Source organism: Salvelinus alpinus, chromosome 36, assembly GCF_045679555.1.
Source record: "Salvelinus alpinus chromosome 36, SLU_Salpinus.1, whole genome shotgun sequence".
Classification (NCBI taxonomy): domain Eukaryota; kingdom Metazoa; phylum Chordata; class Actinopteri; order Salmoniformes; family Salmonidae; genus Salvelinus; species Salvelinus alpinus.
The window spans coordinates 1,552,235-1,613,942 of record NC_092121.1 but is presented as its reverse complement, the minus strand read 5'-3'; the positions used below and the strand labels follow the sequence as shown (position 1 = coordinate 1,613,942).

Here is a 61,708-nt window from a genome sequence, read left to right as displayed (position 1 = left end):
AAGGAGAGTGGTTCAATTGTTGTGAAGAAGGCTTCAGGGCGTCCAAGAAAGTCCAGCAAGCGCTGGGACCGTCTCCTAAAGTTGATTCAGCTGCGGGATCGGGGCACCACCAGTACAGAGCTTGCTCAGGAATGGCAGCAGGCAGGTGTGCGTGCATCTGCAATTAATTGCATCTGCAATTTGCAATCTGCAATTAATTGTGCGTGCATCTGCACGCACAGTGAGGCGAAGACTTTTGGAGGATGGCCTGGTGTCAAGAAGGGCAGCAAAGAAGCCACTTCTCTCCAGGAAAAACATCAGGGACAGACTAATATTCTGCAAAAGGTACAGGGATTGGACTGCTGAGGACTGGGGTAAAGTCATTTTCTCTGATGAATCCCCTTTCCGATTGTTTGGGGCATCTGGAAAAAAGCTTGTCCGGAGAAGACAAGGTGATCGCTACCATCAGTCCTGTGTCATGCAAACAGTAAAGCATCTTGAGACCATTAATGTTTGGGGTTGCTTCTCAGCCAAGGGAGTGGGCTCACTCACAATTTTGCCTAAGAACACAGCCGTGAATAAAGAATGTTACCAATACATCCTCCGAGAGCAACTTCTCCCAACCACCCAGGAACAGTTTGGTGACGAACAATGCCTTTTCCAGCATGATGGAGCACCTTGCCATAAGGCAAAAGTGATAACTAAGTGGCTCAGGGAACAAAACATTGATATTTTGGGTCCATGGCTAGGAAACTCCCCAGACCTTCATCCCATTGAGAACGTGTGGTCAATCCTCAAGAGGCGGGTGGACAAACAAAAACCCACAAATTCTGACAAACTCCAAGCATTGATTATGCAAGAATGGGCTGCCATCAGTCAGGATGTGGCCCAGAAGTTAATTGAACATTGCAAATATTGATTCTTTGCATCAATTTCATGTAATTGTCAATAAAAGCCTTTGACACTTATGAAATGCTTGTAATTATACTTCAGTATTCCATAACACCTGACAAAATATCTAAAGACACTGAAGCAGCAAACTTTGTGGAAATTAATATTTGTGTAATTCTCAAAACTTTTGGCCACGACTGTACAGTGAAGACAAAGTATATTATTGGGACCAATTTTGCCATTTTACTGCATCTCAAATAAGTATTGAGATTTCAAAATAGTAATTTCAAAATAGGGTCCTCGGCCTGATTTAGCTAATACCAGTGTGAATGTGTTCAGAAGTGCGTAGGCCAGTTGTTTGAATATAGCCCAGATTTGACCTGCTCCAGTACCCTCCTGAGCCATACGAAAACCGGTTCCTTGGAGGAACATTATCAGTATGTTCTGGCTCAACATAAAACCATTTACCCAGATAAGGGTCAGGTTTAACAATTGCACCATATCCCCTATATAGTTAATTTACGTCGTTTTAGTTCATTGTGGGATACTACAGGAACCGGGATACATCCAAGTTCCAACTAATTTAGTATTTTCTGATCATCCTGTGTTGGACACAGTTTACAGCTACCTCACTGACCTGCTCTCTACAGTATATTGTGTGTGATAGACAGAGACAGTGTGTTTGTGTGCTGACCTAAGCACTGCTTAAATAATGGAGGTTGACCACAGTGACACTGCCCTGTATTCAACCTAAAACGGGGACTAGGGTTCTCGCACACTTTTTTTGCTTTGGGGCTTTTGTCCAGATAGCTTGGGGGAAATCCTCTATTTGGGATTGTGCCAAACCTTAAGTGGTGATGAGGCACAATGTATGGCTCTCTGAAACCATTCACAAGCTCCCTAAAGATGCTGTGTATTCAGTGAGAAGCACAACCAGTTCTGTAGGACAATTAAACCTAATTTACCACAACTTATGCTAACTCTTGATGTTACAACTGGTCTGTCTGATAGCTAACTTTTAATTCCAACCCTTATGTTGCATAATTTAATAATGGATAATAACCCTCACCGCAAAGCAGGAAGTCTCCTGGCTCCAGGAGTGTCATGCGATTCAATCTTCCTTGGGAACCTCATGCGAAATCCATAGTGGACATGTTACTGGCCAATCTTGGCCAATCCGTTCTTGACCCTTGACTGAGACAGTAACAAGCTGTGGGTTCTGTTGATTCCTCAGTTGCGGTTGGTGTCAGCAACACTTGAAGTTTAAGTTCAGTTCACAGACATCTTTTAAATATGGGAAGACATGTAATAGGCCTACGTTGGACATATAGACCTACAAAATATCTTTGGCTGGTATTTGAATGGTATTGCAAAAAACGATGAATGTTTGTTAAACACAGTTCAGTGGAATAAGCACTTCATTTGTTTTTTCTTCTAAGTTTTCCTTATTTAATACTGAGAAAGGATAGAAAAGTAAAGTATTTCCTTGATTAGCCCCTTGGATCCCTGATATAATTTTTTTAAATTAGATTGAATAGGAATGGTCTTACAACTGTCACTTAAGGCGCTCCTGTGTTTATGTTGCTTAACTGCAATGTAAGAAGGGATGTTGTGTGACAGCATTGCTATGTATTACTGGAATGCAACATTCCTTTTTTTTTTATATGGCAATTCTGGACACTTCTATTGCTTTACTGACTGTTTCATCTAATAGTATATTGCAGTACACATACTCAAAAAAATTGCACATTCATATTTGAATGTTCAATTGCACTCAATGAAATTTGTGGGAAACACATGTATATACTTGTATTGAATCATTTTATACTGTAGGCCTAAAAGCAGCCAACAAGTACTCAGCATATGTGGGAACTCCTTTGAGACTCTTGGAAAAGTATTCCAGGTGAAGCTGGTTGAGAGAATGCCAAGAGTGTACAAAGCTGTCATTAAGGCAAAGGGTGGCTACTTTGAAGAATCTCAAATATAAAATGTATTTTTGATTTGTTTAACACTTTTGGTTACTACATGATTCCATATGTGTTATTTCATAGTTTTGATGTCTTCACTGTAATTCTACAATGTAGAAAATAGTAAAAATTGAGAAAAACTCTTGAATGAGTAGGTGTGTCCAGTCTTTTGACTGGGACTAATATATATATATATATATATACAGTTGAAGTCGGAAGTTTACATACACTTTGGTTGGAGTCATTAAAACTTGTTTTACTACCACTCCACAAATTTCTTGTTAACAAACTATAGTTTTGGCAAGTCGGTTAGGACATCTACTTTGTGCATGACAGAAGTAATTTTTCCAACAATTGTTTACAGACAGATTATTTCACTTATAATTCACTGTATCACAATTCCAGTGGGTCAGAAGTTTGCATACACTAAGCTGACTATGCCTTTAAACAGCTTGGAAAATTGGCTTTAGAAGCTTCTGATAGGCTAATTGACATAATTTTTGTCAATTGGAGGTGTACCTGTGGATGTATTTCAAGGCCTACCTTCAAACTGAGTGCCTCTTTGATGGACATCATGGGAAAATCAAAATAAATCAGCCAAGACCTCAGAAAAAAAAATACAAGTCTGGTTCATCCTTGGGAGCAATTTCCAAACACCTGAAGGTACCACGTTCAGCTGTACAAACAATAGTATGCAAGTATAAACACCATGGGACCATGCAGCCGTCATACTGCTCAGGAAGAAGACGCGTTCTGTCTCCTGGAGATGAACATACTTTGGTGCAAAAAGTGCAAATCAATCCCAGAACAACAGCAAAGGACCTTGTTAAGATGCTGGAGGAAACAGGTACAAAAGTATCTATATCCACAGTAAAACGAGTCCTATATCGACATAACCTGAAAGACCGCTCAGCAAGGAAGAAGCCACTCCTCCAAAACCGCCATAAAAAAAGCCAGACTATGTTTTGCAACTGCACAAGGAGACAGATTGTACTTTTTGGAGAAATGTCCTCTGGTCTGATGAAACAAAAAGAGAACTGTTTGGCCATAATGACCATCGTTATGTTTGGAGGAAAAAGGGGGATGCTTGCAAGCCGAAGAACACCATCCCCACAGTGTAGCACGGTGGTGGCAACATCATGTTGTGGAGGTGCTTTGCTACTGGTGCACTTCACAAAATAGATGGCATCATGAGGATGGAAAATTATGTGGATATATTGAAACAACATCTCAAAACATCAGTCAGGAAGTTAAAGCTTGGTCGCAAATGGGTCTTCCAAATGGACAATGACCCCAAGCATACTTCCAAAGTTGTGGAAAAATGGCTTAAGGACAACACAGTCAAGTTATTGGAGTGGCCATCACAAAGCCCTGACCTCAATCCTATTGAACATTTGTGGGCAGAACTGAAAAAGCGTGTGCGAGCAAGAAGGCCTACACACCTGACTCAGTTACACTAGCTCTGTCATGAGGAATGGGCCAAATATACCCAACTTATTGTGGGAAGCTTGTGGAAGGCTACCCAAAACATTTGACCCAAGTTAAACAATTTAAAGGCAATGCTACCAAATACTAATTGAGTGTATGTAAACTTCTGACCCACTGGGAATGTGTTGAAAGAAATAAAAGCTCAAATAAATAATTCTCTCTACTATTATTCTGATATTTCACGTTCTTAAAATAAAGTGGTGATCCTATCTGACCTAAGACAGGGAATTTTTACTAGGATTTAATGTCAGATATTGTGAAAAACTGAGTTTAAATGTATTTGGCTAAGGTGTATGTAAATTTCTGACTTCAACTGTATATATATATATATATATATATATATATATATATATATATATATATATATATATATATATATATAAATAAAATGTATTTCCTGAAATTTCTTATATCTCCTAAATATAGGACAAACACTTCAAAACCTTGTTTCTTATGATATTTTTTTTTTTACTGTATTTTTTGCCGTTTATGAATGTGTTATTCAATGCATTTCTCTGGGCTATAGTAGTAAAGGACAAGTTCTATATTTTATAAACAAAAAATGTATATATTTTTTACCTAAAAGGGTACTAAAATTCTAAATTAAATAACTAAACCATCCATAGTAAATCATCCATAGAGGCACCTATAAAATAGGTGCCTCTATTTGAGTAATTACAGTTGTCATGTGAATTGTATATGCTTTCCAATTGGTCTGTTTGAATGAATTGTTTGAGTGTTCTGATTGGTGACAGAAGTGGCTCAGCAGAAAGCACCTCCACCTGTTCCTGCAAAATGGTGGTTTATTTCCTGGAGTGGCAGAAGGGAAAGAGTTGTTGCTGTTTCACATTAGACCTATGGTAGCTTGCTAACTTCCATCACGGAGGAAATCTTCTATATAGTCTCTGTGTTAGCTGTAAGCATCTGGAGTACACTTGTTTGGCTGTGTAGACTTGCAGGCAGCCAGCGAGGTAATTCTTGTGTTTTGTATGTATTGCTACATTTAAGGGGCTTACCTATTTATTGCATGTGCACTTTAGTCTGAAGACCTTTTGATATTTAATCCTTATTGAATACAGGGTGTGCTTTGCTGTGTTTTACACTATGATCTGGTTTGCGGTGTTTTCCACCAGTTTGCTGTGCATACCAGCCATGGTTGACCTTAACCAGCTCCGCTGCCTTCTCCCGCAGCTCCTGAACCTGTGTCTTCACTGTATTGTCATCCCTACTCTGCTGTGTGTTATGATCCAGGCCATGGTATATGTTACCACACCTCTCCACCAGCCACTGAAGGGGCTCCCCAGCTGTGCTGAACTCATCCACAAATGTTCCTTCCGGTAGCTTGTCGACCGCAGTGAAGAGCACCATGGTGGACCTCCAGGCCCCTCCTCCTAGATGACCCATCTGCTTCTCTGCAGCCTTCTTGTGGCCCTCTGAAGGGCTGCGACATGGAGACCCCCAGAAGAAGCGTGTGGGGCCCTGGGGGGCAGAGTGTGGCACTGACACACAGTCCCTCCTCGCTCGCCTGCTCTGGTGGTGCCCCGGTGGCATTATTCGCTGAGTCATGGGGTGTAATCCAGGCTGGGTGATCCGCCTTCTGCAGACTACAGTGATCCGCCTTCCGCAGACTTCCTTGTGGCCAACGGTGCTGTGGACAGTCTCTAGGATGGTATTACCTGCAGTTCTACTCTCAGCTCCTGCAACCGGAGCCGACGTACCAGGAGATGGGTTCTCTTGACGGAGACAATGCCAACAACCACCGACTGCTGTTTTGACTCTTCCTTTGTGCTCTCCACAACAGGAAGTTAGTCAGGTAAAAGGGACAGTGTCCTGTTTTTAGTTTATATGCTGTGATAAAGTTGACAGCAGATGCTGGGATTGTGCAAGAAGGAGTGCGCATGGATACCTGACATTCAGAAACTAAACTCAATTACGGTTACCAGATTCAGAGCCAGAGAAGACTGTAGCCATTTTGACTCTAGCCTCTTGTTATCTTTGACTCTAGCCTCCCTTCTACTCCCAGTCCTTCAGGGGATAGTCTCAGTCTGTTAGACTGTGTGAACAGAGAGAGCGCTCCACAAGATGCGGGCAGTCCTCTTCTTCTTGGCTCTCATCTCTATCGCAAAACATTTTACTTTATCCCATCTCTGACTCCCTTCCTCTTTATTCCTCCCTCTCTAATGGTCTTTCCCTCACATTCCCAGTATCTCGTCATATTCAGCCTTAAAGAGAGCAGGTTCTACACAATGCAGACGGGAAGTCAACACAGTGCAGCACATCTCTGGAAAGGGACTTATGATTCAGATGAAGCATATTAGGGAGCTGCTCCCACACAGAAAATAACATGTTGCTGAAGATGGTGGGGACTGGCTGGAGCAGGACTGGACTGAAGTTACAATGGTTTTCTGTTGTTAGTCCTGGTATATTTGACAGGTTCTTCATTGAGCATGCAATAGTCCAATTACTAGGCTTAATCTGTGTCCTGGAAACATAAGTGAAAGAGGCTTTGTTGCGAAATAGGAAGCCGATTCTAGATGTAATTTTGGATTGGATATGCTTAATGTGAGCCTGGAAGGGGAGTTTACAGTCTAACCGGACACCTAGGTATTTGTAGTTGTCCACATATTCTGAGTCAGAACCGTCCACAGTAGTGATGCTAGACAGGTGGGCAGCGATCGGTTGAAGAGCATGCATTTAGTTTTACTTGCATTTAAGAACAGTTGGAGGCCACGGAAGGAGAGTTGTATGGTTAGTTAACAGTGTCCAAAGAAGGGCCAGAAGTATACAGAATGGTGTCGTCTGCGTAGAGGTGGATCAGAGAATCACCAGCAGCAAGAGCGACATCATTGATGTATACAGAGAAAAGAGTCGGCCCGAGAATTGAACCCTGTGGCACCCCCATAGAGACTGCCAGAGGTCCGGTCAACAGGCCCTCCGATTTGACACACTGAACTCTGTCTGAGAAGTAGTTGGTGAACCAGGCGAGGCAGTCATTTGAGAAACCAAGGCTGTTGAGTCTGCCGATAAGAATGCGGTGATTGAAAGAGTCAAAAGCCTTGGCCAGGTCGATGACTACGGCTGCACAGTATTGTCTTTTATCGATGGCGGTTATGATATCGTTTAGGACCTTGATCGTGGCTGAGGTGCACCCACGACCAGCTTGGAAACCAGATTGCAGAGTGGAGAAGGTACTGTGGGAATCGAAATGTTCGGTGATCTGTTTGTTAACTTGGCTTTCGAAGACCTTAGAAAGGCAGGGTAGGATACATGTAGGTCTGTAACAGTTTGGGTCTATCGTGTCAGCTTTCCAATCTTTGGGGATCTCAGACGATACGAAAGAGAGGTTGAACAGGCTAGTAATAGGGGTTGCAACAATTGCGGCGAATAATTTTAGAAAGAGAGGGTCCAGATTGTCTAGCCCAGCTGATTTGTAGTGGTCCAGATTTTGCAGCTCTTTCAGAACATCAGCTATCTGGATTTGGGTGAAGGAAAAATGGGGGAGGCTTGGGCAAGTTGCTGTTTGGTGTGCAGAGCTGTTGACTGGGATAGGGGTAGCCAGGTGGAAAGCATGGCCAGCCGTAGAAAAATGCTTATTGAAATTCTCAATTATCGTGATTTATCGGTGGTGACAGTGTTTCCTAGCTTCAGTGCAGTGGGCAGCTGGGAGGAGGTGCTCTTATTCTCCATGGACTTTAGTGTCCCAAAACTCTTTGGAATTAGTGCTGCAGGATGCAAATTTCTGTTTGGAAAAGCAAGCCTTTGCTTTCCTAACTGCCTGTGTATATTGGTTCCTAACTTCCCTGAAAAGTTGCATATCGCAGGGGCTATTCGATGCTAATGCAGTACGCCACAGGATGTTTTTGTGCTGGTCAAGGGCAGTCAGGTCTGGAGTGAACCAAGGGCTATATCTGTTCCTGGTTATACATTTTTTGAACGAGGCATGCTTATTTAAGATGGTGAGGAAAGCACTTTTAAAGAATAACCAGGCATCCTCTATAGATTAAAGGATGTCAATATCCTTCCAGGATACCTGGGCCAGGTCAATTAGAAAGGCCTACTCGCTGAAGTGTTTTAGGGTGCGTTTGACAGTGATGAGGGGTGGTTGTTTGACCGCAGACCCATTACGGAGGCAGGCAATGAGGCAGTGATCGCTGAGATCCTGGTTGAAGACAGCAGAGGTGTATTTAGAGGGCAGGTTGGTCAGGTTGATATCTATGAGGGTGCCCGTGTTTACGGATTTGGGGTTGTACTTGGTAGGTTCCACCGCGTTGGTGAAAATAGATCAAATGATTAGGGTGGGCACATGGGCTACTAACAGCTTACTACACAGCATATACTTAGTATACTATTTCTTAGCTACAGTATACATATCTCCCTTGCAAATTACATCATTTATGCTGCAGCATTCAATACATTTTTGGACTCACCTTGTGAAAGTGCCACGGCGGTCCTTTGTGGGCAAATTTTGTAATCAAAGTCTGGCATTCTCTGGATTTATGGTGGGAACTCGGGGGTGGAAAAAACACAGCCACTCCATTGAATAGCAGGCTAACGTTAGTGGTTGCTTTGCAATGCTTGCAGTTAGCCACTGATTCCTTCCAAACGACTCATTGTTGAATTTGCGATTTCCAACTTGTTGTGTAATCTTTATGTCCTATGGCCGATGAGTACTGATACGTTTTATCTATAATTTCTCTTCATTATTTATCTTCATATGACAATGATTAAAAATGATTTGCTAGTAGATTGTCGACTTGATTCATGATGATGACTGCTAGCTAAGACGTTGACATGATCAGTCCAATCAAAGCTACATATAAGGTGATTTGACACCATTTTATCAGTGGCCAATGACCTTGAGTCTTCTTGGAAGGGCACTTGTAATATAACTCTATGGCAGGACCCAAAGGGCTGAAATGTTGGATGTCTACCCTTACTAAGGACTACAACTTGGCGATGACTTACTGTCCCCATGAGTGACAGAACACAGAGCCAATCACGGCGCAATGCTCCTATTTTCTGCTGGCTCGCCCCACCAACACAGAAAGCACTGAGCTTGGCTGAAACACCTGCATTTTGGAGCTGCCTTCCTCAAGAAAACAAAAAAGAGACCATGCGTGTATGCAGCTTTATTAACGAATGATATATGTATTTTTTACATTGTTTGCAAACTGATATGTAACACGTATTAATGCCAAAATAACATGCAAAACAGGGAAGACCCCAAAAAAGTATTTATATATTTTGCCACATGTTGTTTCCATGAATTTCAGTGCAATTAAACATTAAAATAACATCATGTGCATGTATTTTTAAGTATGTGTTCTGCAATGCACTACTGTATAAAACATTCAGTAAAGCATTAGAAGTGTCAGAGTTGCGATATTTCAACTAAAAAGTTAATGTTAGATTTCAATAATACACGGCAGTGCTGTCTCACAGAACATCCATTACTACAGTCCAGTTAAGTATTGTTCTGACGACACAACCCAAAGTCGGGTAAAATGATTCGATTGATGTGATTATTTTAAGAGTGCCTTTTATCTTTAGGATGCCCAGCACACATGCATTTCTAAGACAATGTATTCATAATGCGTAGTTGCATTTATAATTACCATAACTCCTTGAGGGAAACAATGACAACTGGGTCGTTCTTGAATTGCTGTGGCATTTGGGGATTTTGGAAACGTCCATTCTCTAGATATGAATTATTTAAATGTATTTGGGTACACCTTCCCATTTCAAATCAACTATTATGGCAGCTTAATGACTTTAAATCATTTCTACCATTATGATAGAATTGTGCCACCAGTAGGAGCAGTAACACCAATGACGGTAACACCAATGACACATTTTAGGTAAATTAGGATAAGTCTTTAACACTTTAAAAATAATTGACTAAAGTGACATGATGAATCATTTTGCTCACACAATGTAATTGTCCTTCATTTACATTTCAATTGAGGTGACCACATCAGGTGAGGCAACCCCATATCACAGTCATAGTAAGTATGCCACATTCTATGCAATAAAGCCAACATGTATGCAACTATATTTGGAAGTTGAGTTGCTAATTGTTTACATAAAAATGTAACTTGAATGTTGGCTATATATGAGGGAGGTGTGCCCCTTCCTGTCCAATGAGGTCATTAATGGATTTTTAATGGGGGGAAAAATAAACAGCAAGTCAAAATATGGTCACATTAGTACCCCATTGAGACAGTTTCTTGTGTAACTTGCTATTTATTAACAATAACTATTACTTTAGTATAGCTTATGAGGTTATTAAGGATTGGCCAGTATTACATGCCTTATAATGTTTGAATAACAAATCACTTAATTAAGCCTTATATGTGGCTAATAACACAATACAGGCCTTATAAGCTACTTATATACAGTACATACTTATAAATTAGATAAATTAATAAATTAGTGGCTAACATGTGTACCTTCAAATAAAGTCTTACCCTTGTTTGAATTGTTGTTACTAATTGGCCCAAGGCTGCATCACTCGTGGGGGGACAACATGTTCACTGTTACCTTGTATAGCTTTGTAATGAGTAATGAAATCGGCTTTAATATTGCAGATAGTGTGGCTTCTATCAATGTAATTATCTGCATCATTTCCAATCCCCCATATATTTTGGTGTAAATATATATTTTTATTATATACATTATTTTCCTTCTTTTAATAGCCGTTGTTTGTTTGTTTTCATTGAACTGTACAATCAATTTTGTCTACTTTCTAGCATTCAAAATAATAGATATCTCTGAATGCCCAAATTATGTCACTACAACTCTGTACTGGGTCGATGTGCTTGCCCTAACTATTGCATGCAGTATAAAGGTCTTGCATTATGTTTTATCATTGATAAACAGTTCAATATATACAAAAACATGAATGATGTACAATTATTTGTCCTTTAAAGTGTTTTTCATGATTGCAAATGCCACAGAAATTCAAGAATGACCCAACTACTTTGAATACACATACAATGCCTTCAGAAAATCTTCACACCCCTTGACTTTTTCCATTGAAAAAAGTCAAGTTGTGTGAATACTTTCTGAAGGCATTGTATGTGTTCTTTCATTTCATTTCCAGTGTAGTTCTACACCAGGTCACTTTAAAATGTGAATGTTTTGGCTTGGGGTGCGGGAACGTGTCCACCTTACAGTGCGTAAGCATGTGCCCTTGTCACTACTGGAGCTGGCATCCTCTGCTACAGTCCTCTTCAGGGCTGTTGTTCTCAGATGACTCAGGGCTTTCTTCATCCACTGTCAAACACAAAAGATCCCAATTATCTCAAAACTTATCCTCGGTTTAGAATGTTAAAATAATTTGATAAAATATTGAATTTGGCCTTTAGTACTATAGCCCATAGAAACACATTGAATAACACATTCATGAATGGCAAAAAAGACTGGCAAAAAATAAATCATAAGGAATAAGGTTTTGAAGTGTCTGTCATTATTAAGAAACCTCAGGAAATATGTTTGTTTTTTCAACTTATATTTACCCTTTTATTTTTGTTGGCACAAAACTACCTCCATACTTCCAATTGTTTGTACAGGTTACCTTCAGACGAGTCCCGTGACACTTGTGGGGGTCGTAGAGAAAAAACAGAGGACACCATCGGGTTTACAAGAGTCTCCCCCTTCCATACGGTGGTCATAATAGTTAGGCCAAACTCGTTCGGATGCCACAGACGTTTATGTGAGAAGACCGATTTCCGGGATGTCTCATGGTCTGACAAATACCGCTGTAGCTCGGCTACCTTCCACCGCAGATGCGGAAGGCCGACATAGGCAGAAGCGGTGGATTGAGACACATCCCTTGCAAAAACCCCCGGATATTTCTAGCTTAAACTGACGGATTTTAAAGGGCAACTATGCCACTTTTCAACCTCATATTCATTACCTCCGGCAGTGTCTACATATAGTGCTTTCGGAAAGTTTTTCAGACGCCTTGACTTTTTCCACATTTTGTTACATTACAGCCTTATTCTAAAATGTATTAAATAAATAAAAATCCTTGGCAATCTAAACACAGTAAGATGGCGTCGACATATATGGCAGCTCTGCTTCTAGCTCCTAAGCAACTTCGCAGTATTTTTATGTGTGTTATTTCATACATTATTAGCCCAGAAAAGGTTTTGTGTTATTACATACAGCCGGAAATAACTTTTTTGTTCATACCCCCCAGGACAATTTAACTTTTTCCAGAGGCTGCTCCAAAACACCCCGCCAGTGGAGAAGAGGTATTCGGAGTGGAATTCTAGTCCGACTCAGGAGGCGTGCACACCATCTACCGAGTATATTACTTGCTAATGTTCGGTCTCTGGATAATTAAGTACACGTGCTAAGGGCGAGGGTCTCCTTCGGGATATACTGTCCCCGTCCATTCAGCCAACTGGGTTCTCAGTGCATCGCGCAGTCAGGAATAAAGAAGAAAGGAGGGGGTGTATGTTTCATGATTAACCACTCATGGTGCGATTGTGATAACATACAGAAACTCAAGTACTTTGGTTCACCCGACCTAGAATACCTCAAACAAATGCCGGCCGTATTACCTCCCAAGGGAATTCTCTTGGGAGTCACAGCCGTGTATGTTCCTCCTCAAGCCGATACCACAACGGCCCTCAAAGAACTAAACTGGATTTTATGCAAACTGGAAACCACATATCCTTAGGCCGCATTTATTGTAGCTGGAGATTTTAGCAAAGCAAATTTGAGGAAAATGCTAACGAAGTTCAAGCAACACATTGAAGGTAGTACATTGGACCACTGTAGTACATTGGACCAAAACATTGGACCACTGCTACTCACCTTTTCGAAATGCCTAAAAGGCGCTTCCCCGCCCTCCCTTAGGCAAATCTGATCACGACTCCATTTTTCTTCTACCTTCCCATAGGCAGAAACTCAAACAGGAGGTACCCGTGCTAAGGTCTATCCAATGCTGGTCTGACCAATTGGAATCCATGCTTCAAGATTGTTTTGATCAGTCAGACTGGGACATGTTCTGGGTAGCCTCTGAGAATAACATCGACGAATACACGGATAAGGTGACTGAGTTCATCAGGAAGTGTATAGGAGATGTTGTACCCACTGTGACTAATAAAACCTACCCAAACCAGATGGTAGCATTCGCACAAAACTGAAAGCGCAAACCACAGCATTTAACCATGGCAAGTTGACTGGGAATACGGCCGAATACAAATAGTGTAGTTATTCCCTCAGTAAGGCAATCAAACAGGCAAAACATCAGTACAGAGACAAAGTGGAGTCCCAATTCAATGGCTCAGATACAAGACATAGGTGCATGGTCTACAGACAATCATGGACAACAAAGGGAAAACAAGCCACGTCGCGGACACCGAAGTCTAAACACTTTCTTCACCCGCTTTGAGGACAACACAGTGCCACTGACATGGCCCACTACCAAGGACTGTGGGCTCTCCTTCTCCGTGGCTGACGTGACTAAGACATTTAAGCGTGTTAACCCTCGCAAGGCTGCCGGCACAGACGTCATCCCTAGCCGCGTCCTCATAGCATGCACAGACCAGTTGGGTGGAGTATTTACGGACATATTCCTGTCCCAGTCTGCTGTCCCCACTTGCTTCAAGATGTCCACCATTGTTCCTGTACCCAAGAAAGCAAAGGGAACTGAACAAAATGACTCAATTCTGTCATCATAAAGTGCTTTGAGAGGCTAGTCAAGGATCAAATCACCTCTACCTTACCTGACACCCTAGACCCACTTCAATTTGCTTACCTCCCCAATAGATCCACAGACGATGCCATCGCACTGCACACTGCCCTATCCCATCTGGACAAGAGGAATACCTAGGTAAGAATGCTGTTCATTGACTATAGCTCAGCATATAGTCAATGAACAGCATAGTACCCTCCAAGCTCATCATTAAGCTTGGGGCCCTGGGTCTGAAACCCCGTCCTGTGCAACTGGGTCCTGGACTTCCTGTCAGATGACCCTCAGGTGGTGAAGGTAGGAAACAACACCTCCACTTCGCTGATCCTCAACACAGGGGCCCCACATGGGTGCGTGCTCATCCCCCTCCTGTACTCCCTGTTTACCCATGACTGCGTGGCTACTCACACCTCCAACTCAATCATCAAGTTTGCAGATGACACAACAGTAGTAGTCCTGATAACCAACAATGACGACACAGCCTAAAGGGAGGAGGTGAGGGCCCTGGGAGAGTGGTGCCAGAAAAATAACCTCTCACTCAACGTCAACAAAACAAAGGAGATGATCGTGGACTTCAGGAAACAGCAGAGGGAGCACCCCCCTATCCACATCGACGGGACCGCAGTGGAGAAGGGGGAAAGCCTCAAGTTCCTTGGCGTACTGACGGTCTAAAATGGTCCACCCCACAGACAGTGTGGTGAAGAAGGCGCAACAGTGCCTCTTCAACCTCAGGAGGCTGAAGAAATTTGTCTTGGCTCCTAAAACCCTCACAAACCATCATTTTGGGATGTATCACCGCCTGTTACGGCAACTGCACCGTTCGCAACCGCAGGGCTCTCCAGAGGGGGCAAACTACCTGCCCTCCAGGACACCTACAGCACCCGATGTCACAGGAAGGCCAAAAAGATCATCAAGGACATCAACCACCCAAGCCACGGCCTGTTAACCTCGCTATCATCCAGAAGGCGAGGTCAGGACAGGTGCATCAAAGCTGGGACAGAGAGACTGAAAAACAGCTTCTATTTTAAGGCCATCAGACTGTTAAATAGCCATCGCTAGCCGGCTTTCACCCGGTTACGCAACCCTGCACCTTAGAGGCTGCTGCCCTCTATACATACGCTTGGAATCACTGGCCACTTTAATAATGTTTAAATAATGTTCACATACTGCTTTACTCATCTGTCACACCCTAATCTGTTTCACCTGTCTTTGTGATTGTCTCCACCCCCTCCAGGTGTCGCCCATCTTCCCCATTATCCCCTGTGTATTTATACCTGTGTTCTCTGTTTGTCAGTTGCCAGTTCGTTTTGTTTCGTCAAGCCTACCAGCCATTTTTCTATCTGTTCCTGTATCTCGATTTTTCCTGTATTCTAGTTTTCCCGGTTTTAACCTTTCCTGCCTGCCCTGACTCTGGGCCTGCCTGCCGTCCTGTACCTTTGCCCCACCTATCTGGATTACTGACCCACGCCTGCCCTTGACCTGTCTTTTCCTGCCCCTGTTGGATTAATAAACTGTTGTTACTTCGAAGTTGTCTGCATCTGGGTCTTACCTGAAAAGTGATCATCTCATGTATGTACTGAATACTATTCTACTGTATTTTAGTCAATGCCACTCCGAAATTGCTCAATCTAATATTTATATATTAATTCCATTCTTTTACTTGTAGATTTGTGTCTATTGTACTGAATCGTTTTTAGATAATACTGTACTGTTAGACACTACTGCACTGTTGGAGCTAGGATCACAAGCATTTCACTACACCTGCAATAACATCTGCTAAATATGTGTATGTGACCAATAACATTTTATTTGACTTGATTTGAATACCCCATAATGACACAGCAAAAACAGGTTTTTAGCAATTTCTGCAAATATGTGTGTATATATTAATCACGTAAGTATTCAGACCCTTTGCTCTGAGACTCGAAATTGAGCTCAGGTGCATCCTGTTTCCTATGATAATCCTTGAGATGTTTTTACAACTTGATTGGAGTCCACCTGTGGTAAATTCAATTGATTGGACATGATTTGGAAAGGCACACACCTGTCCATATAAAGGTCCCGCAGTTGACAGTGCATGTCAGAGCAAAAAACAAGTCATGAGGTCAAAAGAATTGTCCATAGAGCTCCGAGACAGGATTGTGTCAAGGCACAGATCTGGGTAAAGGTACCAAAACATTTCTGCAGAATTGAAGATCTCCAAGAACACAGTGGCCTCCATCTTTCTAAAATGGAAGAAGTTTGGAACCACCAAGACTCTTCCTAGAACTGGCCACCCGGCCAAACTGAGCAATCGGGTGGGGGGAGGCCTTGGTCAGGGAAGGGACCAAGAATCCGATAGTCACTCTGTCAGAGCTCCAGAGTTCCTCTGTGAAGATGGGAGAACCTTCCAGAAGGACAACCGTCTGTGCAGCACTCCACCAATCAGGCCTTTTCAGTAAAAGGCCTCTCAGTCTCTGGTCTGATGAAACCAAGATTGAACTCTTTGGCCTGAATACCAAGCATCACGTCTGGAGGAAACCTGGCACCATCCCTACGGTGAAGCATGGTGGTGGCAGCACCATGCTGTAGGGATGTTTTTCAGCAGCAGGGACGGGGAGACTAGTCAGGATCGAGGCAAAGATGAACGGAGCATAGTACATAAAGATTCTTGATGAAAACCTGCTCCAGAGCACTCAGGACTTCAGACTGGGGTGAAGTTTCACCTAACAACAGGACAACGACCCTAAGCACACAACCAAGACAACGCAGGAATGGCTTCGGGACAAGTCTGATTTTCATTGAGTGGCTCAGCCAGAGCCCGGAATTTAACCCGATCGAACATCTCTGGAGAGACCTGAAAATAACTGTGCAGCGACGCTCCCTATCCAACCTGACAGAGCTTGAGAGGATCTGCAGAGAAAAATGGGAGAAACTCCCCAAATACAGGTGTGCCAAGCTTGTAGTGTCACACCCAAGAATACTTGAGGCTGTAATCACTGCCAAAGGTGCTTCAACAAAGCACTCAGTAAAGGGTCTGAATACTTATGTAAATGTGATATTTCATTTTTTTTGTTTTACACATTTGCAAACATTTCTAAAACCTGTATTTGCTTTGTCATTATGGGGTATTGTGTGTAGATTGATGAAGGAAAAAAACTATTGAATCCATTTTAGAATAAGGCCGTAACGTTACAAAATGTGGAAAACGTAAAGTGGCCTGAAAGCTTTCCGAATGCACTGTATAACAAAAAAATGCTTGACAAAAACAATCATGACAACATACACTACTGCTCAAAAGTTTGGGGTCACTTAGAAATTTCCTTATTTTTGAAAGATAAGCACATTTTGTGTCCATTAAAATAACATCAAATAGATCAGAAATACAGTTTAGACATTGTTAATGTTGTTACTGACTATTGTAGCTGGTAACGGCAGATTTTTAATGGAATATCTACATAGGCGTACATAGGCCCACTATCAGCAACCATCACTCATGTGTGGCACATTGTGTTAGCTAATCCAAGTTGATCATTTTAAAAGGCCAATTGATCATGAGAAAACCCTTTTGTAATTATGTTAGCACAGCGGAAAACTGTTGTTCTGATTAAAGAAGCAATAAAACTGGCCTTCTTTAGACTAGTTGAGTGTCTGGAGCATCAGCATTTTGTGGGTTCGATTGCTTTTCTTTAAAAAATATGGACATTTCTAAGCGACCCCAAACTTTTGAACGGTAGTGTACATGAATTTCATCCAGAAGTGAATTAATGACAGCAGGGAAAGAAGATAGCGGGTCAGTATCATCTACCGTATACTCACTCTGTATTGGCAAGAAGGCCTCATCACCGTTCTCTCTGATCATTTCCTCTATTTTGTCCAGCAGATCTGAGATGTTCCTTGTGTCCTTCCCCGGCAACTTGCTGTCCACCACGTGATAATAGTTCCCACAGTATTCCAACAACCTGTGGAGCTCCCGCCCTCCCCTCTGAATGTGCTCCTCGACGGGCGTTCGGCCCAGCCAATCCCCGCAGCTGAACAGCACCATGGTGTGGAGACACGCCCTATCACCAAACAGGCCCTCCAGGTGGGCCTCCAGGGTCCGCCTCTTGCGTGAAGTGAGGGTGGAGATGATGGGCAGCACCAGGAGAAGGGTGTGGGGGCCAGGCCGGAGGAGGGTGGCCCCTCGCTTTGACTCCTGCCTGACGTGTTTCGGGGTGCGTCTTATGGAGAACCAGTCCCAGCCGGGGGTGTCAACAATGGTGACTCTGCGTCCGGCCACCTCGGCCTGCCTCCTAAGGCTTTGCTCCGTCTCTGTCCCCGACTCAAAGTCCCGACGGCCCAGGATGGTGTTCCCTACAGAACTTTTTCCCACTCCTTTCCAGCCCAGCAAGAGGACCCTCAGCTCTGTGATAGACAGGGAGAGATAGAAAGCTTTATAACGTGTATGTTATTTATTCAAAACTTTATGAACTTTTATGAACTATTATGCCAAGTATACAAAACTCTTAGAAAAGCAGGTTATATTTAAAAAGGTTCTTCAGGTGTCCCCATGGCAGAACCCTGTAACAACGTTATCCAGTGTTATTAAATTAACCGTTGTTAAAAACCCTTCTAGGTCCCAACCCCTTTAGGGGTTCCATGTAGAAACCTTTCCACAGAGGGTTCTACATGGAATCCAAAAGTGTTCTTCAAATGGTTCTCCCATGGGGACAGCTGGAGATCCCTTTTGAAACGCTTTCTTCTAAGAGTGAAGGCAATAAGAGCTGGTCACCTCTGGGAGGCCCTCCGACCTCCGAGGTGCCAAGTATACAAAACTCTTAGAAAAGCAGGTTATATTTAAAAAGGTTCTTCAGGTGTCCCCATGGCAGAACCCTGTAACAACGTTATCCGGTGTTATTAAATTAACCGTTGTTAAAAACCCTTTTAGGTCCCAACCCCTTTAGGGGTTCCATGTAGAAACCTTTCCACAGAGGGTTCTACATGGAATCCAAAAGGGTTCTTCAAATGGTTCTCCCATGGGGACAGCTGGAGAACCCTTTTGAAACGCTTTCTTCTAAGAGTGAAGGCAATAAGAGCTGGTCACCTCTGGGAGGCCCTCCGACCATCCGCAGCCTCTGCCTCTCCCTCTCCTCCCGCTCCTCTCTCATCCGCCTCTCTTCCACCGCCTTCCTTGCCTGCTCTTCCTCTAGCAGAATCAGTTCGTTTACTGCAAAATACCAGCCATGGTTTTCCTTAACCTGCTCCTCTACCTTCTCCAGCAGCTCCTGAACTTGTGTGTTCACCGTGTTGTCATCCCCACTCTGCTGTGTGTTACTATCCAGGCCATGGTATCTGTTACCACACCTCTCCACCAGCCACTGAAGGGGCTCCCCAGCTGCAATGAACTCCTCTACGAATGTCCCCTCAGGTAGCTGGTCAACCCCAGTGAAGAGCACCATGGTGGACCTCCAGGCCCCTCCTCCTAGATGACCCAGCTGCTTCTCTGCTGCCTTCCTGTGGCCCTCTGTGAAGGGCTGTGACACGGGGACCACCATCAGGAGCGCGTGGGGCCCTGGGGGACAGAGGGTGGCACCGACACATGGTCCCTCCTTGCTAGCCCGCTCTGGCGGGACCCCGGTGGTATCATCCGCTGAGTCATGGGGTATAATCCAGCCTGGGGTGTCAACCACGGTGATACGCCTCCTGCAGACCTCCCCGTGGCCAACGGTGCTGTGGACAGTCTCTGTCCCAGTCTGGAAGACCTCCTCACCTAGGATGGCATTCCCTGTGGTGCTCTTCCCAGCTCCTGGTCCCCCCAGCAACAGAAGCCTACGCTCCGGGAGATGACAGAAGGGTTCAACTGCCGGAGACGACAACGACTGGCAGATGTTTGGACTCTCCATTTGAGCTCTCCAAGGCAGAGAGCAAAAGATAATTTTCTGTTTTAATGTCTATGCTGTCAGATGGCCAGAGAAGAGAGAGCTATAACTGACAGTAGCTCCTGTTGGGATTGTCCATGGAAGAGTGCAGATTAATATCTGTAGCGAGGAGCAGAGCTACAGAACTAAACTCACCTACCGGTACCAAATTCAGAGCCAGTGGAGAATGTAGCCATTTTGTCTCTAGCCTCTTGTTTTCTTTCTCACCCCTCCACGATTTTTCCCTCCTGCTCCTTCAAAGGATACCAGTAGTCTGTCATATGGTGTTTCCTGACCGGTCCACAAAATGCTGGCAGTCAAAAAGGTTTCCTCTTCTAGTCTCTCCCCATCTCATTCTCACTCTCATTCAATCGCAGAACATTTCACTCTATCCCACCCCACTCTCTCTCTCGCTCTCTCTCACTGTTTCCCCATTCTCTCTTTGTCTCTCCTTCTCTCTCTTCCTCCCCTTTTCTTTCTCCCTTTCTCTCTGTAGGTCTTTCTGTCTTGCACCCCCTTCCCTGGAACTACGTTTTTTCTCTTCTTTTATTTATCTTCTCAAGAGCGAAGATTGTGCAGACAGCAAGTCAACGCCATGCAGCTTCGGGGAAATGACTGGTCATATTGAGGTGAAGCAAACAAGGGAGCTTCTCCTACACCTAGCACGACATACTGCTGCAGACAGAGACAAAGTGGGGAGCAGTGCTGGAGAGAAGTTACCGTGGTTACAGCTGTGGGAAGAATGCCTCCAATGCTGCACTTTATTTATAATACAGACATTGGAGGAACAATTGTGAGAGAGGGAGAATATGAGGGAGGAGGGAGAGAGACGATGATCATATTGAAATAGGGTATTTACAAAAAAGACAACATTTGAAATGCAGACCAGAAATGTGTGGTTATGTACAGTTGAAGTTTACATACACTTAGGGTTGAGTCATTAAAACTCGTTTTTCAACCACTCCACAAATTTATTGTTAACAAACTATAGTCTTGGCAAGTCGGTTAGGACATCTACTTTGTAGATTTGTCTCCAACAAATGTTTACAGACAAATTATTTCACTTATAATTCACTGCAACACAATTCCAGTGGGTCAGAAGTTCACATACACTAAGTTGACTGGGCTTTTAAACAGCTTGGAAAATTCCAGAAAATTATGTCATGGCTTTAGAAGCTTCTGATAGGCTAAATGACATAATTTGAGTCAATTGGAGGTGTACCTGTGGATGTATTTCAAGGCCTAAATTTCAACTCAGTGCAAATTTGCTTGACATCATGAGAAAATCAAAAGAAATCAGCCAAGACCTCAGATTCTTTTTCTTTTAGACCTCCACAAGTCTGGTTCATCCTTGGGAGCAATTTCCAAACGCCTGAAGGTACCACGTTCATCTGTACAAACAATAGTACGCAAGTATAAACACCATGGGACCACGCAGCTGTCATACCGCTCAGGAAGGAGACACGTTCTGTCTCCTAGAGATGAACGTACTTTGGTGCAAAAGTGCAAATCAATCCCAGAACAACAGCAAAGGACCTTGTGAAGATGCTGGAGGAAACAGGTACAAAAGTATCTATATCCACAGTAAAACAAGTCCTATATCGACATAACCTGAAAGAACGCTCAGCAAGGAAGAAGCCACTGCTCCAAAACCACCATAAAAAAGCCAGACTATGTTTTGCAACTGCACATGGGGACAAAGATCGTACTTTTTGGAGAAATTTCCTCCGGTCTGATCAAACAAAAATAGAACTGTTTGGCCATAATGACCATCGCTATGTTTGGAGGAAAAAAGGGGATGCTTGCAAGCTGAAGAACACCATCCCAGCCGTGAAGCACGGTGGTGGCAGCATCATGTTGTGGGGGTGCTTTCCTGCAGGAGGGACTGGTGCACTTCACAAAATAGATGGCATCATGAGATGGAAAATTATGTGGATATATTGAAGCAACATCTCAAGACATCAGTCAGGAAGTTAAAGCTTGGTCGCAAATGAGTCTTCCAAATGGACAATGACCCCAAACATACTTCCAAAGTTGTGGCAAAATGGCTTAAGGCCAACAAAGTCAAGGTATTGGAGTGGCCATCACAAAGCCCTGACCTCAATCCCATAGAAAATTTGTGGGTAGAAATGAAAAAGTGTGTGCGAGCAAGGAGGCCTACAAACCTGACTCAGTTACACCAGCTCTGTCAGGAGGAATGGGCCAAATTCACCCAACTTATTGTGGGAAGCTTGTGGAAGACTACCTGAAACGTTTGACCCAAGTTAAACGATTTAAAGGCAATGCTACCAAATACTAATTGAGTGAATGTAATGGGATAATTATACTGGATGTTATTATAAATGTACATTCTGCCAATGTCGATGTGTATTAAATTGAGTTTTTACTTTGAGTGATAGGACCAATTTGAATCATTGATCAATGTCATTCTACATTTTGGTTGGATAATTAGTTGGGTTTTTAATTATGATTTGGAAAATGAATGATTTCCCTGACCTTTTCTCTAATCCTGACTACATCTCTGATGGTGAGTACCCCAATTCTGAGCATGAGGACTCAGAGGGATGACTGTCCTTTCTGTTGTGATGAGGCCTGTGTTTAAACACTGGTTCTCCTGTAACTTAGGGAGCATTTCTATGTTCTGTTTTTTATTTTTTATTTTCCTCAACAATGTATTATTCTGTGTGATTAAACATGTGCAAGTCTGTCTTGTAGAATAAAGGTTGTAAACGTAGTTTCCGAAGGGAGAAAGCTAAGGTACTCGACATTGAAGGGATTTGATTCTTTATTTTCTTTTAAATATTGATTATGTATTTTTTCCAATTACTTGTCTCCACAATGTCTGTGCGCAAGTCACTCCCTCCTTTCGCATTGGGGGGAGGTGTAGGGCAGTGTCTGGAACCATTGTATGTCCTCTCTGATGTTGCACTTATTTATGCTGGGATAGTGTATGACCTAGAGGCTCACTCCCCTCAGTGAGTTTGTCCAGGAGAGGGGTCAAGAAGGGGTTTACTTGAGATGGTAGTATCTAGAGTTGACAATTGATTTATGCCATTGGATGAGATGGTGTTTTTGTGCTATGAAGTACCAGGAACGGGATTAGAACCTCGTCTTAGGGACCAAACTGAACGATAATTTATAGTGAATGTTATCTGGCTAAGGGATACTCCTTTCTCAATTATAAAGTCCCTTTGTGAACTGTTCCTAAGATCTGTGGTTTGTCATGTAAGTTGAGAAGGGTGTATCTTGGCTATAAAAGATCTTTGTACTTTTCTGTTGTCACTTTCAATGGTTCATTAGAGATGGCGGATCATTGAAAGTCAAATGCTATTACAAGCTCTTAAACCACAGTTCAGTTCAAGAAGAGTTAAGAAAATATTTACCAAATAAACTAAAGTAAAAAGTAACACAATAAAATAACAATAGCGAGGCTATAAACAGGGGTACCGGTCCTGAGTCAGTGTGCGGGGGTACAGGTTAGTTGAGGTAATTTGTGCATGTACTGTAGGTAGGGGTGAAGTGACTATGCATAGGTAATAAACAGCGAGTAGCAGCTGTGTACAAAACAAAAGGGGGTGTCAATGTAAATAGTCTGGTGGCCATTTGATTAATTGTTCAGCAGTCTTATGGCTTGTGGGTAGAAGCTGTTATTAAGGAGCCTTTTGGTCCTAGACTTGGCGCTCCGGTACCGCTTGCTGTGCGGTAGCAGAGAAAACAGTCTGACTTGGGTGACTGGAGTCTCTGATGATTTTATGGGCTTTCCTCTGACACCGCCTATTATATAGGTCCTGGATGGCAGGAAGCTTGGCCCCAGTGATGTACTGTGCCATACGCACTACCATCTTGAGCGCCTTATGGTCAGATGCCGAGCAGTTGCCATACCAGGTGGTGATGCAAACGGTCAGGATGCTCTCGATGGTGCAGCTGTAGAATTTTTTGAGGATCTGAGGACCCATGCCAAATCTTTTCAGTCTCCTGAGGGGGAAAGGGTTTTGTCGTGCCCTCTTCACGACTGTCTTGTTGTGTTTGGAGCTACATCTCATGCTTGCTTGAAAAATGATGATTGAGATTATATTCCTTAAAAACGGCAACACTTTCTTGGCATATCAGCCTTATGTCCAATATTAGTAAAAAAGTATTTTGCTCTCAATTCTTCTTTAAACACACAACATTCAGAGTCCACTTTTCTCATTTTCGCATTACTCATTTTTCAAGTCAAAAGTCATCAAGTAATGAAGTGGCTATGATGACTGAGAGCATTCTGAATCAGCGCCATTGGAGGTTGTTTGTTTATCATGGAATGAGTAATTTTAGGCCAAAAATCGTAACTCAAGTATAATAATCTTTAATACATTTAAAAAATGTCTCGTGGGCCGGATTGAAGTGCCCAGCGGGCCAAATACGGCCGGCGGCTGTACTTTGACCCCCCCTTGCACTAGAGCGAGCGGCTACCTCTGTAGGCCAAAACAAGCACAACACCCCTTGACTTTAAATAATAATAAATAAAAATAAATCATCATTACAAAATGTCAAAGATTAGGGTACCATAGCTTTATCTCACACTATCCCACATTTCTGGTTGGCATCACAGGGAACCCAAACATAAGCAAAAAACGGTACTATTAATACAGAAAGTATTACCCCTTTTTCACAGCAGCTATTTCCCTTTTTCTTTGATGTTAGACAAACTGTGACGACCCTCCCACTCTGTCTGCCGAATTCTTTCTCTTTGCTCTTGTTTTCCTTAATAGGATGTCGGTGGGCGGAGCCGGGAGGGTCGTCAGCGAAATGGGACACACCTGGGCTCGGGTGTATCCCAGGATAAATGCACCTCTTCCCCATTCATTGGGGAGACTCTCTCCATGCAGACACAGACAGATTTTGGGTGTGGCATTTTTTTTGTGGCTATATTTGGCTTGTTGGCGTTGGCACCTTTCAACACCCCTCATTATCATATGTATACACGCGACTACTCACTTACGCTACTGATTACTGACTAAACACACACCATTAATTGTATTTACTTTACTTCAGTTAATAAATATGTTTTGTTATTCTTTATCTCCACGTTGTCTGCCTTTTTGTTACGGGCTTCGAGCCGGTTCGTGACAAAACCATGCACAACAATAGTAGCCTAATGCCTCAGACTTTATCAAAAAAATTGCCCATAATGGTATATAAATGCATCATAATACCAACCTCTTTTGACCTTGGTGGGTTAATTTATTTAATGTCGGCATGAGCTAGAATATATATATTTTTATTACATTTTCATTTTATTTATTTTAAATAGACGGCTCTGTATAGCATCTACGTGACTTCACGCACTCAAGAATGCTCATCCAATCACCCGACGGATTTTATGACGAGCCTCATGAAATTGCTTTTGTAACCGATAGGAAATGGCTAGCTAGTTAGCGGTGTGCGCTAGTAGCGTTTGAAGTAGTTTCCCTTGCTCTGCAATGATCGGGACTTTTGTGGAGTGATAGGCAACAATGCTTCGAGGCTAACTGTCGTGGATGTGTGCAGAGTCCCTGGTTCAAGCCCAGGTTGGGGCGAGGAGAGGGACAGAAGCAAAACTGCTACAACTCCCTACGGAAGGAAATATAATGACGAGATACCTATGTTTCCACTCTAACAATTGGATTCGTTGTCCACAGAACGGCTGGCTGTCAAGCTCCCGCCCATTCCTCCCTTTGTATTGGTGGATACATCTCGTTATTGCAATACTTTTTAAATATTGGATGTTGACATCAACCGCCTGGAGAGAGATGCAAGGCTACTAGCTTCATGTCATGAAATGCATAGCCGATATAAAGTGTTTTCTCTCAAAGTTGCCAGGATGTCACATGTCCTACACTCGTAACAACCTATGCATTACGAAACGTATATTAGATCAAATAAACCTCAAACTATTACATTTATGTTGAACAAATTCGACACTGTCATTGACTTCCATACAAAAACGCCTTGCTTGGTGAGCGAAATAAACAAAACATCGCCACCTGCTGGAGAAGACAGATTTTTTTGCCCAGTTAACCCTCGTTTCGCCTGTTGAAGTAGTCAAGTAGTCACAAATATATACAGTACCAGCCAAACGTTTGGACACACCTACAGTACTCATTCAAGGGTTTTTCTTTATTTTCTACATTGTAGAATAACAGTGAAGACATCAAAACTATGAAATAACACATATGGAATCATGTGGTAACCAAAAAAGTGTTTAAACAAATATTTTTTATTTGAGATTCTTCTAAGTAGCCACTCTTTGCCTTTATGATAGCTTAAATTAATTTGTGTCACGGAGCAGACACGCTGTGTTGTATGAGATTTTGCAGTGCCTGTTTAGGGTGAGAGAGATGGGGGCATTTGTGAGGTTCGTCTGGGTACCAGCTCATGTGGGAGTAAAGAGGAATGAGTAGGTGGATATTCTTGCCAAGCAGGCTCTCAAACATCCTAGTGTTGAAATGGAATTCTCAATCAGTAAAGCAGAAGCCAAGGGGTTAATAAAAAGAGTGGTTAAAAACAAATGGCAAGAGTTGTGGAACAGGGAGGGGAAGGGAAGACACCTGTAGAAGACCCAGGAAAAGGTGGGGGCAGGGAGGTCCTTAGGTCGAGAAAGAAGGGAGGAAAGTGTAATCACAAGGCTGAGACTGGGACACGCACGGCTCAACAGTACATTCAAATTGGTAGTGATCACTGTCAGGAGGAGATGGAGACAGTGGAACGTGTTATTCAGTTCCAGCAATATGGGAGGGAAAGGAAGAGATTGTTATCATATTTAAGAAGTAATGGTGTTGAAGAGCCAAGCATAAGTGAATTGCTGAGAAACTCTTGAGGGGATTTGGGAGGAAATAGTGTCATGTAATGGGAATAGAAGGGAGGACGTTATGTTGTGTAGGATGAGATAAGGGCATACAGGATTTAAGTCCTCTTTGAAATTGATAGGGAAACATGGTAGCGGAGTCTGTAATGGCTGTATGGTAGAGGAAACGGTTGAGCATGTATTATTATTTTGGGAAATGTATGATGTAGAAAGGGAGAGGTTGTTTGACTCGGTCAGATAGGTTGGATGGGAATAGGGATTGGGTGGTATTTTGGGTGGGGGTGGTGGGAGTAGTGAGGTTTGTAGGAAATTATTTTATTCGAAATGAAGGGTTAGTTATTAAGAGAATATAGCGCTATAGAAAAGTTGTGACTGGCCTCACACTCCAGTACTGTATGTGGCAATGTATGCACCTGTCAGTTGGTTGCAAACCGTCAATAAAAACTTAAAGAAGAAGCAGACTCAGAAGTGTGTGGTTTCAGGGTGGGTGAAAACAGAGTTTGGTGTTGTGGAATCGCTGAGGGTCTTGTGGTCTTGTGATAATTGTTTGTGTTTCTGCTGGTCAGAGGCTAAAGGCGCTCCACGGTAAACGAATGATCGCAAGAAACGTGAATTGTGTTGCTCTCAAGAAAAGGGTGCCGTTGAAAGGAGTAATTACTGGGGTAGCAGTAAATGTAAAAGTTGACCAACTGAAGGGGAATATTCACAGTGTTTGTGATGCTTGTAATTTTGTGCGACACAGACAGGGTGGCGTGAGTGGTGAAACAGAAGAGCCATTGTTTGTTCTTTTGAGTTTTGATGTTGAGTCTTTGCCGTACAAAGTGATATTAGGTTATCGTGTATGAGATTTTGTGCCGAATACATTACACTGTTACAGGTGTCAAGCTCATGGGCATGTGGCAGCAGTGTGTAGGAGGGAGGTTTGTAGATGTGAGAAGTGTGCAGAAGGGCATGAGACAAAGGAATGTGTAGCATTGGGGAAGGTAGTGGTATGTGTTAATTGTAGGGGTGCCCATGGGGCTGGGGATCAGAAATGTCCCATGTGAGAGAGGAAGGTTGAGGTTTCCAGGGTTAGAGTAGTGCATACGTTGTCATATGCTGAGGCAGTGAAGAAAGTAGAGGAAGATGGGTCATGGGGGAGGGTTCCTGAGAGGAGTGGTGTGAGTAGTAGATCTGTACAAGTACAGAGGAATAAATCAACAAGTGATTTGTTTCAGTAAGATTGGATTTTTTTGCATTTATAGCAATGGTTATCAAGTCGCAGAAAATTTAGGTTGTGGGGGCAGCTGAAGAGAGGTATTTGGGTGTGCGAGACTTGACATCAGAAGAGTGACAGGGTGTGTTAAGTGGTGTCCCATCCTTTCAGGTTGTCAGCCTTAGTTAGGACTAAATAGATGTAAATAGTCTAGTAGGGTTGTGTTTTTATTATAATTTTTCTTTTTTGTTAGTGTTGTTAGATGGTAGGGTATTTGTTTATTTATTTATTTTTTCAAGCAAAGTATAAGGGAGTTATACTCCAGTCTAGTAGATGGCGGTAATGCAAAATTTATTGGATGCCAACCGCCGTTAAACCTCATCGAAGAAGACGAGGTTTACTTACTTGCGTGTGCTGCCTGCCTGAGGCTTGCAACATACATGTCAGTCATGGACACATTTGAAGACGAATTTAATAAGTATCGTTCGCCGCTGGTGTCACGATATGCCAGCAAGGAAATGGCCTATAACTTCAGTGACAGGAAGAAATTCACAACGTGGAGGAAACTGTGGATCTACTTGGCCAAAGCTGAGAAGGTGTGCGCTCTAAATAGCCACTTAGCTAGCTAGCTGTAATCTTGGCTAGTGATCATGAATGAGCATGCATGTTATTTTAGTTATCTAGCTATAGCATGTTTCAGTAGCTATCTAGCTATAGTTTTCCAAATTATTTGTGTACTTTCTGCTACAAAATGAAGTCTATTTTAAGTTTGCGACCTTGAGAGATCCTTCTCAAGTTCCCTGCTCTAAATATAGGAAGACCTTATAGTAAATGAACAGCTTCAGAATATAACGGTACTGTATTTGCCTTACAAGACAGAAGATGCAAACCAAACAAACTAGCTAGTAGGATGCAGTGTCCTGTGATAAGTTGTGGAGTATTGATGCATGGTTGTGGATGTGATGATGCATGTAGTCATTCATCAACAGTACCCAGTTGTTGGCAAAGTCAGGAAAGTTACTGGGAGGGTTGGTAAAGTAAGTTACGCTAGTCAATCAACCCTGTAGAAGTCCTTCAGATGTGTAACCCCTATCTTCAATAATCTAGCCTCTCGGTTAACTTGATGTCAGGGTTCCAAATCTCTTTCAGCTAGTTCAGGGACCGCACTGCAAATTCCAATATTCCACTGCTGTTGGCCTACACTGTTTGGAACCTGGATATGGATTTCCAGCCATTTCCACATGATAAACAAACCTACAGACAGTGAAACCTGGATAAGAGTTGTCCAGCAAAGACCTTTTTAAGAGAAAAACACTAGGCTATTTTTGAAGACAAAAATGACTTTCACATCTCTTCTAATTTCCAGGGAGGCTGTGTGTTTGTAATTAACCTTACTATCAGACCCTCTGTCACATGCAACAGCTCAGCTGATCTGTTAGTGGAGGGGAAATGGACGACACAAAGGTAATGAATAAGGGTATAGGCAGGGCCTAGCCTATGGGCAAAAAGTACAAAATACAGATATTTTGTATCAAAATAAATGACAAAATTCTTAGACAAATATATTTGCAAGTAGCTGGCCCGAACAGCAAAAATGTTCTCTGTAATGGTTTTACATTGACTGTATTATGTTTTTGTTGAACTACCTTAGTTGAGCAAGTCCACTCTGGTAAGGGTGTCTGCTAAATCACCTTAATGTATATGTGAAAATGAACATACCAAAATGAACTACAAAGCACACAGTGTATTGTTTCGGGGCAGAGCTATTAGAATAATACTCAGCATGCTTTGCAATTGTTACAATTTGTATATTTAGTTAATTTAGTGCAATCAGACTTCTGATACCAATGCAGGGTGAAAGGTGGGCCACAATGTGAACCGCTATACAAAATGGTATAGAAAAGTATTTTGAAAATACAAATTTCAGTATTTTGAAAATACATTGGAGTGTAGTTCAGCCCAGTGTAATTCAAATGACGAAATACTCAGAAGTAATTAAAATATCTATTTCAAATACATGTAACAGAAATACTGCATTTGGGGCTTTTTAGCAGCCACACACACACAGAGAGCAGGGCTATGGTGGTGGAATTTGTCTCTTCTCACACTCGCTAGTCGCTACTATAGTCTTGTGCCCTCGTGAAAACGAATGTACAGACAGTGTTCCCTTACAAAATGTTGTTTCGTCAGATTTCAAATAGCAAGTTTGTCTCCAATGTCTCTCTGAAATCTGCTGGGGTGTGTTTGTGTCAAAAAATAGCCAGGCCAAAATGTCAAGGTAATAGGACACTAACCCCCTGAGAGTTAGCCTCTTTACGCTCTTCACTCTCCTTCCTTGTCCCTAAATAACCCTTCTATGTTTTCAGATATGTAAGTTGCATGTGATATTAGTGGAAACTCCACCACTGCACTGCTTATAGCCTACCTATCCAGATTCAAGTAAAAAAACATTTAAGAGTTACTAACGGCTAAGGGGAAGGAATGTCGCTCGCTATTGTCATTAACACAGGGCCAAACTCCTCTGCTCTGCTACTCGAACAACACGTTCTATTTTTCAATGGTTTTAAATAGACCTGCTACCATAACGAAGATTGTGCTGGAATAGTTTTCCTAGTTTCTGTGCGAGATATGGAGCAAAGCAACCACCTCTAGCTATCTGTTTTGAAAGTGATCTGAAAATGTTGACCCACTTTCTGGACAGTTCCACCACACATCAAATTGACACAATTGGCGTACTTTTATTATATAGTACCATACAATGTGCAACTACTGCAATGTAGCGACAATGTTTCACATTAATAAAAGCCAGAGAACACTTGATGAAGTAGCTAGCGCTTACACTGAATGCATATCCCAGAGTATCAGTTAAAAACCTACAATGACAGGCTGCAGTGCTTTCACTACGCCTCCAGGGTACCAGCTCTAACTTTCTCCGCTCCTCTTGTCCTTCCTGTTGACCACCAGGCTCTTGGTCTGCTCCTTATAACTCCATCTCCTCTTATTCTCCCTTCTCCAGGCTCTTGGCCTGCCCGTCACCGAAGCCCAGGTAGCAGAGATGGAGAGCCACGCTGAGGACATCGACTTTGCCATGGCGGCGGAGGAGGAGAGCAAGCTGAGGCACGATGTCATGGCCCACGTGCACACTTTCGCCCACTGCTGCCCCACCGCTGCTCCAATCATCCACCTGGGTGCCACATCCTGTTACGTGGGAGACAACACGGTAAGAGAAGCCCGATCCCAAATAGACCTCTAGATCTGAGATGGTTTGACAGGTGTAGGCATTGTTACTTAGCCTCTGGTAGACTAGGTGAAAGTTTCACTATATTGCTTATACCAATCAAATCCTCTTAGATTTCCACAAGGGCACAGGGCTTGGGGGATAATTTTGGGTTAGGCCATGTATTGTACATGCAACAGACTGCAGATAGTTACTTTTAGACCAAAAGGACCACATTATTTTAGGATGAGTGCTTAATGGTTACGTTTGTTTCTCATGGGTATATATTAGAGGTCGACCGATTAATCGGAATGGCCGATTTAATTAGGGACGTTTTCATAATCGGTAATCTGCATTTTTGGACACCGATTATGGCCGATTACATTGCACTCCACGAGGAGACTGCTTGACAGGCTGACTACCTGTTATGCGAGTGCAGCAAGGAGCCAAGGTAAGGTGCTAGCTAGCATTAAACTTATCTTATAAAAAACAATCAATCTTAACATAATCACTAGTTAACTACACATGGTTGATGATATTACTAGTTTATCTAGCTTGTCCTGCGTTGCATATAATCGATGAGGTGCCTGTTAATTTATCATCGAATCACAGCTTACTTCGCCAAACAGGTGATGATTTTAACAAGCGCATTCGTGAAAAAAGCACTGTTGTTGCACCAATGTGTACCTAACCAACATCAACGCCTTTCTTAAAATCAATACACAAGTATATGTTTTTAAACCTGCATATTTAGTTAATATTGCCTGCTAACATTAATTTGTTTTAACTAGGGAAATTCTGTCACTTCTCTTGCGTTCTGTGCAACAGAGTCAGGGTATATGCAGCAGTTTGGGCCGCCTGGCTCATTGCGAACTGTGTGAAGACCATTTCTTCCTAACAAAGACAGCCAACTTCGCCAAACGGGGGATGATTTAACAAAAGCCTATTTGCGAGAAAAGCACAATCATTGCACCAATGTGTACCTAACCATAAACATCAATGCCTTTCTTAAAATCAATACACAGAAGTATATATTTTTAAACCTGCATATTTAGTTAAAAGAAATTCATGTAAGCAATTTGCTAGAATTTGACAAAATTATGACATAACATTGAAGGTTGTCCAATGTAACAGCAATATTTAGACTTATGGATGCCACCCGTTAGATAAAATACGGAACGGTTCCGTATTTCACTGAAAGAATAAACGTTTTGTTTTCGTAATGATAGTTTCCGGATTTGACCATATTAATGACCTAAGGCTCGTATTTCTGTTTGTTATTATATTATAATTAAGTGTATGATTTGATAGCGCAGTCTGACTTGAGCAGTGGTAGGCAGCAGCAGGCTCGTAAGCATTCATTCAAACAGCACTTTCCTGCGTTTGCCGGGCAGCTCTTCACTGTTTATCACTTCAAGCCTATCAACTCCCGAGATTAGGCTGGCAATACTAAAGTACCTATTACAACATCCAGTAGGTATATGAAATACAAATGGTATAGAGAGAAATAGTCCTATAAATAAAAACAACCTACAACTTCTTACCTGAGAATGTTGAAGACTCATGTTAAAAGGAATCACCAGCTTTCATATGTTCTTATGTTCTGAGCAAGGAACTTAAACGTTAGCTTTTTTACATGGCACATGTTGCACTTTTACTTTCATCTCCAACACGGTTTTTGCATTATTTAAACCAAATTGAACATGTTTCATTATTTATTTGAGACTAAATAGATTTTATTGATGTATTATATTAAGTTAAAATAAGTGTTCAGTCAGTATTGTTGTAATAGTCATTTTATATATATATATATATATATATATACATACACACTGCTCAAAAAAATAAAGGGAACACTAAAATAACACATCCTAGATCTGAATGAATGAAATATTCTTATTAAATACTTTTTTCTTTACATAGTTGAATGTGCTGACAACAAAACCACACAAAAATGATCAATGGAAATCAAATGTATCAACCCATGGAGGTCTGGATTTGGAGTCACACTCAAAATTAAAGTGGAAAACCACACTACAGGCTGATCCAACTTTGATGTAATGTCCTTAGAACAAGTCAAAATGAGGCTCAGTAGTGTGTGTGGCCTCCACGTGCCTGTATGACCTCCCTACAACGCCTGGGCATGCTCCTGATGAGGTGGCGGATGGTCTCCTGAGGGATCTCCTCCCAGACCTGGACTAAAGCATCCGCCAACTCCTGGACAGTCTGTGGTGCAACGTTGCATTGGTGGATGGAGCGAGACATGATGTCCCAGATGTGCTCAATTGGATTCAGGTCTGGGGAACGGGCGGGCCAGTCCATAGCATCAATGCCTTCCTCTTGCAGGAACTGCTGACACACTCCAGCCACATGAGGTCTTGCATTAGGAGGAACCCAGGGCCAACCGCACCAGCATATGGTCTCACAAGGGGTCTGAGGATCTCATCTCGGTACCTAATGGCAGTCAGGCTACCTCTGGCGAGCACATGGAGGGCTGTGCGGCCCCCCAAAGAAATGCCACCCCACACCATGACTGACCCACCACCAAACCGGTCATGCTGGAGGATGTTGCAGGCAGCAGAAGTTCTCCACGGCGTCTCCAGACTCTGTCATGTCTGTCACATGTGCGTGTGAACCTGCTTTCATCTGTGAAGAGCACAGGGCGCCAGTGGCGAATTTGCCAATCTTGGTGTTCTCTGGCAAATGCCAAACGTCCTGCACGGTGTTGGGTTGTAAGCACAACCCCCACCTGTGGACGTCGGGCCCTCATACCACCCTCATGGAGTCTGTTTCTGACCGTTTGAGCAGACACATGCACATTTGTGGCCTGCTGGAGGTCATTTTGCAGGGCTCTGGCAGTGCTCCTCCTTGCACAAAGGCGGAGGTAGCGGTCCTGCTGCTGGGTTGTTGCCCTCCTACGGCCTCCTCCACGTCTCCTGATGTACTGGCCTGTCTCCTGGTAGCGCCTCCATGCTCTGGACACTACGCTGACAGACACAGCAAACCTTCTTGCCACAGCTCGCATTGATGTGCCATCCTGGATGAGCTGCACTACCTGAGCCACTTGTGTGGGTTGTAGACTCCGTCTCATGCTACCACTAGAGTGAATGCACCGCCAGCATTCAAAAGTGACCAAAACATCAGCCAGGAAGCATAGGAACTGAGAAGTGGTCTGTGGTCACCACCTGCAGAACCACTCCTTTATTGGGGGTGTCTTGCTAATTGCCTATAATTTCCACCTTTTGTCTATTCCATTTGCACAACAGCATGTGAAATGTATTGTCAATCAGTGTTGCTTCCTAAGTGGACAGTTTGATTTCACAGAAGTGTGATTGACTTGGAGTTACATTGTGTTGTTTAAGTGTTCCCTTTATTTTTTTGAGCAGTGTATATATATAAATAAATCGGCCGATTAATTGGTATTGGCTTTTTTTGGTCCTCCAATAATCGGTATCGGTATCAAAAAAATCATAATCGGTCGACCTCTAGTGTGTATATATATACAACTTTGAGATTTCTATGCATAATGACTGTTATGCCTGCTGTTTTTTTTCTCCCCCCTTCAGGATTTGATCATGCTTCGTGACGGTTTTGACATTCTCCTGCCGAAGGTAAGTTAGAGTGGTTATAGACCAGGGACGATTACTTCTACTACCCCCCAGGCCAGCACTAGATGCGGATAGTATGCTGTAAAGTTATGTGCAACTTTGTGTTGAAAATGTCTGAGGAAGTCAACCAAGTATGATCCTGTATATCCCTCATCACTTCCGTAAACTAAAAACTAATTTCTGTCTTTATAGTTGGCCAGAGTGATCGACAGACTATCAAACTTTGCTGAAAAATACGCTGGTCTCCCCACCCTGGGTTTCACACATTACCAGTAAGTATGAACACCTCAGAAGGTTCTAACTGTTAACTCGAAATGACACAACGACAAGGTTCCAGTTTAATAAAGTTTACTATACCGTATGAACACACTACAAGGTAGCCATTCCACTCAAGGCTAGCAAAACAGTCCTGTAGTGTAGCATCCGTGTCATCTGACCACTTCCGTATTGAGCGAGCCACTGGTACTTCCTGCTTTAGTTTTTGCTTGTAAGCAGGAATCAGGAGGATAGAATTACGGTCAGATTTTTCCAAATGGAGGGCGGGAGAGAGCTTTGTATACATCTGTGTGTGGAATAAAATCACTATGAGACATTGTCAGCCTAAGTGAGCCCGACCAACCCCCCCTAGCTCATGGACTATGTGCCATTGTGGATATATCCCATTTGTCTATGAACACTTATGTTCCTCTCAGATTAAAGAGTGATGTATTCAGTGCTTCTGAGTCCACTTTAATCTCTCTGCCTTATATTTCTCAGTCTTCATCTTTCTGTTTTATTTTTATATGAATCTTTATTTTTCCCCTCCACATTTTATTTTAACTAACTACAATGTGATTTTCTGGATTTTTTTTTCTCATTTTGTCTGTCATAGTTGAAGTGTACCTATGATGAAAATTACAGGCCTCTCTCATCTTTTTAAGTGGGAGAACTTGCACAATTGGTGGCTGACTAAATACTTTTTTGCCCCACTGTATATATATAACCTACCTACCTCTACCAGGCCGGCCCAGTTGACCACAGTGGGTAAGAGAGCATGTCTGTGGCTCCAGGACCTGGCCATGGACATGCGGAACCTTCAGCGCGCCCGCGAAGACCTGCGTTTCCGGGGGGTGAAGGGTACTACGGGCACCCAGGCCAGCTTTCTGCAGCTCTTCCAGGGGGACCATGATAAGGTGGAGGATCTAGACAGAATGGTCACGGAGATGGCAGGCTTTAAAAAGTGAGTTAAATGTATACTTTTATGTCAACAGTCTCTTGAGTTTCCTATTTGCCACACGGTTTGTCATTTGAGTACAAACAAATCCCTGAAATACCTTTTATTTATTTTTTTCAATCCTGTACATTTTTCCTCCCAGGGCTTACATGGTGACTGGACAGACGTACAGTCGTAAGGTAGACATCGACTCCCTCTCTCCCCTGGCCAGCATGGGAGCCACCATCCACAAGGTTGAGATGAGATTTGACTGTTTGTTTTTCTTACTACCGTAAATCTGTCTATGGAGAAACAATGCCTCCTGGTGGTCTTTGACAGTAGTGGAATGACCCACAGGTAATATATTATACTCTCTTCCTCAGATCTGCACTGACATCCGCCTGCTGGCTAACCTTAAGGAGATTGAGGAGCCTTTTGAAAAGGAGCAGATTGGTGAGTCATAAGAAGGAAATTGGTCCACTTCCTACCCAGGTATAAAGGAATCTAATGCCAAAACTAGGGTTAATATACTTTGTATTTCCTTGATTCCTCACATCCTCTCTCCTTACCTCTCAAAGCAGATTGGAGCAAAATATCAGAAGAACCTTCACCTCTGATCTTCTGCTCCAATGTACTTTGAGAAAGAGGCAAGGAGAGAGGATGTGAGGAATCAATAAAATACAATTGAGCCCTCGATTTCACTTTGATTAAGGCACCAACTGGTAAACCATCCTGATGGCTCAGAGTAAATAGCTAGTTTAAGCTATTTCCTAAATGCCAACCCATTGTTACTTGTCTGGGTCCCACTGACTGCCTCTCCCCCACCAGGCTCCAGTGCCATGGCCTACAAGAGGAACCCAATGCGTTGTGAGCGTTGCTGTAGTCTGGCCCGCCACCTGATAGCGCTGCTCGCTGACCCCCTCCAGACCGCCTCTGTCCAGTGGCTGGAAAGAACACTGGATGACAGTGCCAATAGGAGAATCTCTCTCCCTGAGTCTTTCCTTACCGCTGACATCATCCTCAGCACCCTGCAGAACATCACCGAAGGCCTGGTGGTCTACCCCAAGGTAAATTCATTGGATTTATTAGATAATTAGAAGTAGTAGGCTTGTCCAGACAGAAATGATTGAGGATAAAAATGCAATAAACCAGGAGGCTTATTTCCATTGTTGTCCTCATAAGGTATTATCACCACCATTTTTAACATTGTCATTTCATGAGTAATGCACACACAACTGCACTTATCCCACAGTACGTCTGTTGGCTATAACACATCACAGAGGAACAACATTCAACTCACACTGTCTTGTATGTTATGTAGGGGTGTAACGGTTGTGTGTGGGAGAGAGAGCGCTCCTCCTCCATCATCATTTAAATCTCCAGTCTGGGAACATTTTGGCTTCCCAGTAGACGCAAAAATTTATTGAACTTAGGAGGAAATCAACTAAATGTATTGAATTTATTAGGACATTAATTCATTTGCCCAAGATGATGATAAGACATGAACAAAATGCACAAGTAATTCTTATTTTTTCTTCAACTTTCTGAAGAGGTAATGGCGCGAGAATGCCCCTGTCTGTGTATAGCTGTACACAAGGATGCTAATGACAACTGTCTTCTGGTAGATGGGAAGTCTTTCCCATAAACCTTCTCAATGAAATGTTAACCATAAAGTAAGCTATGGACAGTGCCGTCGGGAAGTATTCAGACCCCTTGACTTTTTCCACATTTTGGTACGTTGCAGCCTTATTCTAAAATGGATTAAATAAAAATCCTCAGCAATCTACAACAATGCCCCATAATGACAGAGAAAACAGGTTTTTAGAAATGTTTGCAAATGTATTCAAATTAAAAACCGCTACCTTATTTACATAAGTATTCAGACCCTTTGCTATGAGACTCGAAATTGAGCTCAGGTGCATCCTGTTTCCATTGTTCATCCTTGAGATGTTTTTACAACTTGATTGGAGTCCAGCTGTGGTAAATTCAATTGACTGGAGATGATTTGGAAAGGCACACACCTGTCTATATGAGGTCCCACAGTTGATAGTGCATGTCAGAGCAAAAATCCAGCCATGAGGTCGAAGGAATTGGTCATAGAGCTCTGAAACAGGATTGTGTCGAGGCACAGATCTGGGGAAGGGTACCAACATATTTCTGCAGCATTGAAGGTCCCATAGAACACAGTGGCCTCCCTCATTCTTAAATGGAAGAAGTTTGTAACCATCAAGACTCTTTCTAGAGCTGGCCGCCCGGCCAAACTGAGCAATCGGGGAGAAGGGCCTTGGTCAGGGAGGTGACCAAGAACCAGATGGTCACTGACAGAGCTCTAGAGTTCCTATGTGAAGATGGGAGAACCTTCCAGAAGGACAACCATCTCTGCAGCAGTGGCCAAACGGAAGCCATTCCTCAGTTAAATCACATGACAGCCCACTTGGAGTTTGCCTAAAGACTCTCAGACCACGAGAAACACGATTATCTGAACTCTTTGGCCTGAATGCCAAGCGTCACGTCTAGAGAACCTGGCACCATCCCTACGGAGAAGCATGGTGGTGGCAGCATGCTGTGGCAATGTTTTTCAGCGGCAGGGACTGGGAGACTAGTCAGGATCGAGGCAAAGATGAACAGAGCAAAGTACAGAGAGATCCTTGACGAGAGCCTGCTCCAGAGCTCTCAGGACCTTTAGACTGGGGCGAAGGTTCCCTTCTCAACAGGACAACGACCCTCAGCACACAGCCAAGACAACGCAGGAGTGGCTTCGGGACAAGTCTCTGAATGTCCTTGAGTGGCCCAGCCAGTGCCCGGACTTAAACCTGATTGAATATCTTTGGAGAGACCTGAAAATAGCTGTGCAGCAACACTCCCATCCAACCTGACAGAGCTTGAGAGGTTCTGCGGAGAAGAATGGAAGAAACTCCCCAAATACAGGTGTGCCAAGCTTGTAGTATCATACACAAGAAGACACGAGGCTGTAATCGCTGCCAAAGGTGCTTCAATAAAGTACTGAGTAAGGGTCTGAATACTTCTGTAAATGTAATATTTTATTTTTAATAAGTTAGCAAACATTTCTAAAAACATGTTTTTGTTTTGTCAGTATGGAGTATTGTGTGTCGATTGATGAGGACAATTTGATACATTTTAGAGTAAGGAGATACCTAACAGTGGAAAAAGTCAAGGTGTGAATACTTTCCGAAGGCACTGTATACCTGGCAGAATGATATCATGATTATTCGCATCAATTCAGTGGTGATTTGTTCAGCAAACTCTGCAATCACGTGTGCTACATAAACACTGTTAACCAAACAAGGCACTTGCTGGTGTGCACGTTAATGAAAGGGTATCTACACCCAAAAATGAAAATGTCTTTGTTTTTTGCCAGACCTAAAATGTGATTGTGGTTTAAGCATTGTTGTGGGCTTTAAACCTCCAATATTGTTTTTTCTATTAAAGTGATTTTGACAGTGGAAAATCAGAAACCTGGAAAAACGAAACAGAATTGGGCAAAAAAAATGCAATTTTATTGGGCTCTACATTTAGTAGCAAGAAAAAGTATGTGAACTCTTTGGAAATACCTGGATTTCTGCATAAATTGGTCATAAAATTTGATATTCATCTAGGTCACAATAGACAAACAGTCTGCTTAAACTAACACACAATTATGTGTTCATGTCTTTATTGAACACACTGTGTAAACATTCACAGTGCAGGGTGGGAAAAGTATGTGAACCCTTGGATTTAAAAACTGGTTGACCCTCCTTTGGGAGCAACAGAGATGTTAGCATGTTCCAGAGATTTCTGGAAGTCTTTAGCTGACACTAGGATTCTTCTTTACCTCATTGAGCATTCGGCGCAGTGCTCTTGCAGTCATCGATGCATGACGGCCACTCCTAGGGAAAGTAGCAACAGTGCTGAACTTTCTCCATATAGAGACATTTTGTCTTACCGTGGACTGATAAACATCAAGGCTTTTAGAGATACTTTTGTAACCCTTTCCAGCTTTATGCAAGTCAACAATTCTTAATCTGAGATCTATTTAGTTCGAGGCATTTTTCACATCAGGCAATGCTTCTTGTGAATAGCAAATTCAAATTTTGTGAGTTTTTTTTTTCAAGGCAGCTCTAACCAACATCTCCAATCTCGTCTCATTGATTGGACTCCAGGTTAGCTGACTCCAATTAGCTTTTGGAGAAGTCATTAGCCTAGGGGTTCACATACTTTTTTCCAACCTACACTGTGAACGTATAAATTATGTATTCAATATAGACAATAAAAATACAATCATTTGTGTGTTAGTTTAAGCACACTTGTTTGTCTATTGTTGTGATTTGGATGAAGATCAGATCAAATTTTATGACCAATTTATGTAGAAATCCAGGTAATTCCAAAGGGTTCACATACTTTTTCTTGCCACTGTATATGATCTATTCCTGGGTTAGTTTTGCATATTTTGCGCAAACTAAAATGAACTACAGTAACTTGGCAATTAATTTTCCTGCTGTACCGAAACTGAACCGTGACCGCAATACGCACCGAAACCTGGGTTTGGTGAACCGTTACACCCCCTAATGTTATGTATCCCTATCTAATTTTCATCTATCTCTTTCCCTCTCGCTTTCTCTCATCCTCTCGCTCTCTCTGTCAGGTGATCGAGAGACACATCCATCATGAGCTTCCCTTCATGGCTACAGAGAACATCATCATGGCTATGGTGAAGGCTGGAGGCAACAGACAGGTACGCACCCTTCTAGTACAGCATGACACCACAACTTATTAGAACAGAACGTATTTCTCAGACTCCACGTTGCATAATTAGTGTAGCGCATCTATTCCTCTATCAGTTTAAAATATAATTTAGCTGTGGTGGCGAGTAGGGATGCAGACCCCGATGAGTCTTCTGTTGTTACATGTGCATTTTATACATTGGAGCAGGCTGAGCAAAGTTGATACGTTATGTCATTTCATCACCTGGTATAACCAAGGGCACAGGCCAGTCTGAGTAGGCTTTTCAGTTGCAAGTTCGCTGTCATGTAGCCTCTGAGTGACATAGAGGAACAATGAAGCACCATTTCGCGACAGGCATGCTTGCAGCTTTACAGCAAAGAAAATGGCTTGTCTCTAGCTTTAAAGGTTAATAAAATATGGCCCATATTACTGGAGCAACCTTTTTTTTCTTCCGGTGCGATTTCATGCACATTTGAGATCATTTCACAAACCATGAGTCCCTTTTTTAAACTAATCCCAGGTTGCTAATTATTAGTTTGATAACAAACGATGTTGTTCAGTCATGTCATGTTAACTAGCTGGCTAACAACCTGGTGACTTGACAGTAGGTCTAGTCAAATTTGATTGGCACGAGCAGAAAGGAATAGACTCTGCTATTTATGATATATGCTTCAAAGGTAGGATTCATACAGGCCTAATGTAAGCATAAACTATACCAAAAATCTATCTCTTTCTGGTGCTCCTTAAATTCTGTTTGTCGCCTAATGCATTTAGTTTGGTGCCTAAGTTGTGAAGTGTGTGTGTGTGTGTGATGAATACTTGTTATCGTGACAATACTGCTTGCTACCTCCTGTATGTGTGCTTATTTTCTTAAACAGTACAATAACTGAATCAAATGACATTTGAATCCCCAGATTGCATGTATACTGAACTAAAATATAAACCCAAAAAGTGTTGGTCCTGTCTTTCATGAGCTGAAATAAAATATCCCAGAAATATTCCCATAAGCACAAAAAGCTTATTTCTCTATACATTTGTGCACAAATTTGTTTACATCCCTGTTATTGAGCATTTCTCCTTTGCCAAGATAATCCATCCACCTGACAGGTGTGGCATATCAAGAAGCTGATTAAACAGAATGATCATTACACAGGTGCACCTTGTGCTGGGGACAATAAAAGGCCACTCTAAAATGTGTAGTTTTGTCACACAACACAATAACACATGTCTCAAGTTTTGAGGGAGCATGCAATTGGCATGCTGACTGCAGGAATGTCCACCAGAGCTGTTGCCAAAAAATGTAATGTTAATTTTTCTACCATAAGCAGCCTTCAACGTCATTTTAGAGAATTTGGCAGTAGGTCCAACCAGTCTCACAACTGCAGAACACGTGTAACCACGCCAGCCAGGACCTCCACATCCGGCTTCTTCACCTGCGGGATCGTCTGAGACCAGCCAGCCGGACTGCTGATGAAACTGTGGGTTTGCACAACCGAAGAATTTCTGCACAAACTGTCAAAAACACTCTCAGGGAAGCTATGCGAAGATGTGTCGCGCTGCATGAGGCATATGGTGGTCACACCAGAAACTGACTGGTTTTCTGATCCACTCAACATCTGTGACCAACAGATGCATATCTGTATTCCTAGTCAAAATCTTTGAAATTGTTGCATGTTGCGTTTGTAATTTTGTTCAGTTTATTATTGTGTAATCACACAGTAACAGTTTCTATCGTGTCTGTGTTCTTGCACCAGGACTGCCATGAGAAGATCCGTGTGTTGTCCCAGCAGGCTGCAACCGTGGTCAAACAGGAGGGGGGGGACAATGACCTCTTGGCCAGGGTCCAGGTTGACCCCTACTTCGCCCCTATCCTGGGCCATCTAGACAGCATCCTGGACCCCAAGACCTTCATCGGCCGTGCCCCCCAACAGGTACTATACAGAACACATACCTTTGTTTTTCTCTACTTTGCCTCAGAGTTTTGTAATATAATTTTAAAATACCTGATGTTAAACAGAAAATAATATCCAGCACACTGGGGGTCTTGGTACAGATTTAACGGTGGCAAAAAGATCCTTTCAATCTGTTGAGTATCAAAATCACATGTGCTCTTTTGTATTTAGTACATTATACAGCTTTTCTCCATGTACCTATAGTTGACGCAACCTAACTCATCATTCTCTCTCACTCACTCACTCAGGTGGCGAGGTTTCTCTCTGAGGAGGTACGCCCTCTGCTGGAACCTTACAAGGCCGAGATTGACGTCAAGATCGAGCTGGAGCTCTAAAACGGGGGACAATCCTGACCTGTAAAACGACTAACCAAAATACTTAAACTGACCTTTAATTTAACCCTGACTTAATTTAAACCAATTCTGAAATATTGTTTTGCAAGTCAAGAGTGGCCTTTTCACTAAAACAAACACATACTGTTACACACAAATAAACCTCATCATGACTGACTGCATGCTTCACTGTAAAGACAATAAAAGACTGAAATCAGAAGTCAGTGAGTTTGTAATGATGTTATGCTAAACTAGCAGGGTTAAAACATATACATATGAAATCTCTGAAATATTTCAGGTATATGTATTTCATACTGTTCCAACACTGTATTTTCCTAAATTAATGTATGATTCACTAAGTAAAACATCAACATTGTTGTTCATGAAATTCCTTGTTACATATTTGAGGCACAGTAAACCTTTTAGACTAAAGGACCCAGCTTCCTCTTCAAATGGTTGGGGTCAAAGGTCCTTTGTCCCAGCAGTCTTTATTACCAAGAGTGTCATCATATGAAGTTGATAATATTGGTTCAGTGGAGCCATTATTACTCATTTATTGCTTTGTATTTGAATGATCTAATGCTCAACAGCAGACGCCCTGTTACAGCTTTCAGTCTGGAGAGAAAGAAGAATATATTAAGTCCTGTGTTTGATATACTTTGGTTTCACTATGTTTGTGGGTGTACAATATGAATTTTGTATGACAGAGTTAATATTTAGAAAATAGGTACCTGAAATGGAAAGAAAAGGGTAATGTGTGTGAGAACGAGGTGTGCAGAGGAAGCCCACAGCTGGTACAGTATGTTACTGGCAAGCAAGTAGTTGTAAATAAAAAAAAATGTTGGCCACGCTGTTACCGTAATGTCTTGCATAGCAAACCCCTTCAAAAATGTACTTTAAAAAAAGTATTATTCTAAGTAGAATAGTTACACAATTTAAAAATAATAGGTTTATTGTATATAGCGCTTTTCATTACAAAGAGAATTTCAGATACGCTTTAAAAAATAATACATTTAGGGTTCTGGCAGTGGCAAGTGATGGTGTTCCACTGCTGACAGAGTGTTGAGGCAGTTCAGAAATGCAGTGGTAGTGGAGGGAGTGTTGATGGTACAGGGAGGGAGAAGTGTCAAGTCAGATACGATGTTTTTTTAACATTTTTATCTACAGATATACACAACACACATGAACAGAAAACATCCCTGTATTACCAAGGAAACTCGCGTACGTGTCTAAACCCAAATTCCCTAGTTCCACTCACTTGGGCATGATCCGATGCTCAAACGCTATGTCCTTCCCTTTTTATTCATGGTGATTCGTGGCAACTTTATTTGAATTAATTTAAACACTGTCATGGTCAAAATCACTATCGGGTCACATCTTCACACCTCAATACTGTCATCCTCGTACCAATCTTCATTATCACCATTAAAATAATTTAAAATATCTAAACCCCGGGGCATATTTCTTAATCTAGCCCTGACCCAACGTAATACTTGTACCATACTTCTCTCTGGAAAAGCGAGTGAGAAATAACTTTCTACTGGTGTTATTACGGTATATTTGACAGTGAAGGCCAAGGGGGAGAGGCATTTCGAATTGAGTTAGATGTGAAAAAATCAAGAGCTTGTGTTAGCTTTCCCTCCCAACTGTACATACAAGAAAACCTCTGTGAGTTTAAACCACTTTTTACTAAACTTCTCTTTCTCTGGCTTAAATATTCTTCTCTTGTATGTTACTATGACATCTTGTCATAGAGCTTGCAGGAAAGGTATTTCACTGTACTTGTGCATGTAACATTAACTTGTAAAGTGAAACTTGTCAATGTATCTTTATTTGTGTAAATTGTGTCTTTGTCGTTATTGCGGTAGCCTAGTGGTTAAGAGCATTGAGCCAGTAACCGAAAGGTTGCTAGAGAGAATCCCCAGAATCTGTCGTTCTGCCCCTGAACAAGGCACATAAGAATTTGTTCCTAACTGACTTGCCAAGTTGAATAAAAAAAATACAAATTGCTTTTTCTGTATCTTACTTTCCTCTCAATTTCCTTTTCAGTAACAATTTTTCTGGGTGTCATTTGATGAGGTTTTAACAGTCTTTTAACATTTTCTTCCTATCACTCAGTGATTTCTCAAGTGGGTAGCCTATAGCTTCAAAATGTCCTTTTCACCTCATCAGCTTTGATCCTGTAAGATGTGCATGAACAGATAATCAACCGATACTAATGTTACCGGACCTGGGTTCAATTACTATTTCAATTACGTTCACATCCATTTCTAATTAAGATATTTGAAAATACAAGAAGTTGAATATTGGGAATGTATTTGGAAGTATACTTGGAAAGTATTGGCATGTATTTGAAAATACTCAAATACAACTAAATACTCCAGTGCATTTGAACCCAGGTCCTAGGAGTATTTAAAATAATGAATTTGCTTTGTATATGAAATTATTTGACAATAGATTCAAATAGTTGATTTGACCACATTATTTGAAAATACTAAAATACATAGAAAATAAGTATTTAAATAAAAAATAATTAAATACACATGTATTTAAACTCAGGTCAGGATACTACATGGCATTCAAATAAACTACAAAGGAGTAATTGTGTCTTTCCCAGGTGACCTTCGTGTACCATTATGTGGCTCTGGGCACTGCTTCCGATCTGCTTGGCGGTGTTTGGCACTGTGGGCATATGGGTGGTGTAAGTATTTATCTGACGTCCACGTGTGCTCTCTTCAGCCACTTCGTTATTAGCGATAGGCAGAATAATACTGTGGTCTCTTATGCTACAATGATATGGCGATGATGAGGAAAATGTTCATGTTTACTTAGTAACAAACACAGAACACTTGTGCTCTGAGTGCAAGAAACAAAACAAACATCAAATGATTGCCTCTGTCACCCTCCACAGGGTATGGTGCCTTCGGAAAGTATTCAGACCCCTTGACTTTTTCCACATTTTGTTATGTTACAGCCTTGTTCTAAAATAGTTTTTTTTATACTAAAATCATCAGCAATCTACACATTATACCCCATAATGACAAAGAACCCCCCCCCCACAGAAATACCTGATTTACATAACTATTCAGACCCTATGCTATGAGACTTGAAATTGAGCTCAGGTGCATCCTGTTTCCATTGATCATCCTTGATGTTTCTACAACTTGATTGGAGGCCACCTGTGGTAAATTCAATTGATTGGACATGATTTGGAAAGGCACACACCTGTCTATATGAGGTCCCACAGTTGACAGTGCATGTCAGAGCAAAAACCAAGCCATGAGGTCGAAGGAATTGTCCATAGAGTTCCAGAACAGGATTGTGTTGAGGAACATATCTGGGGAAGGGTACCAAAAAATTTCTGCAGCATTGAAGGTCCCCTAGAACACAGTTGCCTCCATCATTCTTAAATGGAAGACGTTTGGAACCTCCAAGACTCTGCATAGAGCTGGGCAAACTGAGCAATCGGGGGAGAAGGGCCTTGGTCAGCGAGTTGACCAAGAACCCAATGGTCACTCTGACAGATCTCTAGTTCCTATGTGGAGATGGGACAACCATCTCTGCAGCACTCCACCAATCAGGCCTTTATGGTAGAGTGGCCAGACGGAAGCCATTCATCAGTAAAAGGCACATGACAGCCCGCTTGGAGTTTGCCAAAAGGCACCTAAAGACTCTGACCATGAGAAACAAGATTAAAGTCTTTGGCCTGCATGCCAAATGTCACTTCTGGAGGAAACCTAGCACCATTCCTACGGTGAACCATGGTGGTGGCAGCATCATGCTGTGTGGATGTTTTCCAGCGGCAGGGACTGGGAGACTAGTCAGGATCGAGGGAAAGATGAACGGAGCAAAGTACAGAGAGATTCTTGATGAAAACCTGTTCCGGAGCGCTCAGGACCTCAGACTGGGGCAAAGGTTCACCTTCTAATAGGACAACGACCCTAAGCACACAGCCAAGACAACGCAGGAGTGGTTTAGGGACAAGTCTCTGAATGTCCTTGAGTGGCCCAGCCAGAGCCCGGACTTGAACCCAATCAAATATCTCTGGAGAGACCTGAAAATAGCTGTGCAGTGACGCTCCCCATCCAACCTGACAGAGCTTGAGATGATCTGCATAGAAGAATGGGAGAAACTCCCTAAATACAGGTGTGCCAAGCTTATAGTGTCATACCCAAGAAGACTTGAGGCTGTAATCACTGCCAAAGGTGCTTCATCTAAGTACTGAGTAAAGGGTCTGAATACTTATGTAAATGTGATATTTCTGTATTTTTGTTGTTGAAATTAGCAACAAACAAAAAAAAAATCCTGTTTTTGCTTTGTCATTTTGGGGTATTGTGTGTAGATTGATGATGAAAAAAAACGATTTAATACATTTTAGAATAAGGCTGTAACCTACCAAAATGTGGAAAAAGTCAAGGGGTCTGAATACTTTCCGAAGGCATTAAAATACTAACTACAGTTCTTGTTCTTGCCAGGTTTGGTATCGCTGTATCGAATGAGACTGTTAACATCACAGATAGATTCCCTTACATCAGGTAAGAGTCACACTGGTCTTTCAATCAAGTCAATGTCTCACAGTACTCCTTAAATATTCCCAATGACATGGATCAAAATGAAAAGTGATAACATTCAAATTGCATTAGTCGTATGTACCGGATATGCATTGTATACATCGTCCAATTAAAAACATACTTGCAGGTTCCTTCTCGACAACGTAACAACAATAAGAAATAATAAAATATAAATCAAATAATAAAAAGTACATTAATAAAATAAACATTTTAGCATACACAGAACAGCCTCAATTTGTTGGGACATGGACTCTACAATGTCAAGTTGGCTGGATATCTTTTGGGTGGTGGACCATTCTTGATACACAGGAAATTGTTGAGCGTGAAAAACCCAGCATTCCTTGCAGTTCATGAAACACTCAAATTGGTGAGCCTGGCACGTACTACCATACCCCTTTCAAAGGCACTTAAATCCTTTGTCTTGCCCATTGGCACACATACACAATCCATGTCTCAAAGCTTAAAAATCCATCTTTAACCTGTCTCCTCACCTTCATCTATACTGATTGAAGTGGATTTAAACTGTCTCTGACCCTGTTGGTATCAGATCTCATGCTCCGATACCGTCTTCCCGACGGTAAGGGATTGAACAGCTCGTGTGTGGGGTCCTTGATGATGCTACGGCCTTCCACAGAAACCGTTTTGAGTAGATGTCCTGGATAGGTGGGAGCACGGTCTCAGTGATGTACAGGGTCGTCTTCACCACCCACTGGAGGGCCTTGCGGTCGTGGCCGGAGGACGGTATCGGAGCATGAGGTCTGATACCAACAGGCTCAGAGACAGTTTCTATCCACAAGCCATCAGACTGCTGAACACTTGCACTGGACTGACCACCTGATCTGATTCTCCACACCGTAGCACACATGCACAGACATACACAGTCCCAGGCCCAGATGCAACCCGTCAGGACGTGCTCAATGGTGCAGTGGTAATATTTGGAGAGGACCCGTGGCGGCATGCATAGCTAGCATGGAGCATTAAAGTTCACCCAAATTACAAAATGACATTGGTTTTCTATGGACAAGGTATGACAGCAATCCATGCTTTGGTTGTGTTTACCTGTCTGCATGTCAACGGTACTTATATTAGCTTTTTTGCACTTCATGTCCACATCATGTATAAGCAACTTCATTGAGTTACACTATAATTATTTTTTTTTATTATTTTTTTTGCTTCAAATCATCCTAAACTAAGACACATTTTTTACATAAAGTATGAGAAGGGAAACAATAAGGTTTGTATTGTTACAATAACCAATACACATTATGAGGCTGTTACGTCTGATGTTGTGTTTCTAATCGTAGAGAATTGAAATGTGAATTTGTGTTCCACAGTGAGTGTGGCACCTATAATCCACAGAGCTGCATCTTTGCTCAGATCTGCAACGTCTGTGCTGTCTTGGGTAAGTGAATAGACACACACACACACACACTCCCACTCTTACTTAATACCCCCTTCTCTCTCTGTGTCAGCCCTGTGGGTTGTGGTGATCCGGTTTCAGCAGGTCAGGGACTATGGTCAGAACAGCAAGGTGAACATCGCCAGTATCGTACTGGGCTTCATCTCCTGTGTGGGCATCTCCCTCATCGGAAACTTCCAGGTATCGTTTAGAATCTCACTTCAGTGTAAACTATTGTGATGAAGGCAGTTATCGCAATACTATTATAATATCTCCCTATTATTGTGATACAAGTCCTATTATAAACTGGGTGGTTCGAGCCCTGAATGCTGATTGGCTGACAGCCATGGTATATCAGACCGTATTCCACAGGTACGAAAAAAACATTTATTTTTACTGCTCTAATTACGTTGGTAACCAGTTTATACAGTGCCTAGGCATGTTGTGTAAATCAAATGATAAAAACCCCAAAGAAATATATTTTAATTCCAGGTTGTAAGGCAACAAAATAGGAAAAATGCCAAGGGGGTGAATACTTTCGCAAGCCACTGTAATAGCAATAAGGCACCTTGGGGGTTTGTGTTATAATGCCAATACATCACGGCTAAGGGCTGTGTCCAGGCACTCTGCGTTGCGTCGTGTGTAAGAACAGCCCTTAACCGTGGTATATTGGCCATATACCACACCTCCTCGGGCCTTATTGCTTAAATATCCTCCACCCCTTGCATGTACACATAAAAAGTAGACATATTGTTATACCCTGATAATTGCTGACAATATCTCCTTCATTCCATATTCTCTCCCATCCCTTCATCCCTCTCTTTCAGCAATCTGTAGTGATGGGGATCCACTTGTTGGGAGCGTTCCTGGCGTTCTTCGTGGGCCTGGCCTACTTCTGGCTGCAGGTGTGGCTCTGCTACAAAGCCCATCCCTTTAAAGACCGTCACTGGGTTGGACCTCTTCGAGCTACATTCTGTAGCATCTGCACCGTCCTGGTCATCACCAGTATCCTTACAGATATAACTTCATGTAGGAATAGATAAAACATCTATTACTCACTGTTGATGCATGCTGAACCGTGTTTTTGCTAAATATATCAACTTGAATACCGGTGAAAATATGACACAAAAACAATGGAGGTTGTAGTGTATATTCCCTGACCAGATTGGCAGAACAGAGGTGTACACTACACTTAGCTGGGAATGAGACTGTATACAAACTGCATCGTTTAGACATTGACAGGTCATCTGCTTGTGTTGTTGCTCCTTGACTGGCCTTTCCCTCCCCAGTGGCTATACTTCATAATACCGGCTACAAATCTGGAGCGGCCATTTGCGAGTGGGCCTTGGTCATGTCCTTCTTTGTCCTTTTTGGCCTCTTTGGGTCCGAGTTCCGTCACATCGACTTCCACCAGCTCACCGTGCAGAAACAACGTCTGAAGACACAGAGCACCAACGGAGTGGTCAGAATGAATGATGTTTCATAGTACAGCCAATGAGGCAGGTAGCCAAGTGGTTAGAGCGTTGGACTAGTAACCTGAAAGGTTGCAAGATCGAATCCCCGAGCTGACAAGGGGGGGAAAAATCTGTCGTTCTGCCCCTGAACAACCCACTGTTCCTAGGCCGTCATTGAAAATAAGAATTTGTTCTTAACTGACTTGCCTAGTTAAATACAAATACAAATGAGACCGTGACAATGATCATGCATTGATACACTGTTCATAGCTTAACATCTAAAGACACACACTAGGTTATTTTGACCCAGCTAGTTGGGTTGCGTGAATAACCCAACATGTTGGGTTGTTTGGAATACCCAAACATGGGTTAATTTAAACATTGGTAGTTTTTTTTCAAATGTAATCCAGGTTATTTTCATGAGGCGTGGCCTATTAGGGGGCGTGGCTTCCAGATAATGATTTTTGTATCACAAATCGAATTGTCTTCTTGTACTGTTATTCAGTCAAGCAGATCTAAGATTTTCTCCCCTTTTGGTTTTTATTTTTGTACCAACAGAAATGATTTAAATGTCACATCAAGACATGAACACTGTAAACATATCCACACTATTTATGTAGAAGAAGATATGATACAGGAATGGATACTTTTTCAAGTCATGAGGGTTTACATAAGTGTCTGATGAGGGTTTACGTAACTAAGTGTTTTTAATTTTGCTGATGTTAAATAAAATGTTACTTTAAACATACTGTACAGAGAATATCGAGCCTTCCATCAGTGTCTGTCATCAAAAAAAAAAACATTACATTTGTTTTCTCAGTGCAAACACATTTTAAAACAGCAGTTATATCAGATATATTTTTTACAAACATTTAAACAATCAATGTGCAGTGCAAAGGTCCATATTGTTGATATATAGTACCAAATCTGTTTTCAGTGCTATTGTTAGTGTTTCTGATTAAATAGGCATATTAGCACTATGTGTCCAAGCCTTTAGGACAAGCAGCCTTGGGTGTGGGTTTCTAAAAAACATAAAGAATACCTTTGGGAAACTCACCACTTCCTGATTTACTCTAGGTGAGTGCTGTTTGCAGGGGTTGGCTGTCAGCTGCGCTGCCCTTCATTGTCCTCAGAACTACCCATTATGAACGTTGCAGATAGAAATACAATTTATAGACGTGGCATGACACCCAATTCTATGTGACATAAGTATAGCTGTTCTACATAACCAATTTCTATCTGAACGTTTTTTTTAACATTGCACTCTCCTGAACACAGCCAGTCCTCCGCCGTTGCAGCCGCACAGACTGATTGACTGCCTGCCAAGGAGAACATTGCAGTGTTTTCAGGCTCTGTTTTTGTCAGTCCGTTTAGCCAGGCTATTGAGCTGAAGGTGAAGACTGACTGTTTCACACTGCATTAGAAAGACAGCATGCTACATGATGTCTCAGTCAACCCTGAGCGTTATTGCAGAAAATACAGGTCAAGATTAGCTTCGTCTCAGTCAAACCCGAGCGTTATTGCAGAAAATACAGGGCAAGATTTGCCTCGTCTCAGTCAACCCTGAGTGTTATTGCAGAAAATACAGGTCAAGATTAGCTTCGTCTCAGTCAAACCCGAGCGTTATTGCAGAAAATACAGGTCAAGATTTGCCTCGTCTCAGTCAACCCTGAGTGTTATTGCAGAAAATACAGGTCAAGATTAGCTTCGTCTCAGTCAAACCCGAGCGTTATTGCAGAAAATACAGGTCAAGATTTGCCTCGTCTCAGTCAACCCTGAGTGTTATTGCAGAAAATACAGGTCAAGATTTGCCTCGTCTCAGTCAACCCTGAGTGTTATTGCAGAAAATACAGGTCAAGATTAGCTCCACTCAGTCAACCCTGAGCGTCATTGCAGAAAATACAGGTCAAGATTAGCTTCGGAGTAAGTAGTCTGCAGCATCTATTCACCTAGAGCCTACATCTTTGTTTCTGTTGAAAGGGGAGAATTTGTCTTCAAAGTTTTGACTGCTGCAGTGATGGATGCTGTGTTTCATTCCTCTGTTGGTTGTCACTTAGTAATGGTTTCACTGTTACAGGAATCTGTGTCTGAGGGTGATGCAGAGGTGCTGTACTGCACTTAATCAATTCTACCACATGGTGGCACCACCAAGCATATACTCACTTCAACATACAATGATTAACCTTAGTTTTGTTTGACTATTCTTGGGACACTGTAACCAGGTTATAGGTGCCTCTGACAGTTTCCTGTCTAAGGCTCTGAGGCAGGTGTCTGACATGCCTGATTGTAAGACGGTGTGTTTGTCCCGTCAATAAACCTCAAAGATCATTGCAGACATCTGTGTTTCTTTTTCTGGGATAGTCACCATTTGAAGTGTCATGGGGTAAGATGTTTTTATGAATTCCTGAGTTCCTTAGTTGTGGACCTTTGTCCCTTTTTATTGAAATTGGTCTAAAGTGTATCTGGGTGTCTCAGGTGTCTCGTTTCATCCTTCCCAGGTGACGTAAGTAAACAATAATCTGGGCGCTGCTTCCAATCTGCTTGCCGGTTTTTGGCACTGTGGGAATGTGGGTGGTGTGAGTATCTAACAGACAGGTCTCCTCTCCAGCTACTTCTCTAGATAGAATAATAGTGTGGTCTTATGCTACGGTACAATGAGATGGTATTGATAAGAAACCTACTATCAGTGCAAATTCCAAACAGAAAATCACTGAAATATTGATATACTAAAGACAGTACTTGTTCTTCCCAGGTTTGGTATCGCTGTATCAAATGAGACTGTTAATATCACAGCGAGATTCCCCTACATCAGGTAAGAGTGACGCTGGTCACTGTAAAGGGTTTACCCCGAATTCCGCTGTGTATTTGGACTCTGTCAATAGAGGCACTACCACAGTTAAACTGTTATAAACACTAACAAAACATGCTGGGAAATGTTAATGAGCCCACAATGCCACAATACCATATACACACACGGGTGGCTCATTGTCTCGAAGTCAATATTTCATTACCAAGTCGTTTCCCGATTTGTAAATAATTCAAATGTGAATTTTGTCTTCCGGTGAATGCGACACCTATGATCCACAGAGCTGTATCTTTTTTACCAGCTCTGCAACATCTGTGCTGTCTTGAGTAAGTGAATTTATTCAGCACTTACACGTTGGTTCATACCACTTTATTATTCTTTCTTGTCTTTCGTATGTCACTTCAACCTTCTTCTCCCTTCTATCCTCCCTACTCTACCCTCCTCTACACCCCTCTCTCTCTTTTTTCTCTCTCTTTTCCTCTCCCTATCTCTGTCAGTCCTGTGTTGATCCGGTTTCAGCAGGTCGTCTCATCTCTGGGCATCTCCATCCTCGGCAGCGTCCGGGTATCGCTTTACGATTACAATAGGATACTATAACTACAGTATTATCTTCATACGAATCCCAATATCGCACCAAATCCTAGCATGTTCCCATAAAAAGATGACATTGATATACCCCCATATATGGTTGACAATATCCTGCCTGGCTCTTTCCCTCTCACCACCATTTCTCTCTCCATCCACCTCTTTCAGCAATCTGTGTTGTTTGGCATCCATGTGTTCGGGGCTTTTCTGGCCTTCTTTGTGAGCCTACTTCTGGTTGCAGGTGTGGCTCACCTATAAAGTCCAGCCCTCTAAAGACCGTCGCTGAGTGGGGCCTCTCAGAGCTGCCCTCTGTAGCATCTGCACCATCTTGGTCATCACAAGTGTCCTTTAAACGTCAGATCTATCAGCTGAGATAAATCAGAGAGAGGGGAGAGCACAAGGGGAGTGCTCGACGATCCAAGATCAACAGAGCTGAATGGTGATCCAGGATCAACAGAGCTAACTGTAAATTATTTAAAAAAACAATAATCCTAAATCATGCTTCTTTACCTGAATATAAAGTGAGAACATTGCAAGTAAAAAATAATATAATAAACTGTATGTCCTCCCTACAAACGACTATATTTTAGACATTGTCACCTGTTTGCCTTGTGCTCCTTGACTCCCCTTTCCTCCTCAGTGACCATGGGTCTACTCTTTGATACTGGCTACTGCTCAATGGCGTCCATTTCCGAGTGGGTTCTCGTGATGTGCTTCTTTGTCCTAGTTGGCCTCTTTGCATCCGAGTTCCGTCATATCGACTGTCACCAGCTCACCGTGCAGAACCAAGGCCTCAGCGAGAAACAGAGCATGGGATCATAATGGGATCATAATGTACAATAAACAGAACAGTAATGTAATAATGATATAATAATTGAACATTCAGCTCTGACTAATGAGCTTTACATAAGTGTACATATTTTAAACCTATTGTTGAATAAACTGCTACTCTTTTTAGTTAATAAAATACTACTAACTTTGATGCGGCATCTCCTTAGCTAAACCTCTTTGTTTGGTTTCTGTTGAGTTTACGGGAAATATTGATGAGATTTTTCTGATCTTTGTTCATTTTTTGACTACAGCAGTGGTGGTTGCTATGTTTCCTCTCTCTGTAGGTTGTCTCATGGTATTGCTTTCACTGTTACAGGAATCTGTAGGGTGACGGTGAGAGAGACGCTGTACTGTAGTTAGTCCATTCTACCACATGGTAGCACAATCAGGCCATGTTTGTCAGCCTGGCCTCAGAGCCATATGAAACATACTTTATGTATTTCTTAGCACCTCCAAGACGTATGATACCTACTAAAACAGAAACAAAAGGAGGGGGGTCGGTCAGTTGGTCAGTCGGGTGGGGTGTGTAATCCCACTACCATCTAGCGATCCAAAGGTTGCGTGTTCGAGTTGAGTAGGGGATAACTGATGCATTTGAGTTAACCCGTCCCCTAACCCTTATCCAAAACCAGAAGGAAAACTCCACCCAAAAAGTATCTTTTGGTATTTGTTTTATTAGTACATTGTCAACGTAGTCCCACAATGTTTCGCTTGTCAGGAAATCTTGTCAGGAAATCTTCCCTGTATGATGCATTTTGCATCATTTTGCATTTTGAAAGTTACATATCTTGAAAACTAACCTGCTACTTAAATTCACCTAACCTTTGTCATTTTAGTTCTCCTAACCTTCATGTAAATGATCCTAACCTTTGTAGTTAGTTTCCCTAACCATCAACGTAAATTCTCCCCAGAATTCAAATTTGTTGTTACAGCGCATCAAGCAACCTGGTCTCATCCAATTCATATGCTATTGTGCGACTGGGTAAGACGTATGATACTGTGCATCCTCTAATTTGGATGATATTGTACAAGTGTTATTCCATTAATAACGTGACCTAACCTAATTAATAACGTAACCTAAATATATCATCCTAAATGGAGGGTTTCACATTTACAAACATAATCGTATGAACTGAGTGGCAAATATTTTTCAGCTTACAATTTTGAACTTTTAAAGTACATTATACTGTATCTTTGTGTTCCAAAACAGAGTAGAGAACATATGACATATTTAGCCCATAGCTTGTGTCTATATGTAATTAGATACTCATTAGAAGAGCAAAGAGGATCATTTAATGACTCCTGGGTGTCTAGTTTAATTTATCCCAGGTGACCTAAGTGGATCATAATGTGGTCCTGTGTGCTGCTTCCGATCGGCTTGGCGGTGTTTGGCACTGTGGGCGTATGGACGGTGCGAGTATCTGACCGGCTGGTTTGCTGTGGTCACTGATATCTCAAGCTAATGTACAATGAAATGGTGTCTATAATAAAAAAGTACTGTTGGTGCAAGTAACAGACACAGAAAAAACATACGTTCTGAGAGCGAGAAACAAAACACATGAACTGAATAGCTACATTCTGTTCGTGTCAAACTCCACAGTGTGTTCTGGAAAGAGTTTTATTTTCACTGAAGTGTTGAAATACTAAACACAGTTCTTGACTTTTAATATCACAGAGAGATTCCCCTACATCAGGTAGGAGTCACACTGGTCTTTACAACACTGTAATGGGTTTAACGACTCCTGAGAAACGCAGACCTACAGTACACGAATCATGTTGCCACAAATAATCCAATTTAAGTGGAGATTAAGTTTAGGAATGCTATGACTGGGCACAGAGAGGAAAAGTACAATGGCAATACTTCTATTTTTTATCTTATTTGATGTGGTGTACCAAGTAGTGATACCTCGGACAGAACAAGCTTTTGCGGTCATTTGTCATCATGAAATAAATTACGGCTGGAAAGTTAATAAAACGCCAGTGCGGCAGGTAGCCTAGCGGTTAGTGAGGCGTGCCAGCAAGCGGATGGTTGCCAGTTTGAATCCAGGTCTGGTGGGAAGTGAGCTGGAAACCGGAGGGTTGCTACTATCCAATCCTAGATGCCATTGCCTGCTGTTGTGCACTTGAGCAAGGCACCTAACCACCCACAACAACTGTTCCATAGGCGCCCAGTGTGGTAGCCCCCTGCTCCAACCTGTATATGTACACTACCGTTCAAAAGCATCCCGGAGTCGCCACTTCACTGTTGACGTTGAGACTGGTGTTTTGTGGGTACTATTTAATGAAGCTACCAGTTGAGGACTTGTGAGGCGCACGCCCCCATTCTCATCGGGCTGTAGTAGAGCAAGATGAGAGCTTCATGTTCCTTGGTGTCCACATCACAAACAAACTATTATGCTCAAAACACACCAAGACAGTCGTGAAGAAGGCACGAAAACGCCTATTCCCCCTCAGGAGACTGAACAGATTTGGCATGGGTCCTCAGATCTTCAAAAGGTTCTACAGCTGCACCATCGAGAGCATCCTGACTGGTTGCATCACCGCCTAGTATGGCAACTGCTCGGCCTCCGACCGCAAGGCGCTACAGAGGGTAGTGCGTACAGCCCAGTACATCACTGGGGCCAAGCTTCCTGCCATCCAGGACCTCTATACCAGGCGTTGTCAGAGGAAGGCCCTAAAAATTGCCAAAGATGCCAGCCACCCTAGTCATAGACTATTCTCTCTGCTACTGCATGGCAAGCGGTACCGGAGCACCATGGCTATCCGGACTATTTGCATTGACCCCTCCCTTTTTATACTGCTGCTACTCGCTGTTTATTATCTATGCAAAGTCACTTTACCCCTTCCTACATGTACATATTATTTAAATTACCTCGACTAACCTGTACCCCCACACATTGACTCAGTAATATTTAGACTCATTATTGTCATTTTATTGTTGCTCTTTTATTAAATGTTTTCTTTAGTTTATTTAGTAAATATTATTTTCCTTAACTGCTTTGTTGGTTAAGGGCTTGTAAGTAAGCATTTCACAGTAAGGTCTATGTTACCTGTTGTATTCGGCGCATGTGACAAATAACATTAGATTTGATTTGATTTTCTCAAATGTTTACTCTGTTGAGTTAAATATGCTGTTGCCTAGCTGTTTTGTATGGTGAAGTGTATATGATTCCATGGCAGCACAATCACATCGGAATCTGTCTATACAGAATGAGGAAGATCATGTAGCTGTACTGTCAACACGGAAACCAATATCTTGACTACCCTTTCCCTCCTTAGTGTCTACAGGCATACTCTCTCATTTGCGCTTCCGCTCTGGAGCGGCCACTTCTGAGTGGGCTCTGGTCATGTCCTTCTTTGGCCTGTTTGACCTGTTTTGCGCCGAGTTCTGTCACATCGACTGTCACCAGCTCACTATGCAGAAGCAAGGTCTCAGCGAGACCCAGAGCACCAACGGTCTCATCAGAATCGCAGGCGGCCGGTGGCACCTTAATTGAGGAGGACGGGCTCATTGCTGGAATGGAATAAATGGAATATTATTAAACACATCAAACACATGGTTTCCATGTGTTTGATACCATTCTATACACTCTGAGGGGAGGACGCCATTCTTATAAACCGTCGTCCCCTCAGCAGTGTCCTGTGATAAGAATGTATGGTAGCACAGCTAGCAGGACGGTAATGGAAAAATGACCCCTGATTCATATTCAATATACAATACATCTTGGAGAGTGTCATGTGTAATTGTTATTTATCTCCATGTTTAATTATGTGAGGATGAGGTAGAGGTGCTGGACTGTATTTAGTTCATTCTACCACATGGTGGCGCCACCAAGCCATTTACGTCTACTGACCTGCACTCACTTCAGCGTACTGAATAATTTTGAATCTTCACAGTGTACGACATATCTTTCTGCGTCACAAAAAAAATCAAGTCAATTCATTAAATATAACATGTCTTACAGATTGAATGGTTTGGATGTTCTGCAACCTTATTTATGGAGAAATCGTGCGTTTGTCTAATGTTGTGTTACGTGTGTATTGAACCCGTGGCAGTAGCATTTTGTCACCACATCAGGAAAAGTCTGGCCTTTGTCTATCTCTCCACCTGTCAGCTGGCTAACAATGAATGAGAGAGTGAGAGAGAGAAAGAGAGGATGGAGGGAGGCTTGAGCCTGCAGGAAAGGAAAAGTTCACAATGTTCATAATGTGAAATGTCACTGTTATATAAATGTAATGTCACATTTCCTTTAGCAGCTAGGGACAATTTGGTCACAATGTAGAAATACAGAATGTTGCGTTTATATCAGGTATTACAAAAATTCTAAGGTTAATACAACACTGAGTTGTGGTCTTATCTCCCATGTCCTTTACAGCCCGACAATGCCACAGAACTTACTTATGTGGGTACAATATATTCTGTGAGCTATTTCAAACAGCTAATGAAACACAACGTTTTTAAATGTGAGGAAAGAGTTGCGCATATCCCCTTCGAATGCTCTCATGATTTTAGGTTGCACCTCCTCGTCTAGCGTTAGTTTAGCGCCTTCTACTCCGCTCCATAGATGTTCCCTTGTCAGCCCTGTAGGGACAGACATGGCCACCGGAGGCGCTGCACTATGGAGCACCATGCACCATACGTTGCATTATCATACTGATGGGAAAATGTCGTTCTGGTGACATGCCAAAACATTTTGGAAGATACCCCTGATCGAGCCAGACATTTTGCATTCACAACAATGCGTTAGGGGTATTTTAAGATGAACTGAGTAACTTGGCTGAGTATAGGGCCAGCCATGGTGATAGCAGGGGTCCAGTCCTTGACTCATCTCTACTTTTATCCAGTTCAGTCTGTGTGGACAAGATGTTGATATTAAATTACCTTTGATTCTACTTCTTTGTACTTCATAACTTTTACTGCCGCTGTAAAATATCTTTGGCATCAATTTTAATGCGGAGTAATCGGTTTTAGATGGGAATCTCAAGCCCTCTAGCTCTTTTGCCCCGTCCCCTTGGCATTCTTTCACATACTACACGCTGTGTGATCTCTAGAGGGAGCCTTTGACGAGAGGCGAGGGGATCAGACATGCTGGAATTCTATGGGAATTTTCCCCAAGTACCCAAGTAAAAAAAATGTGGTTTCGTTTCAAACTTGGTTTATTGTTCATAGTGTGCTAAGTAAGACACTGGGGCACTGCAGGCCTAATACCGTGAAACATTGTAAATAGAGTGGGAACATAACTTGGATTAAGTAGCATAGATTACTAGATATTTTCACTAGATGGGATTGAAATTGTGTACGGTACATCTAATGAGGAGGAATTCCTAAACTAGTCCTGGTGCCACAGAACCTTGGGTCCTGCTGTTTTCATTAAATGGCAAAGGAGGCCCCTGATAAAGCAATAACACCTAATAAAAAAAACGGAGTCAAATACAGAGAGGTCATCGATGAAAATCTTGCAACGGTTGAGAGTGAGACATTCTCTTCCAGTAAAAGAGAAAGGTTGATGAAACGCCTGATTTGTTAGTCTTGACTTTGATTCAAAAGGCCGCCATGCTGCAGCCTACTGTAATCTCAATAAACACCTGCCTCGGCTCAAATTGCTCTTATCTCACTAACAGCTCTTGACCAGCAACAATAGTGCTGCTCCACTATCGCAGAACGGAGCACTCGCCCCAGGCCCTCGGACCATGGTCTCGCAGTGTGCCCTAACCCTTATCTTCTGACTCCCAAAATCCTGTTCAAGACCCAGCGAAAGGCCACATCTGTGCAAGAGCAGCGGCACGAACCTGGAATTCTACGGGACAGATAGAGGGATATACTGTATATATAAAGAGAGAGAGAGAGAAAAAGAGAGAACGAGAGAGAGAAAATGGAATGGGGGGGGTCGGGAGAGTAAGAGAGAGAGAGATACAGAGTGGACACTACCAGCTGTGATCTCACCCTCCTCTCCTTGGCACAAGGTTCCAGAAAACTGCCCTTTTGCAGAAAAAATGCCATGCGCACCACATTCCATCCATCGGCACACAAAAGCCCTCGTCTCTTTCTTTTTTCCCCCCGCGCGACAATCACATAATCATATAATTGCACTAGTGTGCAGACCCAGACACTCAGAAACGGTATATTTGCGAATGTGACAATGGAGGAAGTCTGGCTCAAAAGACTGTGGTCTGTGTAGTTAGGGAGGGAGATTGTCGTGTCGGAGCATGGGGGCGAGGGAGTGACCTTCTGTCTGGTCTGTCCCCCACTGTAATGGGGTGCATTGTGATTCTATGTAACGCCGGTGGGGACTTTTTTTGGGTCAGCTGCCCAATCGGCACTAGCTGCTGGACACGGGGGCCCATGTAATGTACAAAAAGAGAGAAAGGAAGGGATTGAGAGAGAGAGAGACAGAGACCACATTAGAGACATAAAATACCCACAGATCACACAGACCCACAAAGAATTTGAAAACAAATCAAACATTGATGAACTCCCATATCTGTTAGGCGAAATACCACAGTGTGCAAGCAAAGCAGAACGATTTGTGGCACATTTAAAATATCTATATTCTTTAACTTTTGTGTGCGTAATGTTCACTAATGTTTCCCTTGTTTATTTCCATTGTGTTTATTGCCTATTCCATTTGCTTTGGCAATGTAAACATATGTTTCCCATGCCAAAGAAATACCTTTGAATTGAACTGAGAGAGTGAGTGAGAGAGAGAAGGGGAGGGATTGAGAGAGAAGGAGAAAGGGAGGGATTGAGAAAGAGAGAGAGAGAGAGAAACCAAGTCAGTTCACAGTGAATCAAAAATGCCCCATGCTCTAGATGTACTGGGCTGTTATGAACAGACTGAGACATAATAATGACACACACACGCATGCACGTAGGCATGCCTACACACACACACTATCTCTCACGCTCTCTCACTCAAACATACCATGAGAATCAGCATGTGACAGTTAAGACAGACCACCGCCCCCTGTCCCCTGTCCACGCTCCCAGACGAGAATCGAGCCACTGTCCCTGATGACTGGCCACCTCCCAACTCTCTCTCCCTGCAGCACGGCCTTGGGTTGGGTGTGTCCCTTCTTGCACGGGGCGCCACAGAATAGACTATTGTTAATA

General features: G+C 42.4%; 3 protein-coding genes and 1 long non-coding RNA gene across 5 annotated transcripts; 3 read left to right on the top strand and 1 right to left on the bottom strand.

Annotated features, from left to right (window-relative positions):
* Nucleotides 1–9,434: 9,434 nt before the first annotated feature.
* LOC139565037 (GTPase IMAP family member 8-like) lies at nt 9,435–20,638 on the bottom strand. 2 transcript variants are annotated; one of them, XM_071385046.1, is made up of 4 exons: nt 19,094–20,638; nt 17,830–18,414; nt 11,843–11,922; nt 9,435–11,600 (listed from the first exon to the last, which is right to left on the bottom strand). In XM_071385046.1, the coding sequence occupies exons 1-3, from the start codon at nt 19,890–19,892 to the stop codon at nt 11,867–11,869; spliced, it is 1,440 nt and encodes a 479-aa protein (XP_071241147.1). In that variant the 5' UTR covers nt 19,893–20,638; the 3' UTR covers nt 9,435–11,600; nt 11,843–11,866. The 2 variants fall into 2 exon arrangements, with proteins under 2 accessions (XP_071241147.1, XP_071241146.1); XM_071385045.1 differs by lacking the exon at nt 11,843–11,922 and having other exon boundaries at nt 19,094–20,633.
* A 7,655-nt stretch (nt 20,639–28,293) lies between these two features.
* Nucleotides 28,294–43,171, top strand: LOC139564765 (adenylosuccinate lyase-like). Its single transcript, XM_071384559.1, has 11 exons — nt 28,294–28,524; nt 30,945–31,148; nt 34,712–34,756; nt 34,946–35,025; nt 35,754–35,972; nt 36,109–36,199; nt 36,329–36,398; nt 36,774–37,012; nt 40,588–40,677; nt 42,422–42,598; nt 42,868–43,171. Exons 1-11 carry the CDS (start codon nt 28,369–28,371, stop codon nt 42,952–42,954), a joined length of 1,458 nt encoding a protein of 485 aa, XP_071240660.1. The 5' UTR covers nt 28,294–28,368; the 3' UTR covers nt 42,955–43,171.
* A 1,368-nt stretch (nt 43,172–44,539) lies between these two features.
* Nucleotides 44,540–51,123, top strand: LOC139564767 (modulator of macroautophagy TMEM150B-like). The gene is made up of 7 exons (XM_071384560.1): nt 44,540–44,619; nt 45,569–45,652; nt 47,427–47,486; nt 48,857–48,924; nt 48,995–49,122; nt 49,749–49,926; nt 50,211–51,123. Exons 2-7 carry the CDS (start codon nt 45,588–45,590, stop codon nt 50,405–50,407), a joined length of 696 nt encoding a protein of 231 aa, XP_071240661.1. The 5' UTR covers nt 44,540–44,619; nt 45,569–45,587; the 3' UTR covers nt 50,408–51,123.
* Nucleotides 51,124–52,631: 1,508 nt separating this feature from the next.
* LOC139564768 (uncharacterized) lies at nt 52,632–53,815 on the top strand. Its single transcript, XR_011672826.1, has 5 exons — nt 52,632–52,758; nt 52,874–52,951; nt 53,128–53,187; nt 53,463–53,507; nt 53,679–53,815. It is a non-coding gene; the product is annotated as an uncharacterized lncRNA (long non-coding RNA).
* The last annotated feature ends 7,893 nt before the right edge of the window (nt 53,816–61,708 follow it).

Excerpts from the sequence above, each read along its gene's own strand:
- LOC139564765 (XM_071384559.1), top strand. The coding sequence starts at position 28,369 with ATGTCAGTCATGGACACATTTGAAGACGAATTTAATAAGTATCGTTCG. Across the intron at positions 28,525-30,944 it reads ACTTGGCCAAAGCTGAGAAG|GCTCTTGGCCTGCCCGTCAC; the intron begins GTGTGCGCTCTA and ends TCCCTTCTCCAG. Across the intron at positions 35,026-35,753 it reads CTGGGTTTCACACATTACCA|GCCGGCCCAGTTGACCACAG; the intron begins GTAAGTATGAAC and ends TACCTCTACCAG.
- LOC139564767 (XM_071384560.1), top strand. The coding sequence starts at position 45,588 with ATGTGGCTCTGGGCACTGCTTCCGATCTGCTTGGCGGTGTTTGGCACT. Across the intron at positions 45,653-47,426 it reads ACTGTGGGCATATGGGTGGT|GTTTGGTATCGCTGTATCGA; the intron begins GTAAGTATTTAT and ends TGTTCTTGCCAG. Across the intron at positions 47,487-48,856 it reads GATAGATTCCCTTACATCAG|TGAGTGTGGCACCTATAATC; the intron begins GTAAGAGTCACA and ends TGTGTTCCACAG.
- LOC139565037 (XM_071385045.1), bottom strand. The coding sequence starts at position 19,892 with ATGGAGAGTCCAAACATCTGCCAGTCGTTGTCGTCTCCGGCAGTTGAA. Across the intron at positions 18,415-19,093 it reads GGTCGGAGGGCCTCCCAGAG|AGCTGAGGGTCCTCTTGCTG; the intron begins GTGACCAGCTCT and ends TGTCTATCACAG. Across the intron at positions 11,601-17,829 it reads GGCCTTCTTGCCAATACAGA|TGGATGAAGAAAGCCCTGAG; the intron begins GTGAGTATACGG and ends TGTGTTTGACAG.